Here is a 72,089-nt window from a genome sequence, read left to right as displayed (position 1 = left end):
CTGTGCCTGCATGCAAAAACCCTGTACAAGATTAACCCAGCTCAGATCCCAGGATCACTGCACCACTACCTGAGATATTATAGGCAACTCTCAGCCTTGGAAGAGGCAGAGTCAGTTTTCTTCAAAGATATGGCTCATGCACATGAGACTAGGAAAAAGTAGACACAGTAATTTAAAAGAACTGTGAAAATGGAAATGTGAGGAAGTATCATGGAAGTACCTAATTGGAGCTGAGGAAAATGGGGTGAGTTTGAACAAAGACATGATATATACATGAATGAAATTCCCAAAACAATAAAAACCAATACATATCGCCGACTTGACATTCATTAATTGTTTCAGTTTGGCCATTTCAAATCACATATTAAGGCTCCACACTGACTCTCACACTAACAGTGACACCTCCATGTTCTTTCCTGTCCTGTTATCTTGACTCCTTATAAAAAAAAAAAAACCTCAACATCATTTATTATTTCTTTTTCTTAAGATGTATGTATTTTATGTGCATGGGTGTTTGGCTGCAGGGGCCATATGAGGACAACAGATAATTTGGAACCTGAGTTACAGAAGGCTGTTAAGTCACCATGCATGTACAGGGAATTGATCCTGGAAACTGCAAGAACAACAAGTACTCTTAACTGCCAAGCGACCTCTTCAGCACTTGGTTTATTGTGCCTAAATTAGCTATTGTGGAGACTTCAATCAATGAAGAGTGAGACAGAATTCATGCAGTCCTGAGGACACTTTCTTAGAGTATCAGAGTGTCACACATGAAAAATAGTGACACAGAAGTGGGGTGACAATGACACACTGAGAAGTTTTGGCAGCAATAGGTGCTGGTTGTAAAAGTCAATCTGAAATAGGATATGGAAAGATATTTAAAAAGTTGCAAAGAGATTAATGAAATAGAGACTAGACACAATACAATGAGTGAAGGAAACAAACTTGTTTCTGTGAATTGACAAAAGGACGGATGAAGCGCTTTTCACCGAATCCAAAATAAAAGAATGAATCCCCAAGTAATAGAACTAGGGTTGAAAAACAGACATTGCAGTGTATCCCAATGACATCAGACTTACCTTATGGAGTATTGTAGAAAGTCATACGGAAAAAAATTGAATTAAAGAAAAAATGGGCAAGCTCCTAAAAATGACTGAAAAACTCAACCTACTAAAGTAAAAAGCTAGAAAGGCATTAAACAGTGCTGAGTCTGAAGCAAGAAGTTTCATTAACAGTGTCTGAGTATGGGACAGATTCAGAAGGGAATTCTCCTTCCCTTTACAGAAACCTTATAATAATACCACAAGGATAAGATTGCACAAAACACAAAGAAAAGGAATGGTAGAAAGTCATCATACAAAGCTAGCTTTACCTCAACACCCAAAGCAGCAGAGGCCAAATACCCAAAGCAGATGAGCCCAAACAAGCATATTCAAAGAAAAACCACAGACCAGATTCCAGGATCAACATAGACATAGAGATTGTGTCTAAATTACATGAAAATAGAATGAGAGGTGATTTAATGCCAAGAATACAACACTGTTTCAATATATAAATTAATCAATGTTAGACACCAAATATGTAGACTCAGTGAAAGAAGAGATGACCATGTCATTAGATCCAAGAAAGGCCTGTGGCAAAGTATCATATCTGCTCATTATAAAAGCTCTGAAGAATATGACAAAAAAGGAATATGTTTAAGCATAATAAAGACAATCAGACATAATCCTAAACCTAACAATACAGGACAGCTGGAATCATTTTGCCTTAATCAGGACAGAGAAGGGTGACTTCCACACCCAAAACATTGCATCAGTGTGTACACAGAGTTCAAAGACAGAGAAAATTTTAAAGATGGTATTATAGTACAGTAATAAAAAAAGGGGACCTCTTAGATAAGAAACAGAATTCTACAATTTAAAAGTAGAAATACTCATGAGAAATCTAACATCTGATAGACTTTTTCATAAACTGTATAGTCCACATACAACATCACTTTTTTTACATACCAACAAGAGGATGCTGAGAAGTCAGCAGATTACTCACACTGTCTGAAAATATCTGAGCCTCCACAGTGGTACCATTTATAGTGTCAAAAATTGCTATGTAGGCTGGGACAGGGAGCAGAGATATCAATGGCCATAACTGGATTTGGATCTTGTGCTATAATACCAACCAACCAGGCAAGGAATTTCCATTGGTGTCATGTGGCAAGACTATTTTGTGGGTAACAGACCATCTTCTGGCTTCATGGATGGTATTGGGAAGCTTATCAAAGGCCGGTGATGGTGAAGGGCACAGGCCCTAGGAGGGAATCCACTACTGATATTCTGCTACATGTACAAATATTCAAACTGCTTTTTACTCGTTCTGTTCACACCATAGCCTGGTGTTATTTTCAGCCTGGGTCTAAGAAGCTTTGTTTTCAATGGACAACATTTATTTCAGAGATTTATAACTCATCAAATACTGAGAAAAAATGACTGCTTACTGCACAGGCTATAACGTGAATTCTATATTCTCTCATCTAAACTGCAGAGAACATTACAGAAGAAGAGGTAAAAGGAGGTAAAAGATTTTAAGGAGGATGGGGAGGTGACATGTGAAAAACACTCTAACTATATGACATGCCAGTTGGAATTACGGACACATTATGGCCTGGATACCTGGCTGAAACCTGCCCAAATCATATGTGAAATATGAGAAAAAAAACAGAGAAGAAAACATTTCTACCCAGGGATAGGACAGACTTTAAAAAGGGGTAATGGTGAGTGAATAAACCTATGAAATCATTAAATATAAATACTTACTAATCACAAAATTTAAACAAATAGAACATAAGAGGAGGTTTTTTTTTTTTTTTTTTTTTTTTTTTGGTTTTTCGAGACATGGTTTCTCTGTGTAGCTTTGCGCCTTTCCTGGAACTCACTTGGTAGTCCAGGCTGGCCTCGAACTCACAGAGATCCGCCTGGCTCTGCCTCCCAAGTGCTGGGATTAAAGGCGTGCGCCACCACCGCCCGGCCTAAGAGGAGATATTAATGTCTATTTGAAGGTAGAATTTTTGTTGGATACTATCTGTTTTTGCATCCATTAATTAAAATTGAACAATAACAATAAAAAAGGAAAAAAAAAACCCTACCCAAGCACAAGACTTATAAAATAGAAACTTGAGTTCACTGCAGGAATTGAGGATGACACTGGAAGATGAGAAAAACAGGCATGCACATGGAATAGAATACACTATTGTGAAAGTGACAGTATTAAAAGATGTGTATGATAAACTCAAAAGTCCATGACAATCAAGATACCCATGATTTACCTCACAGGTCCAGTAAAGAAACTAGTACAAATTTATGTTACTTTTACAAAATTACAAAGACTCTCAAAGTGCAAAGCAAGCCCAGACACATGGAGCAAAGCTTGAGTCATCCCAGCTGCTATTTCAGATGACACTGCAGACCCACAGGAACAACAGCACCATGGCAATGGCAGAAGAGCAGACACCTAAAACAATAAGAGCCACAGATCCAGAACCAATCCAACCTGCTGTGACCAAATGAAATTCACCAAAATGCCATAAACTTACACAATAGAAAATCTTGTCAACCAGTGTTGTAGGGAAAGTTTAAATATGCACATATAAAAATGAAAATAGGTGAAAAGCAATGAACTGGTGAAATCTGACTGTGTGCAATTGAAAAAACTGTATAAAAATGGTAATAACTGAAAGTATAAAGAAAAAGTCTACAGAATGGAAATACTTATTAGCAAACATTTCATTGCATAATAAATACTCAGATTTTAACAAGAAGCCAAAAAAACTGCAAAGTAAATATGATAATCAAGAAATAAATACAAAAAAGTGACACTACACAAAAGCTTTGACATACCATAAATATAAATAGCACATGATCCACATGTTCATTCATGAAGAAAATATTTATCTAATGTACACTAGGATCTCTCTGAACAGTCACTGTGCACATTGAAGGTCCTAAACAATAACACTGAGAAAAATGCAAGAGGAAGAACACGGTCTCAGTGTGAATCCAACTCACTGCAGCCACCAGGCAAGACAGTGTGCAGCTTCTTGAACAACCAAACAAGAAAAAAGAAAACCGGGGCTGGAGAGGTGGCTCAGCAGGTAAGAGCACTGGCTGCTCTTCCAGAGATCCTGAGTTCAAGTCCCAGCAACCACATGGTGGCTCACAACCCTCTGTCATGAGATCTGGCGCCCTCTTCTGGCCTGCAGGGATACTTTCAGGCAGAACACTGTACACATAATAAATGAATAAACTTAAGAAAGAAAGAAAGAAAGAAAGAAAGAGAGAGAGAGAGAGAGAGAGAGAGAGAGAGAGAGAGAGAGAGAGAAAGAAAGAAAGAAAGAAAGAAAGAAAGAAAGAAAGAAAGAAAGAAAGAAAGAAAAAAAGGAGAGGGGCAGCGCCGTGGCATAACCAACATTGGTGCTGTTCAGACTTGGATACACCACCAAGCACTGAGGACCTGTTGTGACCACCACCGCCTCTTCGCCCATCCAGCGATTTTCATTGTTTAGGGGGGTTGGTTACAAGTTGTTGTCAAGGGTTAGGAAAAAGGCTAAGCAAAGGAGATTAGATTTAAGGTTCTTGTTTAAAAAAAAAAGGATAAAAAAGAAAAGAAAAGAAAAAGACAATTACTAGTTTTAAATACTTTACACTGGATTGGATTGTTTTATATTGTATACAAATTATATATATTGAAATTGATATTGTTAGAAAATGCTATATGTATATTTCTAATTATACTTATACTGTTCATTTAACAATGTAATGCAATTTTCTGATCCTTGAATGTTATTATTACCAACTATTAAGATATAAAGAAATGAAAGTTAGTAGTTAGACATTACAATAGAACTTGTAGTCATATTAGATATGTTTTAAAAGTTGAGCAGATATACTTTAGATAGACAGGTCATCTTCAAACCCTTCAGAGATCTACAGAATATGGCATTTAAAATGTTTTAATAATTTAGAAAATTTTTCTTTTTTGTTATGACTATGAGACATGTCGGCTCCTGGCAGTACCAATCTACTTCAGAGAAAATATGGGCATTGAAGAAACTGCATATGGAGTTAACTTTCATTGTGGCAAAAGTTAGCCACTGGACAACAAAGTATCCTCGAATCAACTGCTGACAAACAGAACAGACAGGACACGAAACAATGGACTACCGATTCCTGCCAAAATGAGTGTGGTTATGGCTTTATCAAAAGTCATCTTCTGAGGTCAAGACAATATGACACCATCCCTGAAGTGGCCTTCACAATCTGGAAAAGGTAGAGTGCCCTTTTCTTCGAAGGCAGCCAAACAGGCAGTGGGCCGATGGCTTCTGATGTGCAATGGAACAGCAGCTGAAACAGTTATTCTTGAAGAGTATTTGTCCTGGCCCACAGTCAGGACAAATCTCTCTCACCCGCCAGTCCCACAGCCGCTCAGACCCAACCAAGTAAACACAAAGACTTATATTGCTTATAAACTGTATGGCTATGCCAGGCTTCTTGCTAACTGTTCTTATATTTTAAACTAATCCATTTCTATAAATCTATACCTTGCCACGTGGCTTGTGGCTTACCGGCATCTTCACATGCTGCTTGTCATGGTGGCGGCTGGCAGTGTCTCCCTCACTCAGCCTTCCACTTCCCAGAATTCTCCTCTCTCCTTGTCCCGCCTACTTCCTGCCTGGCCACTGGCCAATCAGTGTTTTATTTATTGACCAGTCAGAGCAATTTAACATACAGACCATCCCACAGCACTTCCCCTTTTCTTTTTTTTTTTAAGGAAGGTTTTAACTTTTACACATCTCCAAAGCCAGCTTGGTATATTTGGGAATTTGGGCATAGCTTCTCTTACTACTTTCTGCTGGAGGGGGGCGCTGTATCTTATCGGGATACAAAGAAAATTTTAGGATTATGGAGTAGTCCGTGAGGGTGTATCGTGTGAGCCAGTTGCCTTGAATCCGATCTGGATGTTGGATTATCTGGGCCATGGTGTCATCAGAGACCTTTCAGGGGGTCTTGGCTCATCAAACCTAATGTATCTTAATCTGGAACAAATCCATAACTTCTGGCTTTCTGTGGAAACAAAAGCAGAGCCTCCTTTCCAAAGCAACATATCCTTACATCCAAATTTTGAAGTCAAGGTACCTTTAAAATATATATTTTGGTATAACTCAACAGCTTTTGCAATCAAATGTTTTTCTTCAGTTATGAATATCAAAGAGGACATAAACCAGATTCTCTGTGTGGTAGCCATCTTTACGTGGCTTATTTTTTATATTACGTTGAGCCTATTGCTTTAAACTGCAGCATTCCAAAGCTGAAATGGCGCTATGGCTGCTGGCTCTGCCTACCTCAGCTTCCCAACATGGCGGTGATACGTTTTCCGCCAGCTCTGGGAGCCAACAACTCTCAGAAGTAGAGGGTCTATGTTTCTATCAAAGCAGCATGTAACCCAGAAACCTCTTTTTGTTTTGTACTAGCAAAGGCTAAATCCACCACGCACGCAGCTTAATGTGCCACTTGCAGAGGCCTCATTCTTGTTATACTGCAGGTCGAGCACACACACACACACACACACACACACACACACACACACACATGTCAGGAACCCGCCATAGTAGCTCAAACACGAAAACTGCCGCTAACTTGAAAGAGACAACTAGGAACTATTTTTAGCTCCGTTTTAGAATCTTTTTACTCAGGTTTTAGGTGGAAACTCTTGCCAACATGTCGGGCACCATTTGTATTTGAGACCACATCCCTTGCTGCCTCTGCTGGACCCCCACACCGCTACCACCATGATTCTTCACCACAGTAAGTTTGCTGTTCGTGCGGCTGTAGTCGGAGCTATATTCTTTGCGACAGACACCCCGGGGGTTGTCCTCGGGCTGTACTGGCCACGGCACATTTTCGTTTCTGACGAGAAAGTAAATGCTGTCACTGGTCTACCAGGTGGACCAACTGCAGTGCAGCCATAGCCCTTCGAATCCCTTGATGAAGAGGATGGCAAACTTGAGCTGATTCATGGATCTCTCTCCACTCTTTGGGGATGCCCAAGATTGTAGTCTGATCCTGGTTTGTTATTTTAATTTTTTTCTCAGCTACAGCCATGGGACAAAGGGGTGGATACATTGGTGGATAGGGACGGGCACCGGTAAACCTGACCTCATAACAGCGTAAACCTGGCCACATAACAGAGTTGTAGGAGCTTCTGCCAGTGAACAGGGAAATAAGAGTTACTTTATCTCCAAGCTTTCTGCTAAAGTTCTAAACCCTTCTCCTTCCCCACTTATGCGTCTGCCACATGCAACCTTTCCTGTCTGACATCTGCCAGCAGTGGGCAGGTTCAAATGGGCGGGCTTAGGCGGCTTTTATAACTCACCCTAACTCACCTTAACTCCACCCACTCATTCTCAAACTGCCTTGAGAAACACAGACCAGTCTGGAAGCGGCTAAGATCCATACAAATAAGTTTACAATAATCAGGATGGCTCTTAAGCCAAAAAAAAAATCAGCTTATACCCTACTGACAGATCTTCCAAAAGCTGTCCTTAAGCCATCAATCATCAGGAAAAAAGAAAAAAAAATTCAGGACATGGAGTAAAATCCGTCTCTTGTTCCCCAGACCTCCCTGACTAAAACTTAAGCATCTGGAGAGCAAGGCTCCTGACCCCACAGGCAAAAGAGTCATCTGTGGCATTTAAGGTATGCCAGGGAAGAGATAAAAGCCCGAAAACAAAATTGCCAAGTGCTGGCACTCGCTGACTCCCAAAAGCTGTTGGGTCCCTGTTTTAAGTGAGGAAAAGGCCACAGGCTAGTGAATGCCCTTCCAGGCCATCAACAGCCTTGTTAAAAGTGCCACCTAGAAAGATGAGTCAGCTGACTGCCCCCAGGCACCAAGATGCATGGGTACATCAAGCTAAGACCTCCAACAGACCTAGGCCTGGCTACAGACATGGCAGGGAACCCAGAATGCAGCAGGGAAGAGATCCATTTCTTTCCTTCTGGACACCAGAGCCATTGACTCAGTCCTGGGAGTTTGGGGATGCCACCTCTCCTTTATTGTCAGGTACAAAGGACAGCCTTACCACCTCTGGAAAGATTTAATTGCACTTTCAGAGTTACTTAATGAAAAAAGATTTCCACCTAAAATAAGAGCTCAATGATTCACTCCAGATCCACTGCCTGTGTTTCTCATGTACATACAGACAGGGCCCTGATCTTTGCCTTGTCCCTAATTCCAAAAAAAAATAAATTCTCATGCATCCCAGCCTAAAAAGTGGGTGGGCCCTCTGTGCGCTCTCTGTCTCTCTCTTTTCCACTCCTTCCTCCTGTCACCCCCTCCCTCCCCCTCCCTCCCCTCCCTCTCCCAATAAAGCTCTAAAAAGGTAACCGTGGCTGTGATTTAATCAGCACACTCCTCTGCCGGCATGGCCAAAGGTATTCCACACATGCAGTGAAACATGGAAGGCAGATGCAGTGGCTAATAGGGGCACGTGGAACAGTCGCTCAAACCCAGGCACTGCATCCACCTGGAAAGAGTTTATTGTTAATAGAGAGATGAAGAGAAATATAGGAAAATGGGAGACAGGAAGAAAGAGAAAGGAGGGAAAAGCAGAGGTGTACATATCTCATGGGAATGGAGAGAGAGCCCAAGAGAAGACAGGAAGGGGAGGGATTGTTCCTTAAAATAAGGACTTCACATCAAGATGCAAGGTGGCCCGAAGGGGCGGGTTTCCAAAGGGCCAGTCAGAATACTAACATTTGGGGCTGAGTTGTTAATTGTTATCTGAAATCTTTTTCAAAACATGTGCTGTGCTTAAGTATGACGAAAGCAAAATGATGTGGGCCAGACTCTGGAAGTCCTGGTGCAGCATCAGTTACAATATAACATTCATGTCTCTTCATGGATCATTTTTTTCCTGCCTGCTGTAAAACCTGCAGGGGAATCAAGGCAAACTGATATGGAAAATTACTGGCAGTGTTTTACATAATAAATTTTAATGATTATAGCCATATCTGTGGAGCTTGAAAAAATACATATAGTGAATGATCTTCAGTTGACCTTTAGGTGATTAATAACCAACAAGCATTTTAGGATAAGTACTTACAGAATCTAAATGCCACTCTCTAGGAAAAGTTAGTGGTAGAATATGGAAGTTGGCAAAGAAGAATTAACTGACATTTCAAAAATTTTTGGTATTCAAAATAGAAAAGAGTACTGTTTGAAACATGAATACATAAATTTAATGTGAGATTATGTTAAGAGAATATTCTGGGAACATCTTCTGGGAAGAAGATGAAAAAAAATCAGGAAAAGCCCCAGTTCCTAAGATCAGCAACTTAACAACAATGGTGACATATCCACAGCAAACTGTAAGAGTAAGAGCACTGCAGGCAAGCTGCTGCACCACCACCACAGACTGGACCCTGGAAACTACAAGACTTCCTTACTGCAATGCCCAAACCTACAGAAGCCATCCTCCTCCCCCTGGCTAACCATCCCCCACAACATCTGCAATCCCTAGAGGCACAAGCACGATCTGCACAAATTAGAAGAGAATGTGAGTGACTGTTCTCCCAGATAAACTGCCCAAATCCCTAAACCCTAAGCCCCAGGGCACATCTCATGCCCTCCCCTTCTCATCTCAGCCACAGCAGCCAGCCAGGAGGTAAGAGTTCTGTGAGCAGGCCGCTGCACATCCACCACCATCCATTGGACCTCTAACCAGAACACCCACTCTGCTGCACAGATGACCAGAACCCATTCTTGCCCTGGCACGCATCCCCCACAAAATCAGCAACCCCTAGTGGCACAAGCACCACTACCACCAACTGGAAGAAAAGGCCCTAGAGTAACAATCACCACCTCCACCATTTGGAAGAAGAGCCCCTAGAGACACAAGTACCACATGTACCAATCAGAAGAGCAGCCTCCCCATGAAATGCCCTCTCCAATGACATCAGAAGATCCTATAGGCACAAACCAACACCCTCACCAGTTGGAAGAACAGGGACAGGTAAAACCTACACCAGTTGGAAGATAGACACCATCGGCACAGGCATAACACAAACCAGTTGAAAGAACAGACCCCATAGGCATAAGTAAAGCTCACAACAGCCAGAAGAATTAGATAACACATTGTATTTAGGTACCCCAAATCCCACAAACCTCAGCTGAGACAACCCTACATGACTGGACAACCAGCCAGTCACCAGAACTTTTGGCCATTCAGGCCAAGAGATGATAAAGAATATAGACATTAAAGGAACAAAAGACCCATCCAACAAAGACATCACAAGAATCAACACCTGTTCCGATAATTATCCCAAACTCAGATGGGTAAATGGCAGTGTAAACATATATATAACAACATAAAGAGCAACAAGGCACCACCAGAACCTAGTGGTCCTACAACAGCAAGACCTGAAAACCCCAAAGCAGGAAATAACCTTAAAAATAAAATTAAGTTTATGAAGATGATAGTGGCCCTTAAAAAGGAAATGAGGGCAATTTAGCCATTCATCCATGGGAAAAGTGATTTTGTTGTACTAAGGAGAGAACAGATAATTAAGAGTCAAATTTCGTTATATAATTGAGTGACCAGAATTATTTTAAAAATGCTTTCCAATTCTGTCCTAATCTATAGTACGTGTTCTAGCTGTAAATATAGTTTGCCTTGATATTCTCTTGCAGCATACATACTAAGCTTTTCCAGAATCTAAGGTGTCATATTAAGAATATAGAAAACGAAGACATATTTCTGAATTTGGTATTTACATTTTAGACCACATATGCTCCAGATGGAAAATTAATGTGGAATAAGATTTACTCAGTAGACAGTAATATTTTTAAAGGTTATTATAGGACTTAATAAATTATACTTTTCAGATTCAATCAAGTATGCACTGGTTCCTCGCGGTAGTAGTCTCTAATAAACTCTCAGTGAATGCCTAATCTCCAGGGAATAAGGGCACCTCTTCAAATATGCTAGTGATACAACAGGGGAGGTAGAAAGCATTAATGAGTTTAAATTCAAGTGTTATGTAATTGCAATAATACCATGAGAACCGTGGAAATCCTTTTACAGATTATTCTCCTGTAAATATTCAGGCACACATAATCAAAAATAAAATAATCCCAGTAAGTCCCAGGACATACGAATTACATTTTACTGACATGGTTGGGTACCCACAACATAATTTCAAGAGGGAGTGTTCTCATACACAGAAGCAGGGACAGATTGTACTCCTGTTTGAGTCCAACCTGCACACTTGCCAGCCCACCAGCTCTAGTGAGCTTCTGTCCCCACCAAGGCACAGTTGACTCATGACTTCTCCTGTCTGAGTCTTGTAGGGTTCCTAAAAATATAGCCCCCGGTATTCCCTCGGGGATTGCACTCAGGCTCTGGTAATCTGGTTTTCATCAGGCACTTCCAGAAACACTGCTGAATTTTCCAAACCAACCAAGCCTGTTTCAATTGCCATCACTCCTCGGATAAGGTAATTGTCCCTGCCCCACTAATATTCATCTATCCCATTCCTTTTTTTTTTTTTTTAAGATTGATTTATTTATTGTGTATACAGAGTTCTGTCTGCATGTATCCCTGTAGGCCAGAAGAGGGCACCAGATCTCATTACAGATGGTTGTGAGCCACCATGTGGTTGCTGGGAATTGAACTCAGGACCTTTGGAAGAACAGCCAGTGCTCTTAACCTCTGAGCAATCTCTCCAGTCCCATCTACCCCATTCTGTCCATGCTCTTTTCCACATAGATCAAGCTTTCAGCATACTTGGAACCCGATGTATACATCTTTGTCACATGCTTCCTGCCATAATATATAAGAATGGAGTGCATAAATGGTCAAAAATGAAGAAAATATTGTGATGGGTAAAAGGTGACCTGTCTTTTCATTGCATACAATCTTACAAATTTGCCACACCACCATAAAATCTGTGCTGAATTAGAGTAATGATCTCAAGGTCATCAAGAACAGGGGCCTCGATCCATTGACCACCTGAACTGAAATCCCCAAAGTCGATCCACCTGATTGCACTGTTCATATTGCTAAGGGCCGGTACAGAAGTCTAACTTTCCACTGTCTCCTTTCTCAGGTTCAACATTGCAGCAGCTTTGATACAAACTGTCTATGACCATTTGAAACCAACAGCCCAAGTTTAACCAAGACTGTAGGGCCCTGGTCTCCTCCCATATAAAGTAAAGCCGTTGCCTGCTTGCTGACCTTGACCAGATGTCCTCCCTATGCTAATTCCCTGCCAGTATCCACCCTCCTGAATGCTTTAGGGAAGTTCCTTGTTTGTGTATCCTGCATATTGGGCGTTAACAGCTTAGATGCAAGAATGTAGAACATTCAGTAGCAAACTTCTGCCCTCCGGGGCTCCGCCATTGTGCTGTAAGCCTGTATTTAAGGTTACCTCCCTCTTTCAATAAACGGCATTGGGCTGGCATTTGGCTTTCAGCCGTGGCGAATGACTTGCTGTCTCTTGTCTCTATTTTTTAATCCGCAGCCCCTCGCTCGGACATGGTGAATGGGTGACAGTAACGCAAGCGTTACCGTTACAAATGGAGGTCCCTACCGAGATTCTACCAAGACGTTACCGAGATCTGAGAAAGAAGGGACAAGCTGACGGACACCCAACAAGGCTGGCCAGCATTTTAAAGAAAAAAGGTACGGGTGAATTGTATTGAAATGGGTGCAGCTAGCTCACAGTCAGTTGATTGGACTGTTGAAGCAGGAAGGCACCTAAGTTAAGAAAGGGCAAGACAGCTAAAGATTTTAAATAAAAAAGGAAATCTTCCCAAAAGAGAAGAGGGAAGGAAAGGAAATTTCCCGTTAGAAAAGGGAGAAAAAATTTAAACAAGAAAAAAGGATTTTCCCGGTAAAAAGGGAAAAAATTTTGAAACTAGGCCTAAAGATTGGGCTCTGTAGAGGAAGGATGAATAAAAGAGAGAAGCCTCTTCCCAGTGGAAATGGAGGAAGAAAAGACTTTTTCCAATTGTAGAGTTTTCAGGACAGCTGAAACTCTGAGCTCTTTCTGCAGTGTAGCATCTGAATTACAAAGAATCGGCAGGTAGGCCTCATTGCTGCTGGCTGAACAGCAAGAGAGCCCAGAGGTTAGAAGTTTTGCTGTCTGTTTGCTTATTTTGGTTCAAATGTTTTTTATTTTTCCCTTGGAGTGGGAATAATTCAATATTTAGGATCCCTTCGTGGGAAATGTTTTTCTGTTTTTCCCTTATGGTGGGAATAACTCATTAGGTAGTTCATTCATGGGAGTAGAAAGTTTAAATGTGAGTTTGTGTGTGTGGGGTGTGCCCAGCGGCAGCAGCTGCGGACAATGGCATGCGCGAGATAGCCAGAGGACAGACAGGTACGCGCAGATGGGAGGCGGAGCTGCAATGGAGCGCGGCCTGGGCGGGCACCAGCACTAGAGCCCAGGCACAGGCACTAGAGCCTGAGCACTGAATGGAGCCAAAGCTAAGCCGCAGCTTCAGCTCGCTCCAAGTGAGCAGAGGCCCGGGAAGGGACTAACGCTAAAAGTTTAAACAGAAATGTGTGTGTGTGGCGCATGTCCAGCGTGGCTGTGGTCAAAGGCACATGCTGCAGCTGCAGCAGCAGCGCGAGATAGCCCAGAACAGCGGGTGGGCAGGTATTCCAAGGCAGGAGGCAGAGCCACAAGGCCAATGGAATGGACCAAGCCAGCAGAGTCCGGGAGAGGGACTAACACCTAAAAGTTTAAACAGGGCCTAACTTCTGGTGAAAAATTGTTTCAGTCAGGACATAGAATGCTAAGTCAATGCTGTTTGAATAAAGGATGTTCTGTTCTTTTGATTGTCTTAATAAATGTTTGGATGAATATTTGATTATTATGGTAGATAAACTAAAGGAAGAGAATTCATAATTTTGAACTGTATATTAGGTATGCTCTTGTCTGTTGATCATTACTAAAAATTTGGCTCTACTCTTTAAGTTGCTTTCTAGAAATTCTTGGTTTAATTCTATAGAAATATAACACCTGAAATGTATTGGGTTGTTAGCTTATTAAATAATGTTGCTAAGATAAACCCATAAATAATAATCTCTTACTGATAAAGAGGTTACAAAATTATTTTTCCAGTAAATAAAATACAGGTAAATTGTTTGGTCCACATTGTTAATAATTGGCTATTTGTGCTAGTGTGTTACTTGGAATTTATAAAAAAGGATCCTCCTTTTAAGATTTTATAAAAATACTCCAGAGTATTGCCTAAAGTTATCTCTTCAAATCCTATAGAGATTGTATTTAATGCTTTTAGAATTGGCATATATAAAAAGGACCATAGAAATAGAAGCTGGTGATAGAATTGCTCAATTATTATTGCTTTCATATTTTAAAGGTAAAATGGTGCCTATATGTAGAACTGGGGGTTTTGAAAATACAGGAGAAAAGATATTTTGACAAACAGTTATCAATAATAAACGGCCTAAATTAAAAACAAAATTATATGGGATTGAGATTGAAAGATAATTGGATTCTGGTGCTGGATATATCTAAATTTTCACAAGAATCCTGAGATCCCAATTGGCCCCTTAATTCCACCTCTAACCTACAAGGTATCAGCACAGCTCAGATGCCATTGCAGAGCAGGCTACTTTTAAATTGGAAGGATGAGGGAGGTCATGCAGGAACTTTTCAACCCTTTGTGCTACCTGACATTCCAGTGAACTTGTGGGGATGAGATGTGTTAGATGGTATGGGAGCGGTGCTTACTACACAGCCTGTACAACAGATGCTGAAGACTCAGGGCTACTGCCCGGGCAGAGGCTTAGGGAAAATGTTGCAAGGAGACCCACTCCCTGTGACAGACAAAAACTGTGTCACTAGAGGTCCTGGGGATACAAGAGGATTAGGGTCTTTTCCATAGGGGTCACTGCGCAGCAGCCTTCAATTATACAACCTATAAAAATCACTTGGGCCGGGCAGTGGTGGCGCACGCCTTTAATCCCAGCACTCGGGAGGCAGAGCCAGGCGGATCTCTGTGAGTTCGAGGCCAGCCTGGGCTACCAAGTGAGTCCCAGGAAAGGCGCAAAGCTACACAAAGAAACCCTGTCTCGAAAAACCAAAAAAAAAAAAAAAAAAAAAAATCACTTGGAAAAGTGATGACCCTGTATGGGTGGAACAGTGGCCCCTTACTAAAGAAAAATTGGAGGCTGCGAACACATTAGCTAAGGAACAGTTAGATGCTGGACATATCATTCCTTCCACTTCACCTTGGAACTCACCTATATTTGTTATTAAAAAGAAGTCAGGAAAATGGAGGCTATTACAGGATCTTAGAGCTGTAAATAAAACCATGCTTCTCATGGGAACAACACAGCCTGGCTTGCCTGCCCCTGTGGCAATTCCTAAACATTGGCATTTAATTGTGATTGACTTATGGATGATATATTAATGGCTGCTAAAGATAAAAAACTTGTTTTTGATGCCTTTTCTAATTTACAAGAAGTTCTTAGCCTGGCTAATTTACAGATAGCCCCAGAAAAGGTACAGGTATCTTTTCCCTATCATTATTTAGGTCATGAATTGCTACGCACCGGCATACATCCACAAAAGATTACACTGCGTATGGATCAGCTACGCATGCTTAATGATTTCCAAACCTTTTTGGGAGATATTCAATGGCTTCAGTCCACTTTAAAAATTCCAACAGGTCAGCTTCGCCCTTTGTATGATGTCTTAAAGGGCAACCCTGACCATTTATCTCCCCGTAAATTAACAGCTGAAGGACATACAGCCCTACAATGTGTGCAAGAGGCCCTGGAACAGGCTCATGTGCGGTATATAGATCTTTCTTCTCCCTTATTGTATTTGATATTTTGTTTTACTCATTCACCTACTGGAGTGTTTTCGCAAACAGGTCCTATTCTATGGGTACATTCCCCAGCTTCTCCAGCAAAAACCATTACTCCTTATCCACAGGCTGTTGCTCAGATTATATTTAAGGGAATCAAGATCAGTGTTCAAACTTTTGGTAAGAAGCCAGATATTGTGGTGACCCCATACACCCAGTCTCAAATAGCATGGTTGCAAGCTAATGATAATGATTGGACCATATTGACATGCTCCATGCAGGGTAGGTTTGATACTCACTACCCCTCCAAAGATGTGTGTAAATTTTTTAAATTGCATCCTGTTATATTTCCCAAGATAGTACAGATGACTCCTATTCCTCAGGCCCGTGTGGTATTTACTGATGGCACTTAATGTGGTTTTGCTATGGTGGTTTCTGGTAACATAGTAAAGAGAATGAAAGTCCAGGGCACTTCTGCCCAAATGGCAGAGGTACAGGCGCTGTTGCTTGCTTTACAGATGTTTTCTGATGAGAGTGTAAATATTTATACTGATAGTCAATATGTGGCACATGCCATTATGCCTTTGGAGACAACAGCCTACATACCATCCATTTCTCCCATTCATGAATATTTATTGCAAGTGCAAGGACTCATATGGTCCCGCTCACATAACCTTTATGTGGGCCATATTAGAGCTCACACTCAATTGCCGGGACCTCTAAGCGAAGGTAATCAGAGGGCTGATGCCATTACTCATATGGCTGTCACATTAGTTTGTTCTGCCTTTGATAAGGCTACTCAGTTGAATCAACGTTATCATCTTAATGCTGGATCTCTTCGTCATCATACAAGCCATCCAGATAGTTAAATCATGTCCTATTTGTGTTGAATTTTTACCTGGTCCTCATTTGGGAGTTAATCCCTGAGGACTTTTACCTAATCATGTGTGGCAGATGGACGTCACACACGTGCCTTCCTTTGGAAAATTACAATATGTCCATGTGTCTATTGATACATATTCTTCTCTAATTTTTGCTTCTGCCCATTCAGGGCAAAAGGTTAAGGATGTAAAGAATCATTGTCTTCATGCTTTTGCTTACATGGGAGTGCCAAAATGCATAAAGACTGATAATGGTCCCGCCTACAGCAGTACGGGATTTTCAAAATTCTGCCAAGACTTTTCTATTGTTAATAAGACTGGTATTTCTTATAATCCTCAAGGACAGGCTATAGTAGAACGTTGCCATCGTACCTTAAAAACATATATTGCTAAAGTAAAAAGGGGGGAGCTAGGGGCTCATCTCTCCTCTCCACATTCTATTCTTTCCCTTGTTTTATATATTTTAAATTTTTTATCGGTGGATTCTGCTGGAGTATCCGCTGCAGACAAGCACTGGAGGGCTCCTGTTGCGAATCATCCTCTGGTGCGATGGAAGGATCTTTCTACTGGCACTTGGAGGGGACCCGATCCGGTGTTGGTGTGGGCCCGGGGATCTGTTTGTGTCTTTCCGCAGGACAATGAAGTTCCTCTTTGGGTTCCTGAGTGCTGCGTGCGCCCTGTGGCTGCTGCTGAATCCCGACATGGCAGAGACCTATTGGGCCTTCATAAAAAACTCTCCCCTTCTGATGCCAATGGGGATTGAGAGCCCAATACGGCCAGCCTTGGCAAGCATTAACGTAAGCCTAGGAACTGTAGCCATATGGTTGGATTCTTCAGAAGGTAATGTATGGTAATTTTTTCAAAAATGTTAAGAATGTGTCACCCAGACACCTTGCAGATTAAGGATAACTCTGAAGGTCAATGACCTTCATTTGTTAGCAGTAGCATGCCAGCTAAGCCTTTTCACATTTTGCAACCCTCTTCAAGCTGGTGTAGTACCTACTTTTCAGGAATGGCTCTGTGCAAACATTTATTGGCCTCCTGAAATTCATCTAGCCTCTTTTGAAGATACCTTAAAATTTGTGAGCCTGAATGTAGCCATTAATGAGACCATTAGTTCTGTTCCTTGTTTGCTGTTTTTGGTTTTGTTTTTTTTTTTTTTATGGTTCTTAGTTGTTCTTTTGCAGACCTGCCAGCCTAAGTAGTGCTGGGATCAAGAAAAATGGGCCTTGGTGGTTCGTGTTCCTGGAGCTGCGTCCATGCCAGTGGACCGTGGCAGTTAGACACAGATGATTCTCACACGCTCCAGAAGAGGATCTGACATCGCTGTTGCCATTGTTGCTGTTATAGCAGTGGTGGCCACTGCTGCTACTATTTCTGGGATGGCTATTTCATAATTGGGTTCTACAGCTAGCACAATGGAGACCCTGGCAGCTAAAGTAGCTACCACAGTTAGTTAATCTTTTATTTTATTGGGCATGATAAATTTAATTCGACATTTATACATTTAAATTGGTTTTGAAAGTTGTAAAAATTATTTAAACTCAACTTCCATTTGCTAATGGGATACCACCTTACAAGGACTCCAATTTGCAGTAAGGCTCGTTTAAGAAGGGAATGGGGCTCAATTGCCTTTAGCCTCCTGGCTATGGGTGGGTTAGGACTACTGTTGGTCTTTTCTGGGTCGAACAGATTGCAAGCCCAGCGCCACTTTGAGATCTTTGGCAACAGTTTACTCTACAGCTCACGTGGTTGAGCCTGTATGATAATGAGTATTCAGAGACGGGTAATGCTTGGGGGGCGCTCACCAACCTAAGACAGAGCACTTGCAGGGCCTGGGCAGGTGTCTCCATGACAGGTAAGGTGACCTGCTGACGTCCCACGCAACCTAAGTCAGAAGCTCATTTTTTAGTAAAAAGGGGGGACCTGTAGGGCCCTGGTCTCCTCCCATATAAAGTAAAGCCGGCCAGGCGGTGGTGGCGCACGCCTTTAATCCCAGCACTCGGGAGGCAGAGCCAGGCGGATCTCTGTGAGTTCGAGGCCAGCCTGGGCTACCAAGTGAGTTCCAGGTAAGGCGCAAAGCTACACAGAGAAACCCTGTCTCGAAAAACCAAAAAAAAAAAAAAAAGTAAAGCCGTTGCCTGCTTGCCGACCTTGACCAGATGTCCTCCCTATGCTAATTCCCTGCCAGTATCCACCCTCCTGAATGCTTTAGGGAAGTTCCTTGTTTGTGTATCCTGCATATTGGGCGTTAACAGCTTAGATGCAAGAATGTAGAACATTCAGTAGCAAACTTCTGCCCTCCGGGGATCCGCCATTGTGCTGTAAGCCTGTATTTAAGGTTTCCTCCCTCTTTCAATAAACAGCATTTGGCTGGCATTCGGCTTTCAGACTCGCTGTCTCTTGTCTCTATTTTTTAATCCGCAGCCCCTCGCTCGGACATGGTGAATGGGTGACAGTAACGCGGGCGTTACTGTTACATAAGATTATACTAACCATGAGCTCATGTGTCCACAAACTCCAATACTGAAAGGCAAAATGTTCCCAAACAATACTTTCTCATGTTGAGTAAGACATTCTTCTTATATTAAAATCTGTGAAATTTTTAGGAGAAAGGGGCTAGCTAAAGAAACCCACCTTGACCCTGGAGCCCAGAAGCAGAGAAACACTTTATCATCAAACCTAGAACCAAGGAAACATGCCCTGACTCTGAAACTAGTACCAAAGAAACACTCTTGGTCCCTAGAATCAGAGCCAGTGAAAGAAATATGCCCTGGCCTTAGAAATAGAATAAAAAATCTAAGAAAGGCCAGTGAAAGAAACAGTATGGCTCATAAATTAGGACCATCTCTGGCCCTAACCCACAAAAGTGACCAATCCCTGAGCAGAAAAAAACTTAACCAATCCCTTGTTGACTCTGCCCCCAAGACATCCTATATAAACCACCCTGCCTGGCCAGTTATGGACTGTTCTGTTTAGCCTGGTAGAGGCAGCCACTCTCCTGGACTTCTCCTTCCCAAATAAATCTTTCTCAAGAGTTTTGGGTGTGAAGATCTTCATTCACCAGTGCAAAGAAGAACCTTGCTGAGGCATCCCTCAGGGTATTCAGCAAAGGGAAGCTAAACAGAAGAACTTTGCTGAGATGTCCCTCAGAGGGCTGAGAAAGGGGGAGCTGAAGAGAAGGACCTTGATGAGACATACTTCAGGGGGCTGAGCAAGTGGCAGCTGAAAAAGTAACACTTTTCACCGGAACCAGAGGAGATTGCTACATTTCTGCAGGGTTCTCCCCTTTTGCAGAGTGAACCAAAAGAAATAATATCTTAGGCCGGGGAAGAGGTGGAGCTTTGCTAGGAAGCCCCCTTAAGTGGGAGCTGAGCAAAGCTTAGCTGTAGCGGCTCTCCAGGAGGACCAGGATTGCTATATCCTGTGGGGAAACCATCCACCACAACACCAGGTATAGCCTGACTCCCAGTCAGGATACCGTTTCCTGCTGAGCTGTCCTAGCAGCTCCAGGCCTGATTATCCTGAGCAGTCAGGGTACCTTCCCTTCCAGGACTGAGCTGTCCTAGCAGCTGGAGGTATCCAGATACCTCACCCTTCAGGGCTGAGCTGTCTCATTGCAGCTCCAGCTTTCAGAGCTGTCCTAGTAGCTCAAGGTGTTGCCTGACTCCTCAAATAGTCAGGATACCTTTCCTCCAGAGTTGCAACACAGTTACTTACATTTTGATGCAGAAATCGGGACCAAAACAACAGAGTTGGAAATTTTACTTACAGGCATGTTTTTTGTACACTGAAACATCCTGCCTTGTCTAAGGTCCAAAAGCTGAGTCTTCTTATTTTTAGTATGAATAAAATGCTTTGGAGTTGGACTAAATATTTCTTAGCATTACTCAGTACATTATAAGAATAATCTTCCAGAAAATTTTTGTGTGGATTTCTAAGCTAACATAAGCATGGACATTGTGTCTAATCCAGAGGTTTTCTCTTAAAATCTTCATAGTTTCATGATTTGTACAGATTGACTGGCCCATGACATTAAACAAAAAATGAGTCCCTTGTAAAACTTTCTTTTTTATTTTATTTTATTTTTTTTTTTGGTTTTTCGAGACAGGGTTTCTCTGTGTAGCTTTGCGCCTCTCCTGGAACTCACTTGGTAGCCAAGGCTGGCCTCGAACTCACAGAGATCTGCCTGGCTCTGCCTCCCGAGTGCTGGGATTAAAGGCGTGCGCCACCACCGCCCGGCTTGTAAAACTTTCTTAATGAGTTATGCTTCATGAGACTTTTCAGGGATGTCTACAATATTAGCATTTTTAAATTTAACAAAAGAACTGAAATTCAATGTATTCCTTGAGGAATGAGAACGGAATTTTAAGGAACACCAAGACAGGAGATCACAACAATGGTGTATAATAGTATACCATGGGTAGCCTTATTTTTGAGGGTGATTGGAGTTTGGTTGAATCATGTAGAAGTTCAGAGCTACTTAAGGAAAAAGCCCAGTTTGGGTGATTTTTCTCACTAACCCGGTTTGTGGCTGTATTTCATTTGTTCTTATGCATTGCTTATCAAGGAAGACAATGGTCTTTTCTCTTAGGCTCCACAGTATAGCCTAATAAACTAATAAAGTCTTAAGAATAAAAACCCAGAGACATATATTAGGGCAAAGGCTGAAAAATCAGAGAAGCAAAGCTGCCACAGTCACTACTTAACCCTCAAATCCTCTGACTGAATTGGGGGAGGAGGGTATCCAATCTCCACCTGTCTTATATCCCTGATTCCTGTCTCTACCTCCATAGTGCTAGGATTAAAGAAAAGATCCTCTCAAGTGCTGGGATTAAAGGCATGAGCCTACAATGACAGGTTCTTATGGATAACTAGTGGCTAGCTAGCTCCACCATTTGATCTCCAGGCAAGTGTTATTTGTCAGAACACAAATAGTATGCCATACTTAACCAAGTATTATTAAGGCAGCCAACCAGGAACAGTAAGCAAAAACAATCATACCTACTTTAGTGATTCAAATGCATTCTGTTATCTATTTTCTGTTGTACAGCAAGTTTGGAGGAACAATTGCCTAAGCACATATGTAAGGAGATGCATTTTCTGGGGAGATCCAACACATATATGCAACTGCATAACCCAACAGGGAACTGAAAAGAGAACCAAGTCAACCATGTTGAACCAACAAGTTTTATTAGGGTTGGTACAAGGAGCAGCAGGAAGTAGTTGCTTACTGGAGCACACATGACTCAAAGATAGTTGTTATCATGAAATTCTACACCAGCATGGGAAACAACATATACATACAGAATATCGGAAGCACACTGCACATTTGTAGGCAAATCTACTAGTTAAAGAGTATCCTATCTTTGTGGAATATTTTTGTCAAGTGCTCTTCAAGCAGTAGGTTCTGGGTTTCTTCATTTTATTAAAGCATACTGAATTCCATCAGTTTCAAGAATTTCTTGTAGATTTTTTGAGGTGTACATTTTCTGACTTACTTCCTGTACAAGATACATGCCTTAAGTCTTCAAAAAAATGCTATACAACAGCACATTCTCCAGGTTTCAATTTTTTATCTTCATTATGAAGAACTTAAGGTTGCATAAGTATAAAAAGTTCTAATGAAAATTTCCTACATTGTAACATGTTCAGAATTTCCCTCATTATAATTTCCAGATGTATTTTAAGATTTGAATGTTACTGAAAAGCTTTTATAACTTTCTTATATTGACAATTAGACCTGAGAGACAGCAAAGGCTTTTCCTCACATAGTATGTGGTAAATTTTCACTCCTGTACAAATACTTTGATGTGTTCTCAGTCTGATTTTTTTGACAAAGAGTTCTAGCATTTAATTTAATATATTGATAAGGTTTCTGTAGTGTATGAATACTCTATTGTCCTGAAGTAGATGTAGACACTGATAAAGGGTTTTTCACATCCAATACATATGTGGAGTTTCTCTCCTGTATGGATTCTCGGATGTTTTCTATGATGTGAGTAACTGATAAAAGACCTGTCACTTTCACTATATTGGTAAGGTTTCTCTCCTGTATGGATTCTCTACTGAGTTCTAAGATGGCCTTTCTTGGTAAAGGATTTGTCACATTCACTAGATTTGTAAGGGTTCTTTCCTGTATGAATTCTCTGATAAATTCTATAGTGGCCCTTTAGGATAAATGATTTGTAACCTTCACTGCTTTTGTAAGGTTTCTCACCTGCATGAATTCTATAATGAATTATGAGATGAGAGGCAGTGGTAAAGAACTTGACATATTCCCTACATTTTTAAGGTTCCTCTCCTGTGTGAAATTTCTGATGAGTTCTAAGGTTGTCTCCATCAATAAAGGATTTGTCACATTCTCTCTTGTATGAATTCTCTGATGTTTTCTAAGAGCAGAGCTAGTAATATAGGATTTGTCACATTCACCACATTTGTGTGGTTTCTCTCCTGTATGAATTTTCCAATGTGTTCTAAGCGCAGAGCAACTGACAAAGGACTTGACACATTCACCACATCTGTAAGGTTTCTCTCCAGTATGAATTCTCTGGTGAGTTCTAAGATGTGTGGCAGTGGTAAAGGATTTATCACATTCAATACATTTGTAAGGTTTCTCTCCTGTATGTATTCTCTGATGAGTAATAAGACTGCTTCTATGAGAAAAGGATTTATCACACTCAGTGCATTTGTAAGGTTTGTCTCCTGTATGGAGTCTCTGATGAATTTTGAATTGTGAGCCGGTGGTAAAAGATTTGTCACAAACAATACATTTGTAAGGTTTGTCTCCTGTATGAATTCTCTCATGTCTTCTAAGCTCAGAGCAACTGATAAAAGATTTATCACATCCAATACATTTGTAAGGTTTCTCTCCTGTGTGAATTCTCTGATGAATTCTAAGCTCAGAGCAACTGACAAAGCATTTGACACATTCACCACATTTGTAAGGTTTCTCCCCTGTATGAATTCTCTGATGAATTCTAAGAGTGCTTTTTTGGGTAAAGGACTTGTCACATTCACTGCATTTATATGGTGTCTCTCCTGTATGAATTCTCTGATGACTTCTGAATTGTGAGGCAGTGGTAAAAGATTTGTCACATTCACCACATTTATATGGTTTGTCTCCTGTATGAATTCCCTGATGTCTTCTGAATTGTGAGGCAGTGGTAAAAGATTTGTCACATTCACCACATTTATATGGTTTGTCTCCTGTATGAATTCTCTGATGTCTTCTAAGTTCAGAGCAAGTGACAAAGGATTTGACACATTCATCACATTTGTAAGGTTTTTCTCCTGTATGAATTCTCTGATGTTTTCTAAGATCTGAGGAACTGATAAAGGATTTGTCACATTCACTGCATTTGTAAGGTTTCCCCACTGTATGAATTCTCTGATGAGTTCTAAGGGTGCGTCTTTGGGTAAAGGATTTGACACATTCACTGCATTTGTAAGGTGTCTCTCCTGTATGAATTATTTGATGTTTTCTAAGATCTGAGGAACTGATGAAGGATCTGTCACATTCACTGCATTTGTAAGGTTTTTCCCCTGTATGAATTCTCTGATGAGCTCTAAGATATGAGGAAGTGGTAAAGGATTTGTCACATTCTACACATTTGTAAGGCTTCTCTCCTGTATGCATTCTCAGATGAGTATTAAGACCACCTCTATTAGTAAAGGATTTATTACATTCACTGCATTTGTAAGGTTTCTCTCCTGTATGGTTTCTCTGATGAGATCCAAGATTCAATTTCTGGATAAAGGATTTATCACATTCACCACATCCATAAGGTTTCTCTCCAGGACAAATTTTCTGATGCATTCTAAGAGATGATGTGCTCATAAAGGATTTGTCACATTCACTATAATTGTAAATATTCTCTCCAGAATGTATTCTGCAATGTCTTTTAAATTCTGATGTCAGGTAAAAGCATGTAGGACAGTCTGTACATTTGTAGGATTTTTCTCCACAATTGAACTTGCAATGTACTTTGAGTTGTGACAAATGTGTAAAGGATTTACTACATTTTGCACATTTATAGGGTTTCTGTCTAGTATGAGCTCTCTGATGTCTACTAAGGCTTGAGTCTGTCTTGAAGCAGTTTCCACATTTCCGGCTTTGGTGTGGTTTCTTTCTACTCTTGATTTGTTCCAGTGTGAGTTTATGTTGAGAGTCAAAAGATTTATCAAGCTCTGTATATTTTTCTTCTTTCTTTCCTGTGTGGACTCTTTGATTTTCACCTGAAAAATTGCCACAATGATGGAAAACAGGGATTAGAGTAAGAGATTTAATAACTGATTTGCCTTAAGGTTTGTATGACATATAACTAGCAATTCTCAGTGATACAGCTCTCACCAGAGGTCTATTCTGTCTCACATCATTAAATGGATGCTCCAAAGAACCTCCAGTGTGACCTATGTCAAACCAAAAGGACTTTCTCCTTCTTCTCTAAACTGTGTACCTTACAGAACACAGAACAAATAAGTGATCAAGCAATGATTAGGAATTCCTGAAAGATCACATGAACAATGTTTATCTCTTTTCCTGTATGTTTTTGAGACATAGCCATACTGGATAGCTTTAGTCAGCTAAGAACACATTATGAAACCCAGGTACGGATGGAACACAACGTTTCCTTTTGCTTCTACATCCCTACTGCTACCGTTAAAATCATGCTTTCTTGGGGCTTAACATAGAGAACACATCACAAAAACTGAATAAACAAATGAAACAAACAAAAACCCATGCTCCAGTTTCCCTTAAAACCTCTTAAACGGTAAAAATAAAAAATAACTAAATAGTTGAATCCAATAGTACAATCAAAATATTCCAATTATTCTGTATACTGCAACATATTTCCATGCTCTGAATATTCAATTTTCATTGAACTTAAGAAGTTTTCTTTAAAAACTAAGCAGGAAGGATGGAGACATTACATATAATATATCATTGTTTATGCTTGTATAGAACACAGAAAAATATAAAGGAGGTACCATGAAAAAGCTATGGTGACAACCAGAATTTTTCCTTATTTCTGTATCTAGACAGTTCAGAGAAATTACATATAAACAATGGATGTAAATAAAAAAGATTGAATCAGGAATTCTAGAAGAGCATTCTTACCTACAAAGACTAGATTGTTGTAATTCTCCAACATTACATCCATGTACAAAGCCCTCTGAGCACAATCTAGACATTCCCATTCCTCCTGTGAGAGATCCACAGCCACATCCCTGAATGTTAACAGACTCTGCAATAGAAAAATACCTATATACCATTGCTGCTGTAAAAATGTGCTCCTAGGTAAAAGAGCCTAAAGAATTAGACACATCTGCTGGATGGTGGTAGTGCATGCCTTTAATTCCAACATTGGGAAGGCAGAGCCAGGCGAATCTGTGTGATTTCAAAGCCAGCCTGGTCTACAGAGCAAGATCCAGGACAGGAACCAAAACTACACACAGAAACCCTGTCTCAAGAAAAAAAAAAATTAGACACTTCTGTGAAGTAGATGAGGCATGGCAGTTGTTCAAAGACAAAGTTTTCTAGCATGGCTGCAGAAATGTGTTAGATGTTAATCATTGCTTCTCTTCCACAGACAATGTAATAAAACAATTAGTACATGGTTTCCATTCTTAAAGTCTCTATCATTCATGAATTTGCTGATGATTACTAAGAGCTGAGTAGCAGATAAAGGACTTGTCACAATCACTACATTTGGAAATGTTCTCTGTTGTTTGGATTCTGTAATGACTTTTATAGTCCTTTAAAATGTAGTTTGGTTCCCAGCACCCTTGTGGCACTACGCAACAGATTATAGCACCAATTCCATGGAATTCCATGTTCATTTCTGAACTAAACAGACAGGAGGCACACATAGCATAATACATTCAGGCAATTTTACCCACATACATAAAATAAAACTGAAATTTAATTATACTTAAATGTATGTAAAATGGTCATAGTCTGTATGGTATTTTCTATCTCTATGAAAAGAGGATGACACTAATAGTATCACAATAAGCAAACTGTTAGAGAATATAACACATGTGAGGTCTAAATGCAGAAATTTACCTTTATGAAGTATGTTAGAATCAAATAGGATCCCTGGGTTAGTCTCAGATAGCTTACTTATGATGAGCAAAACTGAACCGTGATTTCAAATTCCACAACTCCACTTAACTATGGACACTGAATCAATCCTATCTGTAGCTGGGCCACACCATTCTATATTCTAATATGTTCAACTGAGATCCTGAAACCTAGGTGCAATGCTGGAACCGTTCTAAAACCAAGATATAGAATATGGAATGCACAATCCATGTATGAATTAAAATAGAGTGTTTTCTTTAAACAGAAAGGAGTATAACATCAGCATATACATCCAATGTTCCAAACAACACATAGACTCAAAAACCTTGCACAGTTATTTTATGACAATATTTTCACAACCACTAAGTAAACAGAAAAATCAGAAACAGAATTAATATTATATGAATTTTTCTAAAAATTGACAACAGTATGAATGATAACAATATCATGAATTCTATATGGTGTTTCACTACAAAATAGTTAGAAATGTGTTTAGAAAAATGGAATGTGGGACAATGCATCCAGAACAAATAGAAATGTGTTCTCTGATTGAAACAAATGTATTAAGCTTTGTAAGAATCACACTACTTCTTCATTAATTTTGAACACATTACTACTCATGAGATTGGCTCAATTGAAAACTCAAATCTTTTCATTTCAACTCTTTTCTTCAATATTGGAGCTCAGGCATCTAACAGGATTTAGGTTACATAGTTAAGTGTCATTGATTCTTCTGCCTTCATTTCTCAAAAACTAAAAGATGCAAGGTTCTATATCATCTGTCTTACAAATATACAAGGAATGTAAACCCTGGGGTTAGAGAAATGGCTCAGAGGTAAAGGCATTTGCAGTTCCTGCAGAGAAATATAATTTAATTTTCTCTACACACATGGCAGCTTATTTCAGTGTCTGATTCCAGTGCCAAGGCTTTAGTCCCAAAATCAGGGATGCAGGTGCATAATGCATCATGCTGTGCGTATAAAAATATGAAGAACACACATATACTTAAATATTATTGTAAAAAGAGAAATAGAAACCGTCCCATCGTCCCAATACTTCAGAATGTCACCCTATGTAATACATAGCCTCAGGGTGAGGAAAATCAGGGTATAGGCAGGCTTATACTTCCAAAAACAAGGAAGAGAAAAATGGGACATTTATTTATGCTTCAAAATTGATGGCTTATGCACAGCACCAATTCAATTCTCTCCAGAAAATTCTTAGTAATATATTCCACGTGATAAAATACAAAGATGGACACTCTGGTGCTTATACCTTTCTGAAAATTAAAAAAAGGAAAAGAGAAAATCATCACTGGTCCATTGACAACTTACAACTGAGCATTAATAATATTATCAGGACTTCACAGATGAATAGATTTCACGTGGCAACACACTCATCAGCACTGTGTGATGCATGTCAAAGAGAAAAACTAGTACACTGCATTTTGCATGTGATCACAGACTCATCAATTTTATGAAAAAAGTAAGCCACTTATTCCTTCCATCATCAATATTCTCCAGGGTGCTGACATATTTACTATTGGGATAAAGACAGTAAAACTCTTCTAATTCTACTTTTCCATAAATTGCTCAGTGATGTCATCACATCCATGCATTTGCATGTCCACATTCACGAGTATAGTTCTGGAAACCTGACCTAGCACATGAGAATTTCCTTCCTCATTAATATAAAAGGACACAGTCCATCCTATATAGATAGGGGCATCAATATATTCTCTTTCACAATGGCAAGTCTTCAGTCTATTAAAATTTATGTCCTCAAAGTAAAACATGAAATGAAAATATAAGGAGAAAGGGCTGTGCTATGTATGTTCAAGATCTACAGACTTATTCTTGATTACCAGAGAAGAAAGGGAAGATAAATCATAAAAAACAAACACTTTAGTAACATTACTAGAAATAAAGAATTAAAGTCTTAATTGGTTTAAATAACAAGAACAACTTTCAAAAAATGCAAAACATGACACTGACCTGGGAAGTATTTACCCAAGAAGTCTTCATTCTTCTCGTTGCTCTTCTCTGAGTTTCTATCTCCAGACCAAAAACTAGAATTCTTGCTGAAATTTCATATCAAGGTATCAAAAATACAAAGCTAAAATTAATACAACTCTCTTCTGAACAATGTAAAACCAAAAAAAGATCTCAAAATTAAAATGATACCAGAAATCTTTTCAATGTTCCTATAGACAGGAGAGCACAGGATATATTTAGAGTGGAGAAAGAAAATGACTATGAACCTAATCACTGCACCCAAAAACATCATCTCCTAAACTTTTGGGGGTCATTTATGTAGACTATTATATTGTATGCAAATAGCAAAATTTTGACTTCTTCCTTTCCAATCTGTATCCCCCTGATCTCCTTTTGTTCTCTTATTGTTCCAGCTAGAACTTCAAGTACTATATTGAATAAATATGAAGAGAATTGGACAGCCTTGTTTTGTTCCTGATTTTAGTGGAAATGCTTTGAGTTTCTCACCATTTAGTTTGACATTGGCTGTTGGGTTACTGTATATTATCTTCATTATGTTTAGGTATGTTCCTTGTATCTGTAATCTGTCCAAGACCTTTATCATGAAGGGGTGTTGGATTTTGCCAAAGGCTTTTTCAGCATCTAATGAGATGATCATGTGGTTTTTTACTTTCAGTTTGTTTATATGGTGTATTACATTGACAGATTTTCATATGTTGAACCATCCTTACATGAGATGAAGCCTACTTGGTCATGGTGGATAATTTTTTTGGTGTGTTTTCAGACTTGGTTTGCCAGTATATTATTGAGTATTGTTGCATCAATGGTCATGAGGGAGATTGGTTGGTCTGTAATTCTCTTTCTTGGTGTGGTTTGGGTATCTGAATAACTGTAGCCTCATAATAAGAGTTTGGTAATATTCCTTCTGTTTCTATTGTGTGTAAGAATTTGAAGAGTATTGGTATTAGCTTCTTTGAAATTCTGGTAGAATTTTGCACTGAAACCATATGGTCCTGGGCTTTTTTTGTTTTCCACCAACCCCAAGGATTACAAGCTAAATCTGAACCAGGACAGGGCACATGCAGGCAAAAGACTCCAAACTAATACCACCACCCAACCAGAGCTAAGACAGTCCTTGACCAGGACCCTGAATGGAATTACAATACCCCAGGATACATCCCTGCTAAGGATCAGTTTATATCTTGACTCCTAGCCAGTCTCCACAAAGCTTCTCCTAAAACAAATAAACAACAACAAAAAAAACAAACAACAAAAAAACAAACAAACAAAAGTCGGAGTTCAACCAGGACAAACATGGAAAACAATCTCAACTTTAGACCCCCTTACAAAGGCCCTATTACAATATACCAGTCTGGACTGTGAGACCCCTGATGGAACTACCTACTTCCACCCAAAGTTTCCCAGATATTAGAACCAAACGTAAGGTCAAAGAACCTTGGGAAAAGACCCCTGACTCTACAGGTAGAAGTCTTAGCAACGGGCATCAAGGTGTATCTTGGGAGAAAAGAGAAAGCATGAAAATAAAAATACCCAACGCTGACTTAAGGGCTTTCAGTCACCCATAGCAGCTACCAAAGCACCCAAAGCCCAAGAACTTCAAAGTCCCTACTTCAGATGTGGTCAGGAGGGTCACTGGACCTGAGACTGTTCAAACGCTCATAAAACATTATGGCCATTGCCATAATGCCATCAAGAGGGACATTGTGCCGATGACTGTCTTCATGGTGTGAGGACACCAATCCTAGATTACCCTCCAGCTGATCTCTTAAGTCTGGCCATAAATGACTGAGGGGTTCTGGGGTCACTAGCCCAACCAGTGCTATCACCAAGGGGGAACCTTGGGTAGTCACCACAGTATCAGGGCAATCTATCTCCTTCCTTCAGCACTCATGGAGTTTTGGGGACATACCTCTCCTTTTCTATTTTTGGAATAGAGGAACAGCCTTACTAGCTGTATTTTTAGGGGTATTCCCCTTACCCACTCCTTGCTAGTGGTAACAACCTGCCCTATGCTCTTGTTGGGAAGGAACCTGCTAGCTAAGGTAGGAACCTGTATTTCTTTTGTTTCCTTTCATCTGCTTGACCCCAGGCTCACTGGACATCCTCCTCCTTCTCCAAACCACACAGCCTGACATACCTCTTTACTGATTTCTAAGTTGGATTCCAGCATATGGGACACCTAAAACCCCTCCATGAACCAAACATTATTCCCCTCTCGTCTAATTACAAAACCCTTTCACATCCATCCAGGGGAAAAGGCGAGATGTAGCCAGCCTGCCTGATTCTGCTTGTTTGGAAAGTTTTGATTCTGTTTTATGGTGTATCTGTATGTTTCCTTATATACATGGGAGCTGAGATGGAAATTGGTCAGGAAAGTTGAATGTATAATGATGGCATGTTTTATTTCTGACTGATCTTTCAGTGTGCAAGGGTCCTGTGTTCTGTGTTTATTGGTTTTGTTTTTGCATTCTCTGCCACTGTTAGCAGCAAGACTCCAGCACTAATGCTGCTTGCTAGGACTGCTCTGATGGCCAGGGTGCAGAATTTATCTCTGGGTTTTCAAACTTTTTAAGCTTACCAGCTTAGGTGACAGAGTCTGCAAAGATATGCAGTAATGACAGCTTATACTTATAAGGTTACCCACAAGAGAAATTCATATCTAACGGAGATTAAGTCCACAGGCAGGGCTCATGGGAAATACTGCCTATAAATAACTGGCTGAGTCTATCTGTGATTCTCTTCTGTCATTCCCATGGTTCCACTTTAAAACAGTTTGTGACTTGCCCCACAATCCTTGGCAGTGTATTCCTCCTTTTCTGGGAACTGTTATTCCTGTGTACTAATAGAAGGATGACTTCTCCCCACACTGTTGTTCTGGTAAATAAAACAAGCTCTCAAAGTCCAGTCTTAGGTCCACATTACAATGACAAACTTTGAAGCCTGTTCTCTATCAATAGCCTTACTGACAGGGCAGTTTGGCCAGACAGAATGTCCTTGGGGAGAGAGCACAGGAGGAACTTTCACAGGTTTTAATCATGAGTGGAATTGCAGATGTCTAGCCTTGTTACATTAAGTCCTTCAAAAGATTCATGGTGAATTAGGGTTGCAGGTGTCTGGCTGTTGCAGAAATCTTAATTCTTCAAGAGATCAATATAGACTTAACTTTCCCTAAGCTTCCTCAGCCAGCTCTGCCATTATCAGCATGTCAACACCTTCCTGGCTCTGACTGAAATAGCAATTAATGCTTTATTTACAACTTTAACACCTGCTTTTGATGCAAGATCTATGCTCAGATTACTGTTTATCTTCAATCCTAGATTTTTTGGGAATAACAGATAATTAACTAGCTAATTATCTAACACAGTCTTGAAGGGATTTAACATGGAAAAAGGCTCAACAGCCTGCCAGAGTTATGAAATAAATGCCAGGTCTCTCAGCCTTGAACAAAAAGTTACTAGGTCCACTCCCTAGGTTCTGAGACTACTGTAGGGCAGAAAATGTATTCTTAAATCTGAAATATTCCCTTTGTTATGCAACCAGCTTTTGGTGAAACTGCTGAAACAGATAAGTGCTGCTTGCTTCTGCTTTACTTATGAAGGTTGCCATGTTTACTCACTGTACCTGCTTTTGCAGGAAGCTGCTTCTCTGGAGCCACCATATGAAAGTTGTGCTCCCTTAGTTTTTGCCATTTTCTGTTTTTTTACTGACCACAGAAAATTAGCGTACACTATTAGTAACACTTAAGAATGTAATATAATATAATGTATTCCTTGCCTTATCCTTAGATCTCTCAATGGTTTTTCTCTGAGGAACTCTGGATAGGGACTGAGAGCTGGACTATTGGAACCTACAGATAGGGTTTAAGACAACATTTGTTTAATATGGTATAAAACTACACCTCCACACATTCATATACAAGAATGTACCACTGGTGGCAGCTTAACTGCTTTTACACAAATCAAAGAAGTTAACCTTTGGTCACCTGTCTTTTCTCTACACTCCCTGTCCCAAACTTTTAACATACAAAAGTGTCCAAACAGGCTGGAGAGATGGCTCAGAGGTTAAGAGCACTGACTGCTCTTCCAGAGGTCCTGAGTTCAATTCCCAGCAACCACATGGTGGCTCACAACCATCTGTAATGAGATCTGACACCCTCTCCTGTATACATAATAAATAAATAAACAAATCTTTTTTTAAAAAAGTCTCCAAACACCACTCCCTTCCAGAGTTCTCTTGTCTTCAAGTAGCATTGGTAGAAGTTACCATATTTACTTTCAACCATGCAATGTCTCAACCTTTCAAAGTGACTCAAGCTGCTGATTTGACTCTCTTAAGATGTGTACAAATTATCTGTTTCTGCTGGCTTCAACTACCCATCATATTTGGTTCCAAATTCTAGAGTGTGCCTTATCAAGTGCCTATTCCCTCCTTCTGATCTAGCCATTCCTCTCTCCTCGCCTCCTCAGTAATTATCATCTCTGTCTCCTGGAGCCTGCTACACCTTCTGGAGCCCCACCATGTGGAAAAACCTCGAGTTATTAAGATCCTTGCTCCTCTCCCTCTACTGGAACCAACCTCCTTGTTTCCTTGCCTCCTCCACCAAGGGAAGGTCTGCTGGGCTGCACAGCTTCCTTAAGCCTCTGCAACATGTCCCACTGTCTCTCGGCTCCAACCTGAAGTCTCATGGCTTATCTATGCCATAAATGAGACTTTTCTCCTGCCTCTCAGCTTGAACTTGGAGTATGTAAAAGCTCCTTTGGATGGAGTTTGTTTTGCAACCCTGCCTCCCTTCCCCTATGGATGTAGATTTTACTAAAGCCTTGTTCTGTTACTACAGTGTGGCCTCGGTACAGTTCAATGGCCACAATTGACATGTTGGATTTTCAATGGTGAGAACTACTGTAGAGACTTCAATGAAGAGTGAGACTGAATTCATGGAGACCTGAGGACACTCTAGTAGAGTGTCAGAGTGAATGACAGCTCATGAAAAGCAGTGACATGGAAGAGGGGTGACAAAGATACAATGAGAAGTTTAGGGAGCACTAGACAGTGTTTGTGAAAGATATTGGTCCATTACAATGTGGCTGAGGGCTTACAAGCATAAGTCAATCAGAAATGGTATACAGAAAGATATTTAAAAGATTGTATAGAATTTAATGAAAGACAGACTAGACAAAAATACAATGAGTCAAGGAAACAAAGTTGTTTCTGTGAATTGACAAAAGGATGGATGAAACATGTTTCACCAAATTCAAACTGAAAGAATGAATCCCCAAGTAACAGAACTGGAGTTTTTAAAAAAAGATATTGCAGTGTATCTCAATAACATCAGAGTTACCCTATGGAGTATTGCAGAAAGTCATACACAAAAAAATACAATTGAAGAAGAAAGAACAAACTCCTAGAAACAAATGAGAACTTCAAACTGCTAAGGTATAATGCTAGAAAGGCATTAAACAGTGCTGAGACTGAAGAAAGAAGTTTCCTTAACAGTATCTGAGGACTGGACAGATTCAGAACAGAATTCTCCTTTCCTTTAGAAAAACCTTATAATAATATCACAAGGATGCTGTGGGATGTTCAGTATGCTGTGAATGTGTGTTGCTCTGATTGGTTGATAAATAAAATGCTGACTGGCCAGTAGCCAGGCAGGAAGTATAGGTGGGATAAGCAAACAAGGAGAATTGTAGGAAGGCTGGAAGGCTGACTCAGGAGATGCCAGCCCACCGTCCAGGAAGCAGCATGTAATGGCACACAGGAAAGCTACGGAACGTGTGGCAACATATAGATTACTGAAATGGGCTGAGTTTAAATGTAAGAGTTGGTGAGTGGTAGGACTGAGCTAATGGCTAGGCAGTTTTAATTAATATAAACCTCTGTGTGTTTACTTGGGTCTGAGCGACTGCGAACTGGGTGGGACACAGGAAAACTTCAACTATACAAGGAGAATATCACATAAAACATAAAGAAGAATTTACTCATGTGTCTTTCCATAGGCTTTCACACATCTGTCTCTCTCCCTTATCTTAATAAAACTCTTGTTAGTGAGGAAAAAAAAACATAAAGAAAAGGAATGGTAAAAAGTCATCATACAAAGCTAGCTTTCCCTCCACACACGAAGCAGATGAATCCAAACAAACATATTCAAAGAAAAACCACAGACCAGATTCTAGGATCAACATACACACAGAAATTGTCTCTAAATTACATGGAAATTGAATGCAAGATGATATAATGCCAAGAACGCAACACTGTTTCAACACATAAGTTAATCTATGTAAGACACCAACTATGTAGACTCAGTGAGAGAAGAAATATGATCATGTCAAGAGATCTATGACAGGCCTGTGGCGAAGTATAATATCTGCTCTTATTAAAGCTCTGAAGAATGTGATATGCTCATGTCCATACATCTTCATATGCTATATAACACACATACAACATCACTTTTTTTTTTACATACCAACAAGAAGAAGCTGAGAAGTCAGCATTACTCTCACAGGGTCTAAAAACTATCTTAGACTCCCCAGTGGTAGCATTTATAGTGTCAAAAACTGCTATGGAGGCTAGGACAGGGGACAGACATCAATGGCCATAACTAGATTTGGATCCAGTGTGCTACAATACCAACCTGCCAGGCAAGGAATATATGGTGTCATAGTGGCAAGACTATTTTGTGGGTAACAGAAGGCCTTCTGGTTTCATCTGAAGCTGGCTCCACAGAAAGAAATACATGGATGATACTAGAAACCTGGCCAAAAGCCAGTGATGGTGAAGGTCACAGGCCCTAGGAGGGAATACACCACTGACATTCTGCTACATGTACAAATATTCAATCTGCCTTTTACTGGTTCTGAAAATACCATACCTCGGTGTTGTTTTGTTTCCTTGCCTCCTCCTTGTCTAAGAAACTTTGTTTTCAATGGACAACAGTTATTTCAGAGACTCATAACTCAGCAAATACTGAGAACAACTAAATGCTTACTGCACAGGCTATAATGGAATTTTCATTTTCTCACATCTAATTTGCAGAGAACATTGCAGAAGAAGAGGTGAAAGATTTTAAGAGCTGGAGGATGGGGTGGTGACATGTGAAAAACTCTCTAGCCGTATGACATGCCAGTTGGATTTATGGACACATTCCAGCCTGGATACTTGGCCCAAACCATACATGAAATATGAGGACAACTGGGAAGAAAACAATATATACCCAGGGATAGGACAGATGGTAACAAGGAGTAATGGTGAGTGAATAAACCAATAAAATCATTAAATATCAATACTTAATAATTACAAATTATATAAATAGAATTTAAGAGGAGATATCAATGTCTATTTGGGGGTAGAATTTTTGTTTTATACTATTTGTTATTGCTTCTATTTGATTAAAACTGAACAGTAATAATAATAAAAATTAGTTTACAGCGGGCCAGCAGGAAAGAATATTATGGCCATTCCACCAACTGACCACCACTCATTGGACTCTACAAGACCCATGCTGCCACCCAAACCTATCGACCCAATCATCCTTCCATGGTCAATCATCCCTCAAAACATCAGTAGCACCTAGAGGCACAAGTTCTACCTATACTGGTTGGAAGAACAGACCCACTGTGCTGCCCAATCCCACCTAACCCAGCAACCGCCCTGTGAACAGCCTTCTCCACCAACATCAACAGACCCTATAGGAACAAGCACCACCCACACCAGCTGGAAGAACAGGCACAGGTAAACTTACACCAGATGGAAGAACAGACTCCATAGGCACAGGCAAAACACAAACCAATTAGAAGAACAGAGCCAATCAGACTGCAACCCACAGAAGCATGGAGGCTATATATATAGCATGTGGGACTCTAGGATGACTGTGCCTTATAATAAGTTTTGGTTTTACTCAATTACTGAGCAAGCCTCAATGAAACATTTCACTATTAAGATAAGAATTTATACTGTATCAAGCTGATTATAGAAAAAATAATTAATTAAAAGATAAAAAATAAAAGACAAATTTGAACTATTAAAAAAAACCAAACAAACATATTTTACTAAAGTAGAAAAAGGGAGAACTAGGGACTCATCATTCCTCTCCACATTCTATTCTTTCCCTTGTTTTATATATTTTAAATTTTTATCAGTGGATTCTGCTGGAGTATCCGATGCAGATAAGCACTGGAGGGCTCCTGTTGCAAATCACCCTCTGGAGCGATGGAAGGATCTTTCTACTGGCACTTGGAGGAGACCCGATCTGGTGTTGGTGTGGGCCCGGGGTTCTGTTTATGTCTTTCCTCAGGACAGTGAGGTTCCTCTTTGGATTCCTGAGCACTGTGTGCACCCTGTGGCTACTGCTGAAGCCCAATATGGGAGAGACCTATTGGGCCTTTGTGAAAAACTCTCACCTTCTGATGCCAATGGGGATTGCGAGCCCAATATGGCCAGCTTTGGCAAGCATTAATGTAAGCCTAGGAACTGTAGCCATGAGGTTGGATTCTCTAGAAGGTAATGTATGGTAACTGCTTTTTCAAGTATGTTTGAGAACGTGTCACCCAGACATCTTGGAGATTAAGGATAATCCTGAAGGTCACTGACCTCCATTTGTTAACAGTAGCATGCCAACTAAGCCTTTTCATTTTCAAAATCCTCTTCAAGCTGGTGTAGTACCCACTTTTCAGGAGTGGCTCTGTGCAACATTTACTGGCCTCCTGAAATTCATTTAGCTCCCCTTTGAAGATACCTTAAAATTTATGAGCCTGAATGTAGCCATTATAAGACCATTAGTTATGCTCCTTATGAGCTGCCTGTTTTTTCTTTATGGTTCTAAGTTGTTCTTTTGCAGAGCTGCCAGCTTGAGTCGTGCTGGGATCAAGAAAAACGGGCCTTGGCGGTTCGTGTTCCTGGAGTTGTATCCATGCCAGTGGATGTCCACATGCTCCAGAAGAGAATTTGACATTGCTGCTGCCATTGTTGCTGTTATAGCAGTGGCAGCCACCGCTGCTACTGTTTCTGGGATTACCATTTCATAATTGTTTACTACAGCTAGCACAGTGGAGACCCTGACAGCAAAAGTAGCTACCACAATTAGTTAATCTTTCATTCTATTGGGCATGATAAATTTAATTCAATAGTTATATACATTTTGATTGGCTTTGAAAATTATAAATTTATAAACTCAAGTTCCATTTGCTTTTGGGATGCCATCTTACAAGGACTCCAATTTGCAGTAAGGCTCGTTAAGGAAGGGAATGGCTCAGTTGCCTTTAGCCTACTGGCTATGGGTGGGTTAGGATTTCTGTTGGTCTTTTCTGTGTCAAACACACAGATTGCAAGCCCAGTGCCACTTTGAGAACTTTGGCAGCAGTTAACTCTGCAGCTCACACATGATTGAGCCTGTATGATAATGAGCATTCAGAGATGGGTATTACCTGGGGGGCGCTCACCAACCTAAGACAGAGCACCTGTGTGGCCTGGGCAGGTGTCTCCATGACGGGTAAGGTGACCTGCTGATGTCCCACGCAACCTAAGTCAGAAGCTCATTTTTTAGTAAAAGGGGGACCTGTAGGGTCCTGGCCCCTGTACTGGGTAACTGTTGCCTTGCTTGCTGACCTTGACCTTGATATCCTCCCTATGCAAATTCCCTGCCAGGTTTCACCCTCCTGAATACTTAAGGGAAGTTCCTTGTTTGTGTATCCTGCATATTGGGCGTTAACAGCTTAGATGCAAGATTGTAAAACATCTGTAGCCAACTTCTACCCTCCGGGGTTCTCCCATTGTGCGGTAAGCCTATATTTAAGACCTCCTCCCGGGCTGGAGAGATGGCTCAGAGGTTAAGAGCACTGACTGCTCTTCCAGAGGTCCTGAGTTCAATTCCCTGCAACCACATGGTGGCTCACAACCATCTGTAATGAGATCTGGTGCCCTCTTCTGTATACATAATAAATAAATCTTTAAAAAAAAAAAAAAAAAACCTCCTCCCTTCTTCAATAAATGGCATTTGGCTATAAATAAATAAATAGATTTTGAAAAAAAAAAAAAGAAGAAGAAGAAGAACAGAACTACAATAGCCAGAAAAACTGGACAATACACTGGATCTAGGCACCCATGAACCTCAGCTAAGACAACACTACTCAACCTAACAACCAGCCAATCATTAGAACCCTTGGCCATTCAGGCCAAAAGACAACAAAGGAAACAGATAATAAAGGAACAAAAGGCCCATCCAACTAAGACATCATCACAAGAATCAACACCTGTACCTATAATTATCCCAATCCAGATGAGTAAACAGCAGAGTAAGAATACATTCAACAATATAAAGAGCAATATGGCACCAACAGAACCTAATGGTCCTACAGTAGCAAAACCTGAACAACCCAATGCATATGAAGCAGAAGAAAACAACCTTAAGAATAACTTTAAGAATATCATAGAGTCCTTTAGAGAGGAAATGAAAACTTCCCTTAAAGAAATAAAGGAAAAGACAAAAAAAATGGAAGGAATCAACAAATCCCTTACAGAAATACAACAAAACAAAACAAACAAACAGGTGAAAGAAACAGTTCAAGACTTGAAAATTGAAATAGTGGCAATAGAGAAATCACAAACTGAAGGAATACTGGAACTGGAAAGTTAGGGTAAAAGAACAGGAACTACAGATGCAAGCATAACCAATAAAATACAAGAAGTGGAAGAGAGACTCCCAGGTGTTGAAGATACGAAAGATGAAATAGATTTAAATCCAACAAATTCTTAACAAAAAACACCCAGGAAATCTAGGTCACCATGAAAAGACCAAACCTAAGAATCACAGCAATGGAAGAAAAAGGAGAATTCCAGCTCAAAGGCTCAGAAAATATATTCTATAAAATCATATCAGAAAACTTTCACAACCTAAAGCAGGACATACCTATGAAGGTACATGAAGCTTACATAATAACAAAGAGTCTGGACCAAAAAAGTCCTCTCGCCACATAATAATCAAAACACTAAACATACAAAATAATGAAAGAATATTAAGAAACACTTCCGCCCCTCACCAATATGGCCGCAGGCTGCGATTGCGCATGAGCAGCTGTCTATGGCGAGACCTAGATCCAAAGAGGGAGAACGCTGCCGGGGGAAATTGGCGACCAAAGCGGCCTGGGTCGGATTTAGCACTCAGGCCTTTGAGTCAGGAGATACGAAGACTTCAAAAAAAAGACCAGTTCCTCGGATGAGCCCCCTCACAGAGAGATGAAGGGGCAGCAGAAGACAGCTGAAGCCGAAGAGGGGACAGTGCAGATCCAGGAAGGTGCAGTGGCCACTGGAGAGGACCCAACTAGTGTAGCTATTGCCAGCATCCAGTCAGCTGCTACTTTCCCCGACCCCAACGTCAAGTGATGTACAGGGTGATCCAGGTGTCTGAGGGGCAGCTGGATGGCCAGACAGAGGGCACTGGCGCCATCAGTGGCTACCCTGCCACTCAGTCTATGACCCAGGCAGTGATCCAGGGTGCTTTCACCAGTGACGATGCAGCTGACACAGAGGGAGCAGCCGCTGAAACACATTATACTTACTTTCCCAGCACCGCAGTGGGAGATGGGTCGGGGGGTACCACGTCTGGAAGTACAACTGCTGTTGTTACCACCCAGGGCTCAGAGGCACTACTGGGGCAGGCCACCCCTCCCAGTACCGGTCAGTTCTTTGTGATGATGTCACCACAAGAAGTATTGCAGGGAGGGAGCCAGCGTTCCATTGCCCCCAGGACCCACCCTTATTCCCCGAAGTCAGAGGCTCCCAGGACAACTCGAGATGAGAAACGCCGGGCTCAACATAATGAAGTGGAGCGGCGCCGCCGGGACAAGATCAACAACTGGATTGTGCAGCTGTCCAAAATCATCCCAGACTGCTCAATGGAGAGCACCAAGTCTGGCCAGAGTAAAGGTGGAATCCTCTCCAAAGCCTGTGATTATATCCAGGAGCTGCGGCAGAGCAACCACCGATTGTCTGAAGAACTGCAGGGGTTAGATCAGCTGCAGCTAGACAATGATGTGCTTCGACAACAGGTGGAAGATCTTAAAAACAAGAACCTGCTACTGCGAGCTCAGTTACGGCACCATGGATTAGAGGTCGTCATCAAGAATGACAGCAACTAACTGTGGGGATTCGGGGGCTTTGGGCCCTAGAACTGCAGATAGCCCGGGAGCAACAGGCTAATCTCATGCCCCTTTCCTTCACTGCCCACGTCTGGCATGGGACCGGGGCAGTTTGGCAAGCGTGGCTTTGAACTGAGGCCCTGTGGTGTGTCAGTCTGCAGTGAGTGGTGTGAAACACAAAGTGGACCTGTACTGACCTCCTTGCCCGCTCCCCCGTGTAGTCCCCGGGTCCTTGTGTTCCTTTTGCACACTGCATGTGCTGTATTCGTGGACACTGGACACACCGAATCTGGGCTTGCCTTGTGCTTGCTTAGAGTGCCCAGCAGAGGGTCTGTGCACACTCTCTGGGTCCAGCACTTCCACTGGCTCTTCCTTTCCTGGAGCAGAAGTTAAGTTACTCTGGGGAGCAGGCTGATTCAAGAGGGCAAGGAGGCTAGGTGGCTGCTAGCCCATGGATAGTAGAGGGGCCAGTGAGCAGCTGGGCCTCTGCAGAAGTCTCTGAAGCCAGGGAGAAACGTAGGCAGGGGCTCACTGAGAGCCTTCCCCTTCTGGGGAGGGTTCTTTTTATTTCTTTTCTTTTTCTTTTCTTTTCTTTTTTTTTTTTAAAGATAAAATTGTTTAGAGCCACAAAAAAAAAAAAAAAAAAAAAAAAAAAAAAAGAAAGAATATTAAAAAACAGCAAAGGAAAAGGGCCAACTAATATATAAAGGCAGTACTGTCAGAATTACACCCGATTTCTCAATGGAGACTCTGAAATCCAGAAGGTTCTGGACAGACATTATGCAGACATTAAGAGACCACAGATGCCAGCCCAGACTACTATACGCCATAGACAGAGAAAACAAGATATTCCATGACAAAACCATATTTAAACAATACCTAAGCACAAATCTAGCCCTACAGAAAGTACTAGAAGAAAAACTCCAAACTCCAAACAACCCAAGGAAGTTTTATGCATCCATGAAAACACAAGCAATAGATATTCTCACATCAGCAAAACACAAAGAAGGGAAACAAATACACACAACCAACAACAACAAAAAAAGCAAAAAATAAAGGAATTAACCACTGGCCATCAATATCTCTTAGTATCAATGGACTCAATTTGTGTATAAAAAGACACTAGCTAACAGAATGGGTATGAAAAGAGGATCCACCCTTCTGCTGCATACAATAAACACACCTTTAAACACTTAACTTTAACTTTAAAGACAGGCATTACCTCAGAGTAAAGGGTTGGGAAAAGATTTTTCCAACCATATGAACCTAAAAAACAAGCTGGTGTAGTTATCCTAATATCTAACAAAATAGACTTCAAACTAAAATTAATCAAAAGAGATGGAGAAGGGCATTTTATATTCATCACAGGAAAAACCCATCAAGATGAAGTCTCAATTATGAACATTTATGCCCCAAATACAAGGGCACCCACATTTCTAAAAAACTTTCTAAAGCTTAAATCACACATCAAACACCATACACTAGTAGTGGGAGACATCAACACCCCACTCTCACCAATGGACAGGTCTGCTAGACAGAAACTTAACAGAGAAATAAGAGAACTAACAAATGTTATGACCCAAATGGACTAACAGACATCTATAGAACATTCTACCCACACAAAAGGATATACCTTCTTCTCAGCACCTCATGGAACCTTCTCTAAAACTGACCACATACTCAGTCACAAAGCAAATCTCAATACATACAAAAAAACTGGAATAACCCCCTGTATTTTATTGGATCACCATGGTTTAAAGTTAGAATTCAACAACAACACAAATTACAAAAAGCCAAAAAATGCATAGACACTGAACAACCCTGAACTTAATCACCACTGGGTCAAGGAAAAAATAAAGAAATGAAAGACTTTCTACAATTCAATGAAAATAAAGGCACAACATACTCAAATCTTATGGGACTCTATGAAAACTGCAAAGATAAAAGTTCATAGCATTAAGTGCCTACATAAAGAATTTGGAGACATCTCACACTAGTGACTTAACAGCGAACCTGGAAGCTCTAGAACAGAAAGTAAAAGTATCACCCAGCAGTAGATGACAGGAAATAAACTGAGAAATGAAATCAATAACAAAGAGAACAATACAAAGAATCAATGACCTGGGCGATGGTGGAGCACGCCTTTAATCCCAGCACTCGGAAAGCAGAGGCAGGCGGATCTCTGTGACTTCAAGGCCAGCTTAGGCTACAGAGTGAGTTCCAGGAAATGCGCAAAGCTACACAGAGAAATCCAGTCTTGAAAAAACAAAAACAAAACAAAAAATAATCAATGAAACATAGAGCTGGCTTTGAGAAAATCAACAACATAGACAAACTGGTATCCAAAGTAACCAAAAGGGAGAGGAGAATATCCAAATTAACAAAATCAGAAGCGAGAAGGGGGACATAACAATAGATACTGAGGAAATCCTAGAATCATACTTCACTCCACATAATTGGAAAATCTAAAAGAAATAGAAAACTTGCTAGATAGGTAACACATACCAAAGTTAAATCAAGACCAGATAAACAATTTAAACAAACCCATAACCCCTATGGAAATAGAAACAGTCATTAAAAGTCTCCCAACCACAAAAGGTCCAGGGCCAGAAGGTTTTAGTGCAAAATTCTACCAGAATTTCAAAGAGGAGATAATACCAATACTCCTCAAATTGTCCCACACAACAGAAACAGAAGGAACACTGTCAAACTCTTTTTACAAGACTACAGTTACCCTGACACCCAACCACACAAAGATGCAACTAAGAAAGAGAATTAGAGATCAATCTCCCTCATGAACACTGATGCAAAAATACTCAATAAAATACTGGCAAACCAAATCCGAGAACACATAAAAACAATTATCCACCATGATCAAATAGGCTTCTTACCAAGAGCAATCTACAGATTCAATGTAATCCTCATCAAAATCCCAACACAATTCTTCACACACCTCAGAAGAAGAATACTCAATTTCATAAGGAAAAACAAAAAAAAACAGGATAGCAAAAACAATCCTGGAAAATAAAAAAAAGAACTTCCGTAGGTATCACCATCCCTGATTTCAAGCTCTATTACACAACTATAGTAACAGAAACCACATGGTATTGGCATAAACACAGACAGGAGGATCAATGGAATTGAATCAAAGACCCTGAAATAAATTCACACACCTATGAACACCTGATTTTTGACAAAGAAGCCAAAAAAAATACAAAGAAAAAAAAAGCATCTTCAACAAATGGTGCTGGCATAACTGGATGGCAGAATGTTAGATTAATATAAATAGATCCAAAGCTATAGCCCTGCACAAACAAAACTCAAGTCTAAGTGGATCCAGTGCCTCAACATAAATCCACTTACACTGAACATGGTAGAAGAGAAAGTGGGAAGTAGCCTTGAATGCATTGGCACAGGAGACTACTTCCTGAATATAACACCAGCAGCACAGACACTGATATTGACTATAAATGGGACCTCCTGAAACTGAGAAGCTTCAGTGAGGCAAAGGACACTTTTAATAAGACAAAATTGCAGCCTACAGAATGGGAAAAGATCTTCACCAACCCCACATCTGACAGAGGGCTAGTCTCCAAAACAGATAAAGAACTCTAGAAGCTAGATATCAAAATACCAAATAATACAATTTGAAAAATGGGGTACAGATTTAAACAGAGAATTCTCAACAGAACAATCTCAAGTAGCCAAGATACACTTAAAGAATTTTTCAACATCCTTAGCTATCAAGGAAATACAAATCAAAACAATTCTGAGATACCATTTTACACCTGGCTAAGGTGTAAATGGCTAAGATCAAACACACTAATGACAGCCTATGTTGGCGAGGATGTGGAGTAAGGGTAACACTCCCCCACTGCTGGTGAGAGTGCAAATTTGTACAGACACTTTGGAAATCAGTCATCCTTGTGGATTCCTGGGAGATGTATACAGTCATATGTGGATATTAGATGCCAAGCAAACGATGACCGGCCTACAATCCACTACCCCCAAAGAAGCTAGGTAACAAGGAGGACCCTAAGAGGGATGCATGGATCACCCTGAGAAGGGGCAATAGATGAGATCTACTGGCACAGCTGGGGGTGGGGTAGGGATAGAGGGAAGTGGATGGGGGTGGGAACATAAGGGACTGGGATGACTAAGTTGGTATAGGAATGGAGAGGGAGAGCAATGAAAGAGATATCTTGATAGAGGTGGCCATTATAGGGTTAAGGAGAAATCTGATGCCATGGAAACATCCAGGAATCCACAAGGATAAACCAAGGTAAGACTCCTAGCAATAATGGAGAGGGTGCCTGACCTGGCCATCTATTGTAATCAGATTAGTGACTACCCTAATTGTCATCATAGAACTTTCATCCAGTAACTGATGGAAGCAGATGCACAGATCCACAGCCAAGCATTGGGCTGAGCTCCAAGAGTACAGCTGAAGAAAGGAAGGAGGGATTCTATGATCAAGTGGGGTCAAGATCATGATGGGGAAACCCACAGTGACAGCTGACCCAAGCTCGTGAGAGTTCATGGACTCTAGACCAATACCTAGGGGCATGCATGGGACCAACCTAGTACCTCTAGATGTGGGTGGCAGTTGTGCAGTTTGGTCCATTTGTGAGGCCTCTAGCAGTAAGACCAGGATCTGTCCTAGCACAAAATAGGCTATTTGGAACCTATTCCCTATGGTGGGATGCCCTGCTCGGCCCTGATAGAGCAGGGAGGAACTTGATCCTGCCTCAACTTGATATGCCATGCTTTTTTGACTCCCATGGGAGGTCTTATCCTTTCTGAGGAGTGAATGTGGGGGTAAAAAGGAGGTGGGGCAGGAAATGGGAGGAGAGGAGGGAGGGGAAACTGTGGTTGCTATGTAAAATAAATTAAAAACTAAAAGTTAAAAACACTAAAAAAAAGTTTTAAAAAAGGGGGGAAAAAAAGAACTAACCAAGCACAAGAAAGACTAATAAAATAGAAACTTGAATTCACTGAAGGAATGGAGGATGACACTGGAAGATGGGAAAAACAGGCATGAATGTGGAACAGAATGCATTATTGTGAAAATAACAGTGTTAAAATATATGATTAACTCAAAGTCCATGACAATCAAGCTACCCATGATTGACTCCTCAGGTACAGTAAAGAGACTGCTACAAATTTACATTATTTACAAATGACAAAATTACAAAGACACTAAGAGCCCAGAATAAAGCTTGAGTCATCCCAGCTGCTATTTCAGATGATATTGAAGATCTACACGAGCAACAGCACCATGGCACTGGCAGAGGAGCAGATACCTAAAGCAAAAAAGCAGCAGATCCAGAACCAATCCAACCTGCCATGACCAAATGAATTTCACCAAAACACCATTAACGTATGTTACTCAATAGAAAGCCTCGTCAACCAGTGTTGTAGGGAAAGGTAAATATCCACATATAAAAATGAAAATAGGTGAAAGTAATGAATTAGTGCAATTTGACTGTGTGCAATTGAAAAAAAATTGCATAGAAATGGTAATAACTGAATGTATGAAGAAACAGCCTACAGAACTGAGATATTTATTAGCAAATATTTCATAGTACAATACAAAAATAGCCAGATTTTAATAAGAAGCCAAAAAAATGCAAGGCAAGTATTATAATCAAGAAATAAACCACAAAGAAGTGAAAATGTAAAAAAGCAGTTGAAATAGCCACGAGGTACATAGTACATGCTCCACATGTGAGTCATGAAGAAAATGTTCATCTAATGTAGACTGAGATCTCCTCTCTGCCCAGTAAGGGTCCACACTCAAGGTCCTAAACATAACAAACACTGAAGACAATGCAGGATGAAGAATACAGAGACAGTCTCAGAGTGAATCCAACTCAGTGCAGCCACCAGGCAAGATGAGGTGCAGTTTAGGGAACAACCAAACAAGAAAAAGAGAAAACGTAGAGAAGAAACTACTCAAGTGTATAAAGGAATGAAATATACTTCAAACTATCAGTGAGATAGACAGAAATGAAGAAAAAGAAACATTATAGAGACAAAATTTAAAAACAGTATATGTTTATATTTTCTTTCAGTGGTTTTCTGAAATGTATGTTTACTAAGCCCCAAACTAAATATGAAAACAGGAGACAGTTTCAAAAGAAAAGGAGAAAACACCCTAAAATCAAACTATACACTTTCTATAAAAGTATATACTTCAAATGTAAGCATACAAAGTCCTAGGAGTGAAGGAATTTTTTAAAAAGATTTCCTGTGAACAAGGGTGGTCATAATTATGATAGGTAAAGGAAAAGCAGAATCTATAAATATACAAAACAAACAATATTAACAAATGATCAAATGGTATATTTCCAAAAAGCTATTCAACAGGAATGCATTTTATAAAAGTTTCCAGATACATAAAGCAATCAATGACAGAACTGAAAAGAGCAAACAAACAGTGATTCAGGGAAGGCTCAATGTCCACCATTGAGAAAGATGACCATAAGCACCACAGAAAAAAAAATAACAACTAGCAAGCCTCCAGAGAATGATCCACATAAGAGCAAAAGATGCTCCGTCCTCTCAAACTTCAACCAGTGTGCTACACTGTGGTCCTGTTAAAAATAGAACAAGTCAGCTCAAGACCAGCCTGGTCTACAAAGCAAGTTCCAGGACAGCCAGGACTGTGATATAGAAAAACTTTGTCTTGGAAAACCAAAACGAAAAATTAGAACAAGTCTTCAAACCTTCAATGTTTAAAAGTGTCTTCTCCAAAAAGAGAATACAAAAAAACATATGAATACGGACTCACTGATAGCATGTTCTCATTAAAACACTTGAAGAAATGTAAAAGGATGTTTATGTTCTAGAAAGATTCTAAGGAATTTGTACCAAGATCTTACAGGAGAAAATCTTCCTAAGATTTATAAAATTGTTAGAAACCACAATCACTTCAAAAATTATGATAGAAAGATCAAACCCAGAGGCCCTTTCAAAATATATAAAAATTGTAGTGATGCAAGCTTTGGAGTGTTGAAGACACACAACAGGATATCAAAGGGAAGACAATGTACATGGAGTTTGATACTTGGCAGAGATATGAAGCAAATCTTATCAAAATCCTGCAGGCATTATTTTAGGAAATAGAGAAAGTAATCCTAAAAGACACAGAACCTGAAAGAACTAGAAGATGCTCCAAAAATTCTGCATGCAGGAGAAACCAAGTGGTTTAAATGGTTCTAACTAAACACCATAGTAAAATTATAGACATGAAATCACTTAATATTGGTTAAAAGAACACAGCCAGCATCACTCCCATGGACAGTCAAATAAAACTGTATTTCTCTGTCACTATTAACAATTACATACACAGTTTTCCAATGACTACAATAGGATAATCTTGAGATTATTCTCAGGGAATTTTCTATAATCATTTCTAAAAAGATAGAATGTGGCAAAACAAATTTGATGTCCTGTTTATACTGATACTTGTGCAGTTCCCCCTCCCTTCACCCCTTCCTCAGACCCTCTAACATACCTGGATCCTTTGCTAACATCTCCCCTTTCTTCATCATCTGTGGCTCTTTGTTCTGCTTCATGGGTGGGCAGGACAGACCGAGCAATGTGAGACCTGCACAGCAGAAAGAGATTCCTCAGAAAACACCTAGAACTTTTCATGAAACAAAAATGAAAGATGCTAACAACTGTCAAAAGAATAAGGAAAGAAAATATCAAGAAAGATGTCTTTCTTTCTCTGAGGATTTCACTTTACTTTCTAAGATTGAGACAAGCAATGATATGGGATAGACCAAAGAGTTGACATAAGAACACAGCATATGAAGACACATTTCTGAATGCTGTATTTACATCCCAGACTGCACATATCTCAGATGGAAAACTAATGGAAAGTAAAAGGTTTGCATAATGTCTACAACCATATGTATGGGACTTCATAAAATATATTTTCTGTCTAATTATATCTGCACTGGTTCCTCATGTGATTACTATCTACAAAGCTCTCTGCGGATGCCTAGTCTCAGGGACAAAGGCCACGCTCTTGAAGAGGCAAATTATAAAACAGGGGAGTTAGAAAGCATGGATGAATTTAAATTTCAGGAGCTTTGGAACGGCCATAATAGCAAAGAGAACCCTGTTTGCAAATAATAGAAAATGCAAAAACTCTACTAGGTTATTTTACAAATTATTTTATGACAGTCTGGCAACCATCAGATAAGTGAAAATAATCATGATAACATCCACTTCCTGGGATCTCAAACTTAACTGACAACATAACAGACCCCCCCAATTCCCAACCAAATATCTGGAATTATAATATGAGCAATACTGACTTGGGGAAAGACATTTCAGAACTCAGGATTTTGAAAGGAAATGGATGTCTCAGGAAGTCAGAGGTCAGTCAGCCCATTAACAGCCTAGTGATGAATCCACCCTGCACTATACAGATTTGACCACTAGATGGTGAAATTGTGGCTTTACTAACAGAAATAAGCTTGTCTCCTGGAAAGCATGCTAAAGGTGGGTTTATATAAAGCACAGAAAATTCCTTTTGAAAACTCAATGATGAATGTAGAAACTTGTGGCTATCCAGGATGCAGAAAATAAACAATATGTATGGCCACAGACCTAAACAAGTCAGTTATACCATGCCATCTATGGCTCTGGGAAGACTGAAGGAGAAGGAAGGAAATAAGGGTAAGGAGGGGAATGGGCATTACCTGCCATTCTCCAGATTCAACACAACTGTTGTAATCAGTAACCTAGAGAGGCTGGAGAGATGGCTCAGAGGTTAAGAGCACTTGCTGCTCTTCCAGAGGTCCTGAGTTCAATTCCCAGCAACCACATGGTGGCTGACAACCACCTGTAATAAGATCTGGTGCCCTCTTCTGGTGTGCAGGCAGAACACTGTATACATCATAAATAATAAATCTTTAAAAGAGATTTTTTTAAAGATACACAGAGAAACCCTGTCTTGAAAAACAAAACAAAACAAAAAAAATTTTAAATTAAAAAAAAAAAAAAACAGAGCAACTGTACTCACCTGCACTGGCCTCACTCAAGACCAGTTCTAGCCACAATCAGTCTAGGAAGGGGAGAGACTCACAAGGCCCCAGCCTTTACCTCTCAACTGTGGCCATGGATAGATTTTAGGAGAAGGGGAATCACTGTCTTTAGTTGTATCTCCTCTGTGGAATCTTCTGACACATAATTCGAAACCCACATTCTCAGAGATGGTTCTGGTTAATGTTGGTGGGTCAAAAACAAAATGAATTGAAAGACACAGAGACAGAGAGAGATTAGTTAGAAATATAGGACAAGATTGTAGGGAGTTGGGGATGAGAGTGTGTACTATAGGAAGTGTTTCAAGTAAAATGGCAAATAATAACATTCTTAATAATATTTAAAATGATCACAACAGTATGAAATTTCATTTTCATGTCTTTATCTGGTTTGGATACAGGGAATATTAGATTCATAAAGAGTCTGGAAGCCTTGCTTCATTTTTACATCAAGGAATACTTTAAGTAGCTTCAGTATCCGTTATTCTCGAAGTTCTGACACAATTCTGTGATGAATCAAACTGGCTCTCTCCATTTTCTTTGAATCAGGTGTATTAATTGCTGCTTCACTGTTGATGCTACTTAATTATCCATTTCTTTTATGTTGCTGTAATTTTGGAATGTGTATGAATCAGGATATTTGCCCATTTCTTTTAGCGTTCGCAATAAAGTTGCCTAGAGGTGTTTAAAGTCAGGAGGCATCAGATATGCTTGTATACTTGTGTCTATTGATTAGTCTGTGAATTTGGCTTGGGGACTTCTAAAGTCATCTTGTCAAAAAATCCTGTATACACAGCTATCAGGAAGATGCTAACTAAATCTCCTTGGCCATAGTGCTTTAGGAAAGCAACAGACAAGAAACAATTATAGGAAACCATTTTCTGACTGGATTTAAGGTTCCCTTTCAGAGAGAGAACGTATGTCACATTCTGAAACCTAATCAAGAACAGGTAGTATGATAGGTCATGAGCACCAAAGGGGTCCATTACTGGCTTTTTTTCTAAAAGGTCCCCTTTCCTGGAACTAGCTCTGTAAAGCAGGCTGGCCTCGAACTCACAGACATCTGCCTGGCTCTGCCTCCTGAATGCTGGGATAAAAGGCGTGTGCCACCAACGCCCGGTGCAAAATTCCTTTTTAATTGTTGCTTATATTGAAAGTAAAGTGCTGCACTCAGCCTTCAGCAATCAATCTTCTTACTGAAGTGTCCAGAAGTTAGTACAGAAAACAATACTCAGTCATACTGAGATATTAAATGATGCCAGCGTCCCGTAAGTTAAGTGGGAAACCGGTATTGTGATGACTAGATCAATCTGAGGCTTTTCCTGAGGTCCTGATGGATGGAGAAGGAATACCATTCTTCCTCTGAACCCAGGAATATGCCTGGTGGAGCCAATAACAGCATTCATCCAGATACTTGGGTGTTGTGGCTTCTGACCCAGAGAGCCCAGCTCTTCACAATATAAGGGGCTGGAGTTATCTGTCCTAAGGCTGATGTGTGCTTGATCTCTGATGTTGTGACAGGCTGTGCTCCCCTTCTGCCATGTTGACTGGACTCCCTATACTTTGTCTCACTGCATTATATTTTTTGGCTGACACTGCCCCATTCTAATTTTAGAACTGTGTATAACATGCTGTACTTCTTAATGACCCTGCAGGGCATAAGAAAGAGCTTATGCAAGAACTTGTGAACCCATCTTTTCTATCTTATTTGTTCTGATTCTCTGGACCTTCCTCCTCAGGAGCCTGTCAGTGAAGAACAACCCTCCGGGTCCAGGTCAAAGGAACATCCTGAAAGACATAATGGAAGAAAGGAAGAGCCAGAGCCAGAGCCAGAGAATGGAGAACACACAGTGAAAAAAACTTCTGGAATCAAATATGCCTCTGTGTTTATCTGTAAAATGCCTCATGAGATTGATTCCGTCAACATTTCATCATGGCTAAGAGAGGGGCCCCTGATGTCAGGAACTTAACTGCATGTCTATAGGCAGTTCATAGCAGACAGTAGAGGGGTGTCTCTTTCAGAGGTGGAGCCATTTAAGAGTTGCCCGGGATCCAATAAGTAACCACTCACACATGCTCAGACAGGTAAATTTAAACTCGGAGGATCCCATTCAAAGGAGAAAAAAAAAAAATAATAAAAATAAAAAACAGACATGAAAGGAGCAAGACTGATGATTTCATTTCTACAACTGCCTTCTGCATTATCTACATAATTGTCTTGACTATTAATTGAGTCAGGGTAGGCCCACCATTTCTGCCCTCTCTAGACCAGGATCTCTCATGCTCCATAGAGCTGACACCCCAAACATTCACCCTTCCAATCACAGATGAGAAATTCTTTCACCTGTTTAATGCACTGGTCTCCATTTTTGTTCAGTAACCACTTGATTTCCTTTACAAGAAACATAATGAAATGAGAGATGAAATCAGACACACTATTCCTGACACTCAGGGCACCTGTTACAGCGGGTCACTGAGCAACACCCATCATAGTCGGAACACGTTATGACTGATCCTGACACCAATCTCCTGTCTGAAATATCCATGCTACACATTGTTAGTTATGGACAAAACTCTTAACTAATATGCAGCCATGTCTCCTCTGTGCTCAGAGTCCACACTCAAGGTCCTCTGGTAACTAATCTTTCAGACAAAGCAGCAGAAAGAACTCAAGAGACACAGTGTCGGTGGGAATCTAAATTCCTGCAGTCACCAGACAAGTCAGTGTGCAGCTTCTTTAAAAATCAAACAAACACCGGGCAGTGGTGGCGCATGCCTTTAATCCCAGCACTCGGGAGGCAGAGGCAGGCGGATCTCTCTGAGTTCGAGGCCAGCCTGGTCTATTAAAGCGAGTTCCAGGAAAGGCACAAAGCTACACAGAGAAACCCTGTCTCGAAAAAACCAAATCAAACAAGCAAAGAATTCACGTAAGTTTCAACCATCTCACACATGTGGTTCTGCATGAAATTACTTATTATCGTACATTCCTGCACTGTTGAATAAATACTCACTGATCAACATGCATATAACAGCAACAGCAAACCAAAACAAATTACATACATGACATATGAACACTAACAGTACACTAGCATGTTCTCATTCAAACACAGGAACAAAATCAGTAAGAAGGCTTCTATTTTCTAAAGATTCTAAGCAATCTCTTTGTTTATGAACAAAGTAATCCAAAATATATATGAAAGTGAGAAAACACAGCATTCAAACCCTTCAAAAGATTAAAACAAGATTTTAAAATGAATTAAAAGTATTTCAGTGGAAATCACTGAGAAACAACAGGAAAAATCAATTACAAGACAATATAGATAGTTGAATATTCTGCAGAGATACTAAGAAATTCTTATCAGAGTCCTGCTAGCATTTTATCAGGAAATGAGTAAACAGACCACAAAATGAACAGAATATGAAGGACCTACTAAAACCATCACAGTTAGGAAATCAGGAAACAAACTTTGAGGCAAAAATTGTCCTAATTTCACAGTACGCTTAAATGAAAGTAATGAAATGTATATAATATTGATAAGAACACAAAAATGTGACACAGATGAAATAAGGACATCATCATACATATGCAGTCAGAAACATTGTATTTTCTCCTACTAGTTATAACAATGAAAGTCGGTAATGTGTACAATAGGATAATCATGAGATGATTTACAGTACAATATTCCAGAACCATTCCTATAGAAACAGAATGTGGCAAAACATAGTTTGGTTCCTAGCACCCTCCTCATGAAACAACACAACAGACTTTAACTCCAGTTCCATGGGATCCAATGCTCAATTGTAAATTCTACAGGAAGGAGGTATACACAAAACATATGCATACATTCAAGCAAATACACTCCCCCACAAAAAAACAAATGTGAAATGTAATTTTAATGATAGATATTTTCTGCTGGATGGTGGTGGTGCATGTCTTTAATCCCAGCACTCAAGAGGCAGAAGCAGGCAGATGTCCATGACTTTGAGGCCAGCCTGACCTACAGAAGGAGCTCTAGGACAGCCAAAGCTATACAGAGAAACCTTGTATCAAAAACAACAAAACAATAAAAGATACTTTCTAAAAGAGTCATAGTCTGTATTGAAATTTCTATCTCCGTATACCAGAATGACATAATAGTCTCAGAGTCAACAATCTTTTAGGGAATATTAAGATATACATTTGAGGTCTAGATGTAGTTTAAGAACTCTGTGTTGATATCAAATAGCACCCCAGTGTCATATCTCAGATGGTGATGTTATGATGAGCAAAACTTTGCTTCTAAATTCTACAACTGTCAGACTTGCTGCAGTATTGACACTGGATTAATCCTGTCTGCAGCTGCATCTCAACTGACTCTATTCTAACATTCTCAAAAAGTAAAATTTGCAGTGTTACATACTGACTCCATCATGAAATTACACCAGAAATGTAAACCTGGGGACTGGAGAGAGCTCAGGGGTAAAGGACACTTGTTGTTCATGAAGAGAAACAGTCTAATTCTCTCTACACACAAGGCAACTTACGATTTTGCCTAGTTCCTGTGTCATGCATTTGGTGACTACCTCAGGGCTCCATGGGCATCATGCACACATGTTGTTCACATAAAAACATGTAGATGAACACTCCTATACTTAATTTTTTTAAAGAAATTAAACAGAAGTCTATCTATCAAAACTTCTCTTCAGAATCTCTACCAACAAAAAAACATAGCTACAGGGTCAGGAAAAACATGGAGTAGGGGAGCCTGGGTTCAATTGCCAATACTCACATAGTGGCTCACAAATATCTATAACTACAATTCCAGGGGACCCAAAACCCTTACACAGGCATAGACACAGGCAAATACCAATGTACATAAAAATAAAAATAAGTAAATACTGTAAAACAAAAAAGAAAACTTAGGATACATTCTAGGCAAGCGCTCTACCACTAAGCTAAATCCCCAACCCCAAAGGAAATTTTGTTGTTGCTGTTATTATTGTTTTGTGAGACAGGGTTTCTCTGTGTAGCTTTGGAGCCTGTCCTAAAGCTCACTCTGTAGACCAGGCTGGCCTTGAACTCACAGAGACCAGAATACTTCTGCCTCCCAGTGCTGGGATTAAAGGCTTGCGCCACCACCACCCAGCTTCAATGATTTCTTATTGAAGAACTGTAGGGTAAATATGGGAAAGCAGATGGCCCTTATCACTACCTTAATTCTCAGTAGATCTTACCCAGTCACAGGCCAGAGGCATTCTATGTTTCTTCCCCATGAGTTCATCAGAATTACTCTACTTTTTCCATAATTTTGGAATGAGGCTCAAATTTTGTAAATGATCAAATATGAACAAAAATCAAGAGAATTTTCAAAGACCAAGATAAATAAAAAGAACTTTAAAAAATCTCCAGAAACCAAATACAGGTATTTATAAATTCCTTGAGGAATTTAGAAGATACTCAATGAGCTAAGGAAGAAAAATAACAAGTAAATGAAGTGAGGAAATTCACAGTATAAAAGAAGCATTAAAGCAATACAGAGACATTCTGGCTCTAGTGGTGCACACCCTTAATCCCAGCACTCAGATGCAGTGGCAGGCAGATCTCTGTGAGTTCAAAGCCAGCCCAGTCTACAGGGTGAGTCCCAGGACAGCCAAGACTACACAAAAATTCCTATCTTGAAAAACCAAAATAAAATAGCCTTTAAAAAAAAAAAGAAAGAAAAACCAAAACAGGGCTGGAGAGATGGCTCAGTGGTTAAGAGCACCGACTGCTCTTCCAGAGTCCTGAATTCAATTCCCAGCACCCACATGCTGGCTCACAACCACTTGTAATGAGATCTGGTGCTCTCTTCTGACCTGCAGGGAAACATGCAGGCAGAATACTGTATACATAATAAATAAATAAATCTTTAAAAAAAAAAAAGCAATACAAAGACAACAAAATATATCTCTGAAAGCTACAATACAAGGAAACAGGAGAGAAATCCTCAACTTTGAGGAAGGAAAGAAACATCACTCAACATCTCCACTAATCCTTCCCAGCAGAAACCAGAGGACACATGGAGATTCATTCTCCACCCTCCAACAAAAAGGGGGACCTGATGAGCAGCAATAGAAAGGGGATACGTCGTCTCTGAAGGTGGTTCCAAGAGAAGGTCAGAGAAACCGAAGGCAGCAACATGGAATATGACAGCAGCGTAAAGATGAAAGTGAAATACAGCAACATCAAAAGCTCCAGTGAACTTGGTTCATGAACTATTTGGAGTGCAAACATGACCTTTCTCATCATAACAGAACCTGGTCAAAAGCAATGATAAGGAAGGTCACAGGCCCAGGCAGGCATCCGCTACTGATATTGGCTATATGTACAAATACTCAACCTGCCTTTAAATGGCTCAGTTCACTCCCATATCCAGGGTGCTGCTTTCAGCCTGGGTCAAAGAAACTTTGTTTTCAATGAGCAACAGTCATGTCAGACACTCACAACTTTTCAAATACTGAGAACAATTGACTGCTTAATACACAGTCAATAATGGGAAATCCGTATTACAACATCAAGTATTTTTTTCAGTGAAATTTTCCATAATCATTAATGAAACAGAATCTGCCAAAAACCAGTTTCATGTCCTGTTCCTACCATCATTTGACACCTACCCCACCCCTTCCTCAATCCTTGTAACACACCTGGATCCTTTGCTACTGTCTCCTCTCTCTTCACCATGCAGGGTTCTTTGTTCTGATTCACAGGTGAGCAGGACTCACTGAGCAATGTGAGACTTGCATATGGGAAAGGGAATCTTCAGAAAGCACCTGGAACTTTCCACGGAACAAAAACGAAAGAAGAAAACACCTGCCAAAGGATAAACATGAAGAGAGAAAATATCATGAAAAACGTCTCTTTGTCTCTGAGGATCTCACTTTATGGGATGGGAAACCTCATTCACACACACCTCACACACATGCAGAGTGGTCTGTCCAAGAACCCTGAGGGCGAGCAAGGGAGACTGCAAGAAAATTACTCTGCCCCTCAGAACCAGACTGCTGCACTTCTCCAAGATGAGATCTCTGAAAAAAAGCCCTGAGAGCAGGGTCCAGGCATTCCCACTCCTCCTACAAGAAGTCCACAGTCACAGCACTGAATGTCAACAGACCATCACATAAAAAACAACACTTTTGCCACATGAGCAAGAGCAGAGTGCATTTCTTGAACAAGGAGACATTTTTCTGAAGTAGGTGTCCAATCATAAATATTCAAAAGCGTTTTCTAGTTTTGTGTGGCCTGATAATGTCTTTTCACAGCACGTATATGGGGCTTGCCTGAACCTTATCAGAGGGCAAAATACTCCTGTCAAAAGGCTAACTGAAGTACCCATTAACATATCAAGCGGACATTTTGGCCAGGGGCTCTCTTGGCCTCTAGGCTCCAGGTTCCTCTCTTGGCCTCCACCTCTCTCCCGTCTTCTCTTCATTTCTCTCTCTCCTCTTCTCTCCCCTCTCATGGACCAGTTCATTCTGGGCCCTTCCAGATGCCTCTGGCTATTTTCTCCCTCATACCTACAATAAACCTTCTCCTCAACCACATTTAAAGTAGTCGTGTCCTCATTTATCATCAGACCTAAGGTGTAATATCAACAACTAAGCACATGAAGACATTTCTTATAGAGTGCATACATCTCAGGTGAAAAATTAATAGGGAGTAAAACTTTGTTCAGTAAATATTACTATTTACAACTATAACTGTGTTGCTTTATAACGTATATTTTCTGATTCAATCAAATCTACAAAGGTTCTTCATGTGACTAAAATCTACAAAAGCTCTTTGGGGGAAGCCTATTCCTCGGGTCAAAGGCCCCTCTACTGGATAGGCAAGTAGTGGACCGGGGAGATAAGAAACCATGGATTTATTTCAAATCTAGCTTGGTAACTGGTACAGTATCAAAGAAAACCCGTTTGCAAACTACAGACACTGCGACGAGATTATTTCGTGAAAACATTCTGGCAACCATAAAACAAAAAATCACGATAAACCCCACTTCATAGGATCTCGACCTTACCGACAACGGAAAGACATCCACAGCAGAACTTCAGAGCCGGCTTCCTTATGAACAGCAGAGAAACTGCTCGCTCCCCCGGTCCCTCCCCTCCCGTGTCCCAGCCCCGCAGCTCCTCTGACCTGGGAGGTTCCAGGGCCGCCGGGCTGCGGTTCCCGCCACTGCGCTGCTGACTGGTGACTTTCCCAGGCCGCCCCGCGCGGAGACTGCGGCTCCGGGGAGGTTTCGGGTCCCCGCGACACCCCGCCGGGTCCTCCGCACCCAGGTCAGCACCACGCGGTTCCTCACCGTGCAGGCCCGGAGCAGCGACAGGAAACGGGCACCTGTTTTGGTTCCTCAGCCCAACTAAACCGTCCTCAGAGAGAGGACCTCGCAGCTTCCGTTAAGGCACTCCCTTGACCCCTCCCACCCGCGCACTTCCTCTACACCTTTCCAAAGGCCAACAACCTCTTCCAACTGCTGTTTCCGGGTGAGTGTCCCCGCCCCACTGAACCTGCCCTCCCACTCGGTCTCAGGCTGTCTTCCACACAGCTCCAGCTGTCAGGCTGCCCTGGACCCGCTCTGCACAGCCTCCCCACATGCTTGCTGCCAGCCTAGACCAGAACTGCATCTAGGAGGACGCTGCACCCCGGTATCTGACCCTGTGCTCTGACCCCATCAGATACAAGTTATCCCGCCTAAGTTCTCATCTTGGGATATAAGCTTCCTGGGTTAAAATGCACAGCAAAAGAAAACAAACGCCCCAAATTCTGATGCTCAAGTCCCATTCCCAAAACAAATTAAAACTAAAATAAAACTCCCTAGGCTCAAAATACAAACCATATCTGTATCCCCTAAGGAAAGAAGTTAAATGATATTCAATATACAGAACTCAAAAACCAGAGTCATGTTCAAAATGGTCAAAACATATAAAGCATGTGAATCAACTCAAAGAAGATTGGGAAAAAAAATTATATGTGGGCAAGAAAACATTAGCAAATGCCTGAAGGATGTGAAGACATTGTAGGATGTGAAAATTAAATTCAGTAAGTACTTAGAAACTCCGAAAAAAATCCAAACTGAAATAAAACTGTAGCGCCACAAGCTACTACCCGTTCACCATGTCCCACCAAGGGGCTGAGGATTAAAACAGAGACAGGATGGCGGCTGGTCATTCCTCTATGTAGAATGCCCTTTACTGAAGGAGAGAAGAGCCCTTAAATACAGGCTTACAGCACAGTGGGAGAACCTGGAGGGCAGAATTTGCTATAGATGTTTTACATTCTTGCATCCTAGCTGTTTACACCAAAATGCAGGATACACAAACAAGGAACCTCCCTTAAACTCTTTAGGAGGAAGGAAACCTGCAGGGAATTAGCATAGGGAGGATATCCCATCAAGGTCAGCAAGCAAGGCAACAGCCACCCAAGGAAGGGGGGGGGGGGTCAGGACCCAACACGAAACAAGAAAGAAAAAATGAAAAAATCCGAATAATAATAACTCAAATAGATCAATGAAGTAGGAGACAGAATATCAGGCCTGAAGACAAGGTAGAAGAGCTGGATGGCTCAAAGGAAATAAAGAATTAAAATAAAAATGCTCCATGCAAGTAGCACTAGTTAAAGGTAAAAGAGAACTTCTATCTGTATTCTTCTATTCTACACTTATTGGAAATATTCTAAATTTTTTTTCTTTTTTTTTTTTTTTTTTTTGGTTTTTCGAGACAGGGTTTCTCTGTGTAGCTTTGCGCCTTTTCTGGAACTCACTTGGTAGCCCAGGCTGGCCTCGAACTCACAGAGATCCGCCTGGCTCTGCCTCCCGAGTGCTGGGATTAAAGGCGTGCGCCACCACTGCCCGGCGGAAATATTCTAAATTTTTGAAACAGTACCTCACTCTGGAGAGCTTTCCTGGAAAGCTGGATTATCATTTCCATCACTATACAAATGAAGTGGCACTAAAAAGCCATCTTTATCCTTCCCTCACAGAATTCCACTACTGCCACTCAAATATCCAGAATTACACTATTAGCAATGTTGACTTGGGGGAAGACAATTCAGTAACTCAGAGTTTAGAAAGGAAATAGCGCCCAGCAGTGGTGGCAAATGCCTTTAATCCCAGCACTGGGAGGCAGAGGCAGGTGGATCTCTGTGAGTTCGAAGCCAGCCTAGTCTCAGAAGCGAGTTCCGGAAAGGCCCAAAGCTACACAGAGAAACCCTGTCTCAGAAAAAGAAAGAAAGAAAGAAAGAAAGAAAGAAAGAAAGAAAGAAAGAAAGAAAGAAAGAAAGAAAGAAAGGAAATAGTATCTCAGGAAGTCAGTGGTCAGACCAGACCATTAACAGCCCAGTTCTGAAGTCATGCTGTGCCATGAGATGGGGATGTTGTGCTTGTGCTAACACAGAAACAAGTTTGTCTTCTGGGAAGGATACTGAATATGCTTTTATGCAAAACACAGAAAATTCCTTTTGAAAACTTAGGGGTGAATGTAGAAGCTTGTGACTTTTCAAGATGCATAAAATAAGCCATTGAAATGGGCACAGCCTTAAACAGCTCAGTTACACTATCCCATCAATGGCTCTGGGAATACTGAGGAAGGGGCAGTGGGAAGGAAATAAGAAAACATGGGGAACGGTCAGGACATATCATGCTCTAGACTCCACACAGCTGTTGTAATCAGTAACCCAGAGCAACTGTACTCACCTGCACTGGGCTCAGTCAAGGCCAGCCCTGGACACAATCAGTCTAGGAAGAGCAGAGGCTCAGAGGGCCCCTCCCTTATAGCTCTCAACTGTGGCTATGGAGAGATTTTAGGAGAAGGGGAATCACTGCTGCAGGCCACAGAAATATATCATAAGAACTCAGCTAGTTATGGCAAAGTCACTACCTGAAGAGACCAAGGGATTCCTTCAGAGGAAGCCAAATTCAAATTCCAAGGAACTTTTCATGTTACTTGGCTTGTTACAGATCAGCTGTCTTCTGCTATGAAAATCATGTGTGCCTTCATAGTTTTCCCAATTGATTTTTTTCCCTAAGAAGGGCTAACAGTATGGACTGATCACTCTCTGGACACATTCAAGGTATTTGCAGAACAGCCTCAGGAAAGGCTCTCAAGGGCTAGCAGTAATAACAGTCCACATGATAGATTTAAGATAAATTTCACAAGGAGACATCGCCTCGGTCAGGTGGACCTTAAGTAATAGCTTTACACAATTTAGCTCAGATCCTCCTTTCCTACAGCCTTACTAATTTTATAGACCTCTTAACTCCTTACCTAACCACTTCTAGGAATATTTAGATAACCTTCTGTGCTAACAGCTATGCTCAGCCAGAACCCCAGTTCAAGCCTCCCTATAATTATCATCATTGGCAGCATCCAGCCAGGTCCATCCCCAGATGGAGGAAAGTACCTTATCAGAGATACCTCTGTACTCTCTAAGAACAGACTTAAGCATCCAGACTACCCGTTTGAGAAGGCCTGGCAGATGTGCCAATTAAGCTTAACTTCCTCCTTTCCCAAATCTTACCCCTAGTTCCAGATCTCCCTTTAACTTTCCCCAGAGGCATCTAGCTGTACACAGGTTGCCTAGTGACTGAGCACAATTTCCCCCACCCTGCAGAAAAAAAACGGCAGATAGGTTGGACAGACAGGAGCTACAGGAAAAAAGAAGACAGTTTTATTTTCTCCCATTGGCCTAGCAACTTATAGATTCTTAACATTTTCTACCAATCACGTTTAAGACCGTAGTTGAGCACGTAAGATCGCTCTTCTTAGATATTACCTGAATTTAGCCTTTAGTTAATTCATTTCCCCATTGGTCACTTCCCTTTGGGGTGGCAACTGATATTAACAATTACTGCCCCTCTATGTGGTTCTTATCACCCCTCCTTTGGACCCCGGAAGCCTGGCTTTGCACTGCCAAGGGATTACCGCTTGTAAGTGTATATATACCTCCCTCGACTTCCAGGGCACAGGAAGAAGAAGATTTTGAAGAGTAAATAACTGGACTAAGAGTTTCATATGCTGAGATTCTAGTTTCCAAAAATAGTCCTCACCATTTGTAGTTCTCTCTCCTGAGTGCCTGAGATGTATAATATTAAGGCTGGTCCATCTAATATTATACAAGAATTGTAGCCAGGACATGGTGGCGCACAACTTTAATCCCAGCACTCGAGAGGCAGAGGCAGGCAGATCTCTGTGAGTTTGAGGCCAGCCTAGTCTCCAAAGCGAGTTCCAGGAAAGGCACAAAGCTACACAGAGAAACCCTGTCTCGAAAAAAAAAAAAAACAAACAACAACAAAAAAAAATCCTTTAAATCCAAAATAATTTTTTAAGTATTTTCTAGTATGACTTTAGGGATAAGCAATCCAGGCTGTAAAGCTCCCATTGGCTGTGTGATTTCATTAATTTTTCCTTAAAATCTGCAATGATTTTCATTTCCCTGATTTCTTTTTTTTTTTTTTTAAGATTTATTTATTTTTATGTATACAGTGTTGTTCTGCCTGCATGCCAGAAGAGGGCACCAGATCTCATTATAGATGGTTTTGAGCCACCATATGGTTGCTGGGAACTGAACTCAGGACCTCTGGAAGAGCAGCCAATGCTTTTAACCTCTGAGCCATACAGCTCTCCAGCCCCCTGATTTCTTTTTTAATTGGGAAAATAGGAGATTTCCAAGGAGAATTAGAAGGTTCAATATGGCCACCATCCAACTGTTCCCATACTATCTTCTAGACGGCTTGTATGTTTCCTTTCGTTAGGGGCCATTGATCTACCCATACAGGATGGTCAGATTTCTAAGTTATAGGATCTGCATTGTGCTGTGGAATGTTCTGTATGGCAAATGTGTTGCTCTGATTGGTTGGTAAATAAAACACTGATTGGCCAGTAGTCAGGAGGAGGAAGTATAGGCGGGGCAAGGAGGAGAATAAAGCTGGGAAGTAGAAGGCTGAGTCAGAGACACTGCCAGCCGCCATGATGACAAACAGCATGTGAAAATGCCGGTAACCACGAGCCATGTGGCAAGGTATAGATTTATAGAAATGGATTAATTTAAGCTGTAAGAACAGTTAGCAAGAAGCCTGCCACAGCCATACAGTTTGTAACCAATATAAGTCTCTGTGTTTACTTGGTTGGGTCTTAGTAGCTGTGGGACTGGCAGGTGAGAGAGATTTGTCCTGACTGTGGGCCAGGCAGGAAAACTCTAGCTACAGCATGGAGTACAGGTTGCTCCATGACCCTTCCTAAAAATACTCTAATCCATTCCTATTAGCTGACATTTCTACTAAATCTTGGTCAGGAACTTCTTGCTTAGAGATGATTGTACTGAGCTGTATAAATATATTCCCATATGACTCATAACATCTTGACCCCACAAATTTACCGGAAAGTGAAGGACAATGTATAGTCAAAAAGTTCTGTCATAATCCTTCTTCATCTTTCCAGGAGAGTTCATTGCTGCTCTGCTCAGGACATTGAGTTTGACCAGTTCCTTTCAGCTGTGTAATAGCTTCCATTTTTGGCCACACAGAAGGCCATTGACTAGCACTTACAATAGATAAATCTGCACCTGTATCTAAAACACCTGAGAAACTTGTTTTCATTTATAACTAGAGTTATGAACGTTGAGGACCTATGGCTTGTAGCCAATAGGCATCTGACAAACCAAATCCTGCTTCTCCTCTTTTATCTTTTATGACTGATTTTTTTGTTTGTATCTGAGAAGGTAAAATTAACTGTGCAAGTCTTTATTACAGAAATTCCCTTAGGTGAATGAGTCATCACCTTAATTTCTCCCACAAAATCAGTGTCAATTACTCTAGGAGCAACAAAGATCCCCTGCATGGTGGTACTACTTCTTCTCATTAACAACCCTACAGTGTGTTCTAACAAAGGTCCATAAACACCTGCAGGGAGGGCCTGCACCCCCATTTCAGGAGTCAAAACTGCATAGATGGAAGAGCTGAGATCTAATCCAGGACTACCTGGAGTTGCTCTGGAGAGGTCATGAATATATTTCTTTCCTGGGAGATTGATTGCAGTGTTACCCCAAAGATCTATTTTGTTGGGGCTTGGGGCTGGCCCTTCCATCTGTTTCCCTGAAATGGATTCTCCTTGGTATCCATTCTTAGTAGACATTCATTAGTCCAATGTTTCCCTCTTTTGCATCTCAGGCATAACCCAGGCTCTCTGTTTGCCCTTAAGCTATTTCTCCTGTCAGGACACCTCTTAACATGGCGTCTCATCTGACCACACCAAAAACAAACTTCCAGGCTTCTGGCAGCTCTCCCTTGTCTCAGGCCAGGATGTCTTTGTTCATACAGAACATCTTTGAATGTTTTTCCTTGTAATGCTGCAGCCATGACTGTCCCCAGATTGTACTACGGCCCTATATCCAAACAGAGTTGGATATAGTTAGAGATATTTCCTTTCTTTCTAAAAGGGCATATTGCAGCCTGGCATGCTGCACTGACATTCTCACAGGCAAGCTGTTTAACAAGCAGAAGTCCAGCTTCTGAATCTCTAATTAACCTGCCTGCTCTTTGCATTAGCCTGGAAATGAAATCCTGAAACAATTCATCAGGCCCTTGCCTTATCTTAGATAAATCCTCAGTCTGTCTTCCAGATGATGGAATTTTATTACAGGCTTTTTGGGCAGCTGCATTAACTTGAGCCCACACTGCTACATCAAAATTTAACTATTGACCTATCTCCTGATAAGGGCCTTCTCCAGCAAGCATGTCAAAAATAGTGGGAGTCTGCTGGACCCAATTTATTTCAGCTGTGGTCTGACATTGCTCTACGAACTCGCTTTTCCATAACAAATAATCCCCACCTGACAGGCAGGCTGTGCCCGTTTGTTTTCAGTCACCCAGAGGCAGGGCTTCTAAAGAAAGACTTTCTAACAATGCTGTGAAAGCAGAGGTCAGACCACACTGATTAATGCTGTTTTTAGCTCCTCAAGTTGTTTAAAAGGGATTTGATCCTGCATTTGCATGATATTTCCCTGGGTGTCTTGTTGTTCTATCACAGAGAACATTTGAAAACCTTGTAATCCTCCTCTGCTAGCCACCTCCTGAATGCTGGCTTGAAGAGGAGATGCAGCACTAACAGTGAGGGTTGGCAATGTTCCAGGGGACTTTTGTGCTAGAACCGTTGTGGGAAACCTTTCCATCCTAATAGATGTCCCCACAAATGAGCCTAATCCTGCCCTTACAGAAGAGAGATGAATATCTTTCTGAGAGGGAGAGACCTGACGAGTTTCCAGTTCCTGAGCAAGAGAAATTAAATTACTAAGCTTTTCAAGTTCTTCAATTACTCTCTTGTCTCATCCCATGATTTCTGTTCCCTCAAGTCAGCTTCATGACTAAGAGAAAACAGTGTTGTAAAAGCACTTTCAGGTGCTGCTGGCAGAGCAGAGGATTTTGTTTCACCTGCATCTGCCTCAGAGAAAATTCCTCCCTGCATCCCAGGGCTTAGATCTATACTGTCCCGAATCAATGCCCACAGGCCAAAAGCTTCCATGGGTATCTTTTCTGGCCTGTGTTTCTCATAATACTTTTTCATTTCTGCTCAGATTCTCCTCCAGGAGTCTGCCTTCAGTTTCCCACAGTCAGAGAAACAAGGACAGAGTTCCTCTATGAACTCCAAAAATCTCTACTTGTCCTGGTTCCACCTTAATCCCCCTAGTTTTTAAATTTTCTACAAGTGAATCTTTGAAGATCTGCTAACTATTTTCCTGCCCCTTTTCAGCACTAGGGAAATTCTACTCTTATCCTAAGTTTCTTCTTACCCAATATTCCTATATTTAACTATATATTTTTACTTAATTTTTATAGATAGAAATTGAGAGGGGGGACCTAAAGAGAGAGAAATATTTGCTACAGCCTCACTTTTCACTTTGGCATTTCTTTCAGCCACTTTACTTTCACTGCCAAAATAGAATACCCGCGCCTTAAATTATACCACAAAACTGGACAGGTCCACTGCTTCCTGCAGGTCCCCTAACCCTCCTTTCTGTAAGTCCCTCTCCCTGTTCATGGCACCATCTGTGGGAGACCTGCTCCCACTTTTTCCCAGGGTACTCTTGCAGACAGAGGGATGAGAAATATTTAAATAGAAATAGAGTGGGGGAGAAAAACAGAAATACAAGTAGCTTCAGGGAGCCTGGATCAATATCCATTGACCCCTTCTGTCTCTTCTAAAGGGCTTTTTAGAGGAATGCCAAGGGGTGGGACAAAAGACCTCTCCCTAGTTCAGCAAAGTGCTGACCCTTCCAATCACCTGGTAACCATGCATATGGTCAAGCCATCTCTTAATGCAGCCCTCAAAACCTCTGTGGGCCTCCACAATTCATTCTAGAACTAGTATTTGGTCAGGAATCTTCATGACACACACCATTAACCATGAACAACATTCTCAACTAATGTACACCAAGATTCCCACTCTGCCTAATCACTGTCCACACTGACTGTACTAAAAAATAACATAACCTTCAGTAAATGCAACAGAAAGAACTGAGACATACAGTATTAGTGGAGATCCAACTTACTGCAGTCACCATCCAAGTCAGTGTGCACCTTCCTAAAAATCCAAACAGGCCAAAAATTCATATAAAATTCAATTGTATCACACATGTGGTTTTGTATGTAATGACTAATTGTAGTACATTCTTGCAATAACAAATAATTACTCACCGATCAACATGCACATAAAGAGCAACAGAAAACACTGAGAAATGGCTACCAATTTCTAATTCAAACATAGTGACACAATTGGTCAGTCTTCTCTGCCCTAGAGATTATAGATTATAAACAATTTCTTTCAAAAGGAATGCACAATTTCAGTGAAATGAACAAAGTAATGCTAAGAGGATATGAAAATTTGGAAAATCTTGATATGTTCAAAAAACCTTCACAAGATTAAAGCAAGATTCAAAACGTATTACAATTATTGCAAAGAGAACCATTCTTTGAGTAATGGTATGAAGACAGACAACAGGAGATATCAATGGGAACATAAAATAGAAAAGTTTTAGTACTTTAAAAGTTTAATAAATCAAAGTACTGCTGGTATTTTATTAGGGATTGAGAAAATTGATCTAAAATAAAACCTATAGGAAATACAGAAACAATACAAGTCAGGAGATTAGGAAACAAAGATGCAGGAATATTTCTAGATTTATAGTATCCCAATATCAAAGTAATAAAATTTATATAAATTATATGAACACTCAAGTACATACACAGTCAAATAAAGTGTATTTGCCCCTAATATTAATTCTTACATGAAGTCAGTACATGTACAATAGGATAAGCTTGAAATTATTTACAGTAGACTAATCCTGATTTGTTTATAGAGAAACAAAATGTGGCAAACCCAAGCTCATTTCTTATTTGTTCATTTGTGTTTTTAAAACTTGTACTTTAGCTTATGGTCATTGGTATTTTGCAGTATGTATGTGTGTGGTCTGTTTGTGGCTTATACCTGCTGAGGTCAGAGGAAGGCATCTGATCTACTATAATTGAAGTTATGAATGGTTGTCATCAATGGTGCATGTCCTCTTCAAAACAGCAAGTGTTATTAACTGCTGAGCCAACTACCTTCCCCACTCCACTTCCAATGTCACTGGAACCTCTCACTACATCTACCTAAATTGTCTCAAAATAACTGGTATATGGTGGTATTTTATTTGTACTGAAATGTGATTTTAATTGTATGTTAATAAATAAATAAAGTTGCCCGGGGGTCAGAGCTATTAGAGCCATAGCAAGAGCATGGCAGTGGTGGTGCACGCCTTTAATCCCAGCACTTGGTAGACAGAGCTAGGTAGATCTCTGTGTGTAAAAGGATACAGCCAGCATTGGAGACACATGCCTTTAATCTCAATCCCAACCATAGAAGACCTGGAAGTCTTTACAGACAGGCAGTGACGAGGCATGGGTTTACAACCAATGAGAAGGCAGAACCAAAAGTCTTTATAAAGACAAACACACAGGAAGTACCTCCCCTTTTGGAGAGCTCTCTTGGCTGAAGAGGATCCCTGAAGCAGGAAGGGTAAGGCTCTTAGCTCTGACCTCTTGGCTTTCTTCTCTGAATCCTCTCTGTGTTTCTTATTTAATAAGATGGTTGGTTACATCTACACTGGTACATGTGGTACTGTCTGCTTTCTCTCCACCTTCCAGGCCTCTTTGTTTTCATAAACTTGCAGAGTAGATTCATTGAAAACCCAATGAACAGTAGAAACAGAGAGATAAGTGCACTCAAAGAAATGATATTACTAAAAATTCATCAACAACCAATCTCTGTATAAAGCACCATGAGCAGTGTCTAGACATTGCCTTTACTCCTGAAAGAAGTATGCAGCCTTAAAATGAAATGCCATCAATACCTGTAATTCAAAGAGAGTATTTGAGCCAGCTGTGTTGGTACAGTGCTTTTGAAAGACCCTAACCCTTCAGGCTTACACCCCCAAGCCCCAGGAGAATGAGGAACTAAAAAGCTAGTTCCAAGGGCAAACTGACTCAGCCATTACTCAACCACCCCTGCCACAATGTAACAATGTAAAGAGATTTCTATTAAGAGATGCACTCAACTGTGACTGGGATAATTGCAAGTGTTCCAGGAAAGACCACTGTAGCCTTTGTGTAACCTTCACTCCCACCCTGATACACCCTTTGAGGTTTCGGGAAGAATGTGCATGGAGACATGACTGTACTCACCCTGTGGTCAGGCCATGATCTTGTGAAATTAGCCTCTAGACATAAATCAAAACGAAATTGTATGGGAATTGTAATCTTATGGCTTTTGTGGGGTTTTCCTTTAAAAGTACCCATGTGGCTGCAGTAGGAGCGACTCTTGCTCTTGGGAGGAGAGTAGCCCGACTGTACAGCCGCATCAATAAACCTCTTGCTGTTTGCATCAACTGGACTGGAGTCTGGGTTCTTGGGGCACCCACCTGAGAAGGTAGTAACCTGGGTCTGGGGTCTATCATTTGGAGGTTCCACCGAGATTTTAGGGTTCCCCGGACCCCCACTCTGCCAGTTGGAGGTAAAAACGAGCTCGGCCGAAGAAGAGCATTTTTAATGTTTACTAATTTGCATATGTAAATGTTTTTTATCATGATCTATTCAACTAATTTGCTTTATCATTAAACTGATATTTATTTACTTTGTGATTTCCCCCCTCTCTTTTATGATTTATTCTTAGTATTATCCTAACATACTCTGAAAAGTTAGCTAATAAGTTTATCTGCTCTACAGCTGTTTCATTATACTTTTGATTTTTATGATTTCCATGCATGTATTTGTTGCATGCATCCTCTTTCATCAGTTTCACTGTTCCAGCATACATGAAGGTCACTGACTTATTGTACAGCGAAAGAGAATTAGACCCAGGTGCATATTTTCTAACTGGATAGATTCTTTTCCAAAATTATTGGTTGATGAAGTTGCCTATTGTGCAGCATGCCTATGTTATTTTGGTGACATTCTCCTGGTCATTGATACTGTTCTGCTTTTGGATCTGCTGCTTCACTGGGTTATCAATTTCCCAAACATAGACTCTTGGCCAGGTTTTCCACACATTCTTCATATTTTCTTCTCTGGAATAGGCAAAAAATTCAATCAGAAATTATTTCATTACACAGAAAACTGTCTTTGTATTATGGCATGCTTTTAAAAAACCAAGGGAAGCAACCACCAAGCTTTGATTCAGTTAACAGGTTTATTATGTAAGACAGACATAAGGAGGGTCAGCTGATGTACGTCTGAATTCTGAGCACCCAAGTTCAGTTATAGAGTGTTATACGTCCTTCTCTGTGTGTTATATATCCCTCTCTGTGTGCCACGAAAACTTCCTTATATCCAAGTAATCCAAAGTGACATAGAATATGACTGGCTCTCATCAGTTTGTTTAATAGTGTTTACTGTATTATCTCATGTGCAGAAAAATTTCCCCGAGGAGCAAAATAAAACAGAAATCATTTATAGTCCTGAGGCTCAAGGGGCAGATATTGATTACAGATAACACAGAGTGGAACAACACAAGGGTGCTGACCAGCCTTTTTCTGATGTTTCCTGGTAGATCTCATAGGCCAGTTCTACATCAGTGGGTGTATATGTTATGCCAGACATTTTGGTAGTGTGGCACAATGAAATGGGTACACATCTATGTAAGGTCACTGATGGCTCTTCTACCCAAAAGTAGAAACAGCACATTTTGTCACTTTAAATGCTATCATCAGGACATCTGGGATATTTCTTAGACATTATGATGGCCATGGTGGTCTGCTATCTTCTCACCCTCGTATTGTTGATATGTAAAATACCAACTGATGTGGAGCATGGGTTTTTGTGGATTATTTCAGAGACAATGATATTTGAGCTTTCTCATAGAATATAAATTTTGAAGTTGAGATTTGTGTTTCTTACAATTTGGAATAAATTGCTGTCTGATCTCTATTCACCCCTTTAAATTGAGATAGTTCTCTTTTCTTCTTGCTCTGTGTAACAGATGATGCACTGTAATGAGTTGGTGTGGAGAGAGTGGACACGATATCCTTGTCCTGAGGATATTAGTGTCCTTTCAGTTTTTCTCATTTAATAAAATACTGGATTTAGGTTTGTGACTTCTAGTGTTTGTTAGGCTGAGAAGAACTGGAACCAGAGGAGACTGCTACATTTCTGCAGGGTTCTTCCCTTTTTCAGACTGAACCAAAAGAAATAACATCTTAGGTCAGAGAAGAGATAGAGCTCTTGTAGGAAGCCCCCTTAAGTGGGAGCTGAGCAAAGCTTAGCTGTAGCGGCCCTCCAGGAGGACCAGGATTGCTATATCCTGTGGGGAGACCATCCACCACAACACCAGGTATAGCCTGACTCCCAGTCAGGATACCATTTCCTGCTGAGCTGTCCTAGCAGCTCCAGGCCTGATTATCCAGGGCTGAGCTGTCCTAGCAGCTGGAGGTATCCAGATACCTCACCCTTCAGGGCTGAGCTGTCTCACTGCAGCTCCAGCTTTCAGAGCTGTCCTAGTAGCTCAAGGTGTTGCCTGACTCCTCAAATAGTCAGGATACCTTTCCTCCAGAGTTGCAACACAGTTACTTACATTTTGATGCAGAAACCTGGGGGCAAACCCAGAGTTAGAAAATTTACTTACAGGCATGTTTTTTGTACACTGAAACACCCTGCCTTGTCTAAGGTCCAAAAGCTGAGTCTTCCTATTTTTAGAATGAGTAAAATGCTTTGGAGTTGGACTAAATATTTTTCAGCACTTCTCCGTACATTATAATAATAATCTTCCAGAAAATTATTGTATGGATTTTTAAGCTAACATAAGCATGGACATTGTGTCTAGTTCATAGGTTTTCTCTTAAAAGCTTCATAGTTTCATGGTTTGTACAGATTGACTGGCCCATGACATTAAACAGAAAATGAGTCCCTTGTAAAACTTTCTTAATGAGTTATGCTTCATGAGACTTTTCAGGGATGTCTACAATATTAGCATTTTTAAATGATTTAACAAAAAGAACTGAAATTCAATGTATTCCTTGGGGAATGAGAATGGAATTTTAAGGAACACCAAGACAGGAGATCACAACAATGGTGTATAATAGTATACCATGGGTAGCCTTATTTTTGAGGGTGTTTGGAGTTTGGTTGAATCATGTAGAAGTTCAGAGCTACTTAAGAAAAAAGTCCAGTTAGGGTGATTTTTCTCACTCACCCAGTTTGTGGCTGTATTTCATTTGTTCTTATGCATTGCTTATCAAGGAAGACAATGATCTTTTTCTTAGGCTCCACAGTATAGCCTAATAAATTAAGTCTTAAGAATAAAAACCCGGAGACATATATTAGGGCAAAGGCTGAAAAATCAGAGAAGCAAAGCTGCCACAGTCACTTCTTAACCCTCAAATCCTCTGACTGAATTGGGGGAGGAGGATATCCAATCTCCACCTGTCTTATATCCCTGATTCCTGTCTCTACCTCCATAGTGCTGGGATTAAAGAAAAGATCCTCTCAAGTGCT

At 40.6% G+C, this 72,089-nt stretch overlaps 2 protein-coding genes and 1 long non-coding RNA gene across 4 annotated transcripts; 1 reads left to right on the top strand and 2 right to left on the bottom strand.

The window, feature by feature from the left end:
- Positions 1–21,943: 21,943 nt before the first annotated feature.
- On the bottom strand, positions 21,944–26,193 carry LOC131902661 (zinc finger protein 345-like). The gene is made up of 2 exons (XM_059253680.1): positions 25,894–26,193; positions 21,944–25,010 (listed from the first exon to the last, which is right to left on the bottom strand). Exons 1-2 carry the CDS (start codon positions 25,934–25,936, stop codon positions 23,014–23,016), a joined length of 2,040 nt encoding a protein of 679 aa, XP_059109663.1. The 5' UTR covers positions 25,937–26,193; the 3' UTR covers positions 21,944–23,013.
- A 2,671-nt stretch (positions 26,194–28,864) lies between these two features.
- LOC131894101 (uncharacterized) lies at positions 28,865–56,887 on the bottom strand. Of its 2 annotated transcripts, none has more exons than XR_009374844.1 (3): positions 56,725–56,887; positions 48,522–48,614; positions 28,865–28,939 (listed from the first exon to the last, which is right to left on the bottom strand). It is a non-coding gene; the product is annotated as an uncharacterized LOC131894101 (long non-coding RNA). The 2 variants fall into 2 exon arrangements; XR_009374843.1 differs by lacking the exon at positions 56,725–56,887 and adding an exon at positions 49,720–49,997.
- On the top strand, positions 39,906–41,574 carry LOC131894094 (upstream stimulatory factor 1-like). Its single transcript, XM_059244260.1, is given in 2 exon segments — positions 39,906–40,236; positions 40,239–41,574. Coding segments are annotated over 2 exon segments (900 nt in total). The 5' UTR covers positions 39,906–40,100; the 3' UTR covers positions 41,003–41,574.
- Positions 56,888–72,089: the final 15,202 nt, after the last annotated feature.

The sequence above is a fragment of the Peromyscus eremicus genome, chromosome 1 (genome assembly GCF_949786415.1).
Source record: "Peromyscus eremicus chromosome 1, PerEre_H2_v1, whole genome shotgun sequence".
NCBI classification, from domain to species: Eukaryota; Metazoa; Chordata; class Mammalia; order Rodentia; family Cricetidae; genus Peromyscus; species Peromyscus eremicus.
The sequence above is the reverse complement of the archived record's forward strand: the minus strand, read 5'-3'. Positions and strand labels throughout refer to the sequence as shown.

Bases quoted from the DNA above. Each gene is read 5' to 3' on its own strand.
- LOC131902661 (XM_059253680.1), bottom strand. From the start codon at position 25,936: ATGGATGTAATGTTGGAGAATTACAACAATCTAGTCTTTGTAG. The intron at 25,011-25,893 runs GTAAGAATGCTC...GCAATTTTTCAG, and splicing joins CAACAATCTAGTCTTTGTAG to GTGAAAATCAAAGAGTCCAC.